The sequence below is a fragment of the Scardinius erythrophthalmus genome (assembly GCF_964197995.2).
Source record: "Scardinius erythrophthalmus genome assembly, chromosome: 4".
Classification (NCBI taxonomy): domain Eukaryota; kingdom Metazoa; phylum Chordata; class Actinopteri; order Cypriniformes; family Leuciscidae; genus Scardinius; species Scardinius erythrophthalmus.
In genome coordinates this window covers 19,102,081-19,162,700 of record NC_138224.1, presented here as the reverse complement: position 1 = coordinate 19,162,700, position 60,620 = coordinate 19,102,081, and the positions used below count along the sequence as shown (strand labels likewise).

Sequence of the window (60,620 nt, the reverse complement as noted above, 5' to 3'; positions counted from 1 at the left end):
TAGATATGCTTGCTATCTGAGTTTGACAACCTGATCTCACAGAATTACGTGAAATGAACACGACCCCTTAACCCCGATTTGCGTGGTGGTGGCACGTAATGTGTTACAATTACGTGTCGGCACCACGCAAACAACACCCATACAAAGTCAATGAGGCTCATTTGTCGTGGTGGACACACGGATTCCCTGGTTAGACAACGTCACAGTGGGCAGCGGTAAATATGTTGTTTTCTAGTTTACGAAACGTCCTCCTTTTATAATTTATTGTAGTGTATTACTTCCGATTTTTGTTGTCTAAATAACAGTAAATTGTTTGTGATATAACTATCCATTTATAGATGGAGTAGTTTTAAAGAATGGCCCGAGGCTGTGTTAAATAGATTGTTCCCTTTACTTTATTAAACCATTTACGATATTTTATTCTTTTCAAATGTATTGTCTGTCATAGCAGCGAATATTATTAATTATTATTATTATGAATCAGAAGACTTTCAGTCGTTACCACGGCAACGATACGTCACGTTACGCACGCTTCTTACCCATAATCACTGCGCTTTTACCACTCATTTCTCCCGCCACATGACTACAGTAAGTATCTCAACCCCTCGGGGTGTTTGTTTGTTTGTTAAAAAGCACGTAAAACCTTTGCTGTTATTTCTTTAGTTGTAGCTGGATTTAATCATCCATGGAGTTTAGGTTGAATTTGTTAGTGTTGCATTATCATTTACACGGCTACCCGCCGAAGTAATTACGTTAGCTAGCCAGCCAAATGACAGCTGTCCCGACCCCGGCACAGTAGGAATGTGGCACTTCCACAACACAAATCAGTTTAAACTCATGTATTTGTCCATGTGTTGTGAGGACATCAATTAACAACGTGTTGTTGCAGTGGTTAAAGTTTTATTTAAAGTGCAAAGTAAATGTCAGAAGTGTAACTAAGGAGAATTACCGCAATCGGGGATGGACTAGAATAAAAAAGTGGACCGGGAGTCTTTCCAGAGGATTTGACTGCTCAGTGCGACTCAATGTCAATGACCGTTCATACATACCTGATATAATTAATGCATAATTAACTTGTAATTAACATAATTATCCTGTAACACTTTCGTGCCATACTTTTGTAAGACTTTGCCATTTTAGAAGACACTGAATCATAATTGTTACTTTAGTTATTATGTGTGACATTGAGAAGAGAGAGCAGTAGATATTATGAGAAGCGTTTTATGCAACACGACAGAAGAAGACCACCTTTTCCATTATTTGTAGGCCTAAATAAAAATAGATTTGTGTTGGTACTTGCTTGTGTCAAGTGAATGTGGTACAAATCTGATATTTGTACAGTAAGGATTGATTTGTATTGTACGTAGTGGTTGTGATTGATACATAGTCAGTTAATAAGTACTTTGTCCTAACAATTAAGAAATGATAATTTACTACAAATGCTATTCTAATAATCTTTTGCTTTTTTCTTGTTTTACAGCTATATTGCAACACTTGACTCCACCAACACACACACATATACACACACGCACACAAATCAAACCAACGGCACTTTTAAGAGCCACTCTCTCTCGTTCTCACTTGTCTCTTTCGATCTCTCTCTTTCTGTTATTGTCTCTCTTTTAATCACTCTTTCAATCTATCTATCTCTCTCACTTCCATCTATTTCTGTTCAGAAATGGCTGGAGGGTCACAAAAAAAGACCTGCCCAAACTGCGGGGAAAAAATATATTGTGGACTTAAAATTTGTTCATTTTGCAACCATCCACAACCCCAAAATGTAAGACTCCAAAAAAAGATGGAAAAATTTAAAAGTCAGCAGAAGCAGTGGTTGGCATCTATGAAAAAAAAAAAAAATAAGTCCCACGTTCTTGATGATGCTGCCATTCTGGTATGTAGTTTTCCTATCATCTCATTCACCAAAAGTGTTTTATTACTTTCACATAAGCAAATAAATTGACTAGTTTAATAAATTGCCTCACATCCACACTATTAATAAAAATATAATTCATGTTTACTGTTTTTTCCTACTATTATATCTAGGGAGTTGAAACTCATACAAATCCTCACATTTATCTATCCAAAAATTATGTAAAAATTGTTTGTAGATGTTTCCTAGCTTTGATGTAACTTCACACATTCATGCACCGACAGCGGTGTCAGCCATGCAAGGCACCATCCAGCTCGTCGGGAGCAGCTGGGGTTAGGTGGGGCTGGGGTACACCTCGACACTTGATTCAGTGGAACCGGGGATTGAACCACCAATCTTCCGAATTTGTAGACAACCTACATGAGCCACTGCCGTCCCAGTGTAAACTGTAAAATTCAGCTGTAAACTACAGTTTTGTGTATCTAATTGATCTCTCTACCTCTCTGTTCCAGCTTGAGAAGTTGTATGCCCTTGGCATGAAGCCCCTGCTGCTAATTGCCCATCCTCCTAAGGTGGTGACAGGGACGTGCCATACTAAAACAAAACTAATGCTGCCAATGCATGCCCACCTTAGCACATCCGCTAAGAAATGCCTTGATAATGTGGATGCCATCTATAAATTGATGGTTGAAGGTGAGATTGCATTTATTTAACCTTGAAATGCATACGCATGCATGTATTCATTATCTGTTGTACAATTGTTGGTGTTGTCCTGTACATTTCCAAACAGCAAAGACTAGAAATTCTGATCTGGCTGTAGCCTAGCTGCAACCTAGAGCCATTTTAAAAGAGCCTAAACACTCAGCTGGGAAGCTAGCGCAAATGGGAAACAGGACTTCCTGTGGTTTCTTATAAAATAAAAGCCAGGGCCGTATTCATAAAAAATCTTAATGCAAAGAGTAGCTCCTAGTGACAAAATTCTAGGAAAATTCTTAGAAATGTGGGAGTTTAAAGTGGCAGTAAGATGAAGAGGGAGAAGAAATGTGTTGATGGACAGTGAGTTAGCCTATAAGACGCTATAGATTAGATAATGCAGAGATCATGTTTAGTGACCGATCTTATTAAAGACACGCTAACATCTCCGTTACAGCACATAAATGCTATAGCGCCAGATTACGCATGTAATTTCAATGTGAAGGCTTAGAATAGACCCTATACATAAAAATTGTTTTCCTTCGTGGACAACCAACCAATCACAGTCTTCAAAAGATTTTGTCACACAAAGCAATGGGGTCAGCCCCGCCTCCTCACTAAGATAAAAGTTTTTGTTTTTTCCTTGCTCAAGAGTTGCTCTCAGAATCACTCTTAAGCTAAGACTCATATGTAAAAGTTTTTAAGCTAAATTAGGAGTTTTCTGAGAGGATTCTTAGAATCTTTAAGAATACGGGCCCAGGACTCTGACTCTATAGTAACGTAGCAATCAGGTTGCATTGCTGTCTCCTTCTCTTTCCTCTGTGTTCTCTCTCCATCATACAGGTCTGTGTGTCTGAGCTACACACACACTTATAGCAGACATATCTTAAAGGCTGACGGTGGCTTCGGCTGTATTCACACAAAATCCGCCAAAGTCGCTCTTTCCAACAGGGTTCTGTGGAGGTGGGGTCATGTTTATTTGTGCTTTAGAATGTAACCGAAATGAAACAATCAGAAGACCTTTTATTTCTCTGATTCACTGCTTTGTTCTTGCTAACACTGCTCACTCTCTTTTGGAGCTCGCTCAATCGCCGCTCTCTCTGCATGGGCCAACTTTGAATCATGTGTTTACAAACAGCAAGAGACAATCCTACTAATTTTGCCCTTTAAGACTAACTTGTGTTAATGTTAATGTATTTTTTTAAAACATAGTCAAAGTAAATCTACTACTTGTGCCACTGCGAATAGAGATTGGATGTGCAAAAAAGTACCTAACGGCATGAAAGTCACTGAGACCTCAACCGGTGTTGGTCAAGTTACTCAGGGAATTGTTACTCCTGTAAAAGTTATAATATTACTTTACTTATTACAGGGAATTAAAAGTTACTAGTTACATTACTTGTCATGTTACTATATTACTTTTACTATCCCGCGCCCTGCCCTTTCTAAAAAGTGACAGATAACCTGTTTAGTCCACTTATTTTAGAAATGAATCCACTTTACTGGAACAACAATAATTAACATTAGGAGTCGACAATCAGCCAAACTTTACACATTGCTGCCTCTCCAACCAGGTGATGCTATACAGAGGAGCAATGTGCATATTGAAAATAATAATAAACAGTTTCTCCCAACATCGGTAATAGCTATCTAATGCTATTTAACTAATAGCATATTGATAAGAGCAGGGTGGACTATGTGTTTTTTTTTTCAAAACATATAACGTTTCCCAACATCACTGGCTGAAATAAAAAATAAAGCAAGTCAACCCCGATTTTTGAACTAATGTTTTTTCTGCACATGTATTAATAAGAGCAGTATTCAGTGTTTTTACAGAAGATTCAACTTTGCTTAATGCCACTCTCCCGACGAGTGCATGCATCACTGGCAGTAGCATCCTACCGGTCAGCACCGGCGTTTGCATATTATATATTATATTTGTGTGTTCTCCATGTCCATTTATAGGTTGGACAAGACTCAACTCAGACCAACTACCTCAAGAAGAGGAGAACTTCGTCCTACATTTGGTGACGTGTGACTTAACCCCTACCACCCATATCCAGTCACCACAACAGGAAACACCAGCCACAGCATCACAAAACCAGGCTCCATCCATTGGCACACCAGCAACCCAGACTACATCCGTCTGCACGTCACCACAGCCGTCTCCTTCCTACCACACATCACCGCACCCTGCTCCATCCATCTACAAACCAGCACTCCAGGGTCCATCCATCTACAAACCAGCACTCCAGGGTCCATCCATCTACAAACCAGCACTCCAGGGTCCCTCCATCTACAAACCAGCACTCCAGGGTCCATCCATCTACAAACCAGCACTCCAGGGTCCCTCCATCTACAAAGCAGCACACCTGGCTCCATCCATCCAGGAACCAGCACACCTGAGTCTTTCCAGCCACACACCACCACACCTGGCTCCATCCATCCGGGAACCAGCACACCTGGCTCCATCCATCCAGGAACCAGCACACCTGGCTCCATCCATCCAGGAACCAGCACACCTGGCTCTTTCCAACCACACACCAGCACACCTGTCTCCATCCATCCAGGAACCAGCACACCTGGCTCCATCCATCCGAGAACCACCACACCTGGCTCCATCCATCCAGGAACCAACACACCTGTCTCTATCCATCCAGGAACCAGCACACCTGTCTCCATCCATCCAGGAACCAACACACCTGTCTCCATCCATCCAGGAACCAACACACCTGGCTCCATCCATCCAGGAACCAGCACACCTGGCTCCATCCATCCAGGAACCAACACACCTGGCTCCATCCATCCAGGAACCAACACACCTGGCTCCATCCATCCAAGAACCACCACACCTGGCTCCATCCATCCAAGAACCAGCAGACCTGGCTCTTTCCAACCACACACCACCACACCTGGCTCCATCCATCCAGGAACCAGCACACCTGTCTCCATCCATCCAGGAACCAACACACCTGTCTCCATCCATCCAGGAACCAACACACCTGGCTCCATCCATCCAGGAACCAGCACACCTGTCTCCATCCATCCAGGAACCAACACACCTGTCTCCATCCATCCAGGAACCAGCACACCTGTCTCCATCCATCCAGGAACCAGCACACCTGTCTCCATCCATCCAGGAACCAGCACACCTGTCTCCATCCATCCAGGAACCAACACACCTGTCTCCATCCATCCAGGAACCAACACACCTGGCTCCATCCATCCAGGAACCAGCACACCTGTCTCCATCCATCCAGGAACCAACACACCTGTCTCCATCCATCCAGGAACCAGCACACCTGTCTCCATCCATCCAGGAACCAACACACCTGTCTCCATCCATCCAGGAACCAACACACCTGTCTCCATCCATCCAGGAACCAGCACACCTGTCTCCATCCATCCGAGAACCACCACACCCAGCTCCACCCTTCCATGAACCAGCACACCAGGTCCCAGCTGTGCAGCCACCACAGGTAAAAGACCACAAAAAATTAAAGGTGTGTTTTAGTCTATGCACGGCATGTATTGTACAGACATTTTACCCCTGCATAATCGTCATGAAGTTAATGTGATTTTTGTAAACCCTCTAAAAATTATTGATTTATTATGGATCTGATTCAGGATTGCAATTATACTGTATGCCTAGATGCTATATTATTTTATTATTTTTTCTATAAATAGTAATTGAATTGATGGTTGTCTACACATCCCTGTAATTAGAGAGCTGCAAAGTTAAAGTCCCAGTGTAAAGAATACCAGTGTAAAATATATCTGCTCTGTGGCAAGCGATGTAAAATGTAAACAGTCCATTAGGAGACACAACATAAAGAAGGGATGGCAAAGAAACAAAGATTTTGAATAGAACCATGCAGTCTTTGATACTCCTGTGGTTCTCAAATCTCACTAGGAGGAGCTAAATGTGCTAATGACAAACAGTGGAAAAAATGCATAAATGTGTGCATTGTGAATTGATTCCTGCACACAAAATACTACACATATTGTGGACATTGGTGCAAATAATATATTCCTTACAATTACAGATTGCCCTCACAATCGGCTTGAAATTTTCCCAGTCCGTGAAATAATAAAGACAAGGAACAGAAAGGTAGGACAATGACTAACTGGATAACAGTGTTTCCTCTCAATTAGTTAAAGGTATAGCGGAGGATTTTTTATTTCCGGGTGGATTCTCTATACTATTGGTCCTCCTAATTGTCAATCATTCTGGTGAATCAATCAAACTTTTCAAAAAGTGGAGAGGGCGGGACTTATTTAAAATTCGGAAAGATCCTCCGCTATACCTTTAAATAATGCTATTGGCTATTGTCATTTCAAAACCTTAACCAAGTTAAATTTCACTTAAAATGCAGCAACAAATATGTGATTATAAAAACAATGGTTTTATCGCTTTTATTATTTATCCCCCAAAAAAACAATTATTACCCCTAAAGACACCCACGTCAAGACAAGTCACCTTTTTATATAGCGCTTTTTACAATACAGATTGTATGAAAGCAGCTTCACAGTGATGATTACTTAATGTTACCTTGACAAAATGCTGTTGTCTAAGTCACAACATTGAGCTGGATATGTAGGCATCCTGTAAATACCTTGAAGTGTCAGTCATGGATCTTATTTGATGACTATTATTCTAAATATGCAGTATATAAACTATGTCAACAATTAATATATTTTCACTCCTACGATGTCTTTGTCTTCCTGCCACAGGGGAGGACAGAACATCTTTATGACTGGCAGCCCTGCACAATGTGCTATGTTAAGTAGCTTTTGGTTATGTACGATTACATGCATTTTATTATTGGGCTCTTGGATCTCTCTGTACTGGCAGAGAGTGTACTCTGTACATCCCTGAGCAAGACTCTTAACCCCTAGTTGCTCCAGAGGCGTGCGACATTTGACATAAACAGCAATTGTAAGTCGCTTTGGATAAAAGCGTCGGCTAAATGAATAAATGTAGTGTAATGTACTGTTTTCATTTGTTGGGATTGTTGACAAGACATTGTCATGGGTAGAGATTATTAAAGAAAAATGATCATGCAAACAGTTTTTGTATGCTGTTTACAATTGTGAGTGTATCCACAGCCATATGAAACCAAAAGTGAAATTCACTATTTAAATGTAACTGCTGCAGTGAGTTTCTGCTGCAAGTCTCTAGAAGAGGAATGCAGTGATTGGAGATGTTGATGGTATAGTCAGAGGAAACATCAGGGTTTCAGGGTTTGACGATTAGTACACTGCGAATGGATACATTTATTTGTGAGTCAGAGGATTTATTTTATTCCACAACATTTTGACCTTTTAAGCTGCTCACCTCGTCCCCACTCTGGAACAACAGATTCTTGATGCTCTGCATTACTCTGCAAAGTATTGTAAAACAGTAAATGTTACATTCATGACAATCAATTCAATGTGTATTATACTAACTAATTCTCCCTCAACTTCCCTCTATTCATTTATGTTTTTCTCAGTGGAAAGACCTGGCCTCCATCCTGGCAGCCAGCCTGATTCCCATGCAGCTATCCTGCAAATATGCAACATACATTGCAAACATGCATTTTTTCCTTGTTCTTGTTAAGTGTATTTTCTTTACATATTTTGTTGTTGTCCACTTGTATTGTTCCATAATATTGTCATGTTACATCAGCTAAACAGTTTGTAATGTAATTTGAACTTTAATATTCTTCATGGTTTTTATTCAAGCTTGTTGCTGCCTCTTTTATCTGTATGGATTCAATAAAGTGCAACAGTCAACAGACTTAACATTTCTTAAACTTGAAGGACTCCAATATGAATTGTTTTGTTGCCAACAGACCATGGAAAAGTTACAGTTGATTGTATTTTGACTCAGACAAGCTAAACTATGGGCAACAACTGATCCTTTCATAACTACCAAAATGTTCAGTCCACTGATGACACACACAGTTGGAGTGCTTTTTTGGGGGACATAGCTCAATATTGAAAAGGACACGGTTTCATTTAAGATTTCATATTAAATAACCTCCGCCACAAATATAAAATTAAACTACATGAGCAACTTCCCATTTTATTCACAGGTTTCGAAATGCCTTAATTTTTGTTATCAATCTTTCAACCTCTTGCTAAATTACAGTATCATAATTAACTATGAAATCATTCCATGTCCTTATTTGCATAACATACTGTTTGGACTAACCCTATGTAGCAGTTACTCATCTTGAAGCTGATTGTGTGTTGACAAAAATAACTATTTAATTTTTTGATGGGAATGAAAATGTGCATTTCACAAATGGGACTACACACACACACACACACACTTCAAATAAGGGAATTGAGATCATCTTAAATAAAGTGCTGTTTGGTACTATATTTGTTGTTCATTTGCCATTTCTGTTATTCACTTCACTGTCATGAACAATACCTAACAAAATAAATGAAGTGTACTATATGACATTTTCAGATTTGTTTTTTATTATGAAGTTTGACCATCTGTGACAGCGAGTTTGTTATGGATTGTTTTATATCAAGGGGATGGTTGAAAACTTCCAGTTAAACTTTATTTGATAATCAGTAAATCCACAATAATAATTTAATATGGACATAAATCACATAAGGAGAGTTAATATATGGACATTAGCAAAGTTAATAGCCTATTGAGACTTTGATAAAGGTAATGTATACCTGTATAACAACAAGGAAAAGAGAAAGGAAATTATATACATATTTACACATTTAGGAGTAATTTGTAGCCTTATATTAGTAAGTTAAGCCTATTACAAACAACGTGAGTACGCACTGTAAATGTTTTAATTTATTATGGGTGTTTTTCAGGTCTGTCCATATATCATTGACCACACACTGATCATATTACTGACCACGTAATTTACATAGCACCTTAATCCTTACTAACAAAATGCAGTATTGTGTAACGTGACAATTTTATTTAAGTCATAGGGGCCGAACAAACATTTTGAAATTCTAATTATACAATATACAAATGCCTAAAGCTCCTAAATTACACTTCCGATGTGTAATTAGGGAGGTACGTTATGTAACTCCAGCCGAGTGTGAACATAATCCCGAAACGCGTGTATATGGGCCTACTTGCTAAAATCGCCTTAATCACCGGTTTGCTTTTTTAAAGTAAACCACATAAATTCATTGTAATATATGCTTCGGCTGCAGTTAAACATTAAGATATTATCATGATATGTGTTTAGAAAACCCTATTTTGCAAACCGGAAGAACTACTGTGACGCTGATTTGTTTTGTTTTCCAGCTCGGAAAATATCCGAAATAAACCTAAATCTTTACTTTTGCATATCACACAACATCTAAATACAGTGTAAGTACTAGTTCGGCTGTACTAGATATTTAATATATTCAGTGCATACATCTTTTTACAACCCTAATCACAGCCTAATGTTTGCAAACAGAAAAAACTACAAATATGGTACTAATTAGTATGAAGTGGCATGGCGCGGCTAGAGGGAATTGTAGTTTAAAAATATGTCTCAATATATTGAAATTTAGATTTGTAAATAATGATGCAAGAATACACTGATGGGTTAAAGGGGATGGGAATCACATTTGTGTAATACAATTTTAAATACCTTACTGTTAAATAGGTGAAAATCAAGTTTGACCATTTTTGATAGCAAAACCTCTTGGTGACTCTACCCATATGGGTATAGTCATATAGCTGAAGTCAACAGCTATTTATAACAGTTGGTTTCATGTCTGTAGCCCTTTCTGTTCCTGAATGACAAGCTTTCAAACATGCACCAAGGTCAAGGTTCAGAGGTCAATATTTCAAAGCAGGAGCCATTTACAACCTTCAGACTGACATATGTTACTCTCCAGGTCGAGCCCTTTCCAACCATATATTTGGTTTAGTCCTACAACAAAGTTTAAATTTTAACTTTACATGGACACAGCCTTGGCTCAGGCATAGTTTCAGTGAGGACTTTGAGGCCCCGACCTCAACTTTTATATATTTTTTAGAAATTTAGTATTATAACAATACTGCACATATGTATGTACCGCAGCCAAGCAAAAAACAGACTATTTGGGTGTTTTAGATAGAGTCATGAACTTATGAGCATCAGCATTAATCTAAAAGATGCAATAGGCCCTATGCACAGCTGCACTACTTCCTGAACTTCAGCCAGCTCCTTTGTTTCCTGTCTGCCATTATTGGACAAACTGATTAATCCAGGTGTGTCTGACCAACAACAATAATCAGACACACCTGGATTAATCAGTTTGTCCAATAATGGCAGACAGGAAACAAAGGAGCTGGCTGAAGTTCAGGAAGTAGTGCAGCTGGGCATAGGGCCTATTAGGTGCCCAAATAGTACTTTCAAATGATGTCAGTGGTGGATGACGTTTTCAGATCATTTTCTTAAGTAAAAGTACTAATAATTTGTTATCATGATATTATTATTCCTCATGTGTTAATGTAAAAGCAGGATTTTACTGTTGTAGTTGGTTGTGGGTGAACAGTTTAGTCTCTGACTGCAGGAGATGATTATTTCATTATGGATGAATTTGCTGATTTTTTTTATTTTTATTAATCGAGAGCCCATAGCCCAAAAGTAACACCTTCACACTGCTTGTTTTGTCAGTCTAAACCTAAAAATGTTTAAAAATATCTATTAAAATAATCTAGATGAAAATCTTCACATTTCTGAAGCTGGAACCATGAAATGTTTTTACATGACATGACTTATCTAAATAGCTGGCAATTGAAGTTCTGTCGATCAACTAATGCACTAACTGTTCTTGTATAAACTGTTGAGTACCTAATTTATACTCTTCATATTGTTTGTGTGCAAAACTCCACCTTTGTAAAGTAACTAAAGCTGTCAGATAAATGTAGTGAAGTAAAAAGTACAGTATTTCCCTTTGAGATGTAGTGGAGTAGAAGTGCCATATAAGTACAAGAGAACAACAGCTTTATCATGGAGTGTAGCTGTGAAAAAAGTCTGTATCAAGTCACTGCTAATGCAAACTGAACATTTCCTGCTGCAGCATATTAGGTTCACACAACAGACAATTCCATCAAATGGGTTTATTAGAATGGCACAAAATCACAAAATGAGAGCAAGAAAAATTAAGTTATTCAAAATAATAAAGGAGTTTAAATATTCACACTATTGCATTTCAAAGGGCTTTGCATATAAAATAAAAACAAAATAAAAGAAAGAAGGCCAGGAGTCTGCCTGATTCACTAAATTTGGGGCACCCCTATCTGAGATGGTAGAGATGGAGCAGGTTTGCGGCGCCACTGGACCTTCAATCCAGGGACGTATTCTGCTGGGGTGGTGCTACAACCAGTAATGCCCAGCGGGGCCACGCTTTGCTAGCTCTGTGGTTACCAGTGGTGCATATGTATGCATCACAAGTTACAAAGACATTTCTTTATACAGTTTCACAGGATGTAAGTGAAAATTCTTTGGATTTGTCTGTCTGTCTGTATGTACATTTAGATGATGTCATATGGAAAACATAAAAGAATAACATTTATGGTTTCAATGCTATTTGACTGTATTCAGTATGCTATAACTACAAAAAAACTACAAAATAATATGGGTAGTATATGCAAATTGCATACAAATATAAATTCACTATATTATGGAAATACCAAAGTACATTCAAATTATACTTGTTAAAATTACACAGACTGTCATTGAATCTTCATTAGATTTTTCCATGCAAAGATGACAATTAATTATTTAAAGCAGCAATAAGCAGTTTTGGTTTGAAATCAGCAAGCTCAAATGTTAGAAGAGATAAATAACTCAATGTTTTTCTATTTTTTTTAATAAAAATACATACAGAATCTACAAAAACTTTCCTGTAGATACTTTGGTACAGCTATTTAAAACAAAGGCAAGGCAAGGTTTTTTGTACAAATCTCCAGTTCCTCTGTGTTGTTTGGCAGTGGTCTTTAGGTGTCTTCTTCCTCAGACTCGGGGCTGGTGAAGCCATTGTCATCCCACTCCTCAATGTCCTCCTGTAGGGAAAGGAAATCACATTCCATAGTGGCTATACTGCTATATGCATTAACAGCCTGTTTGTGTTGACTTCTAAGTGAGTGACCCCTCCGATTGAGGACACTGTTGAGCCCATGTGTAGCATCCTCTGTCAGGTCACCGAAACCTGTAGAGGAATTGTGGGAAAAAATAGAAAGAGAAAGATGACACATCAAACAAAACATGACATTTCTAACTATTTTTGCATTTTACAATGCTGAATTTGCAACTTCAACATTACCTTTTAGTCATTATATTTACTGTATTTACAACTTTTACATTGTGCACACTGGTGCCAAATAGCTGGTAATCTATATTATCTATATTATAGACTATATTATATTACTACAATAATCTATATTATAAATAAATAAATAAATAAATACATGATACTAAAATCTAAAGATCTTGTACATACTGCTGGTTTTGATGCGCTCCAAAGTCTGTCCTCTGAGTGACTCCACTTCTTGCACTTGCTTCAGAAGGTACTTGATGTGCTGAGACATCTCCTTTACCAGGATGCTCTGCTCCTCCTCCAAGCGTTTCAGCAGCATTACCTGGTCGAAGATAGATCTCTTCAACCTGAAGGTGTTGCCTTTGGTTGGGGAAAGTAATGGAATAGTGGACAAGGAATGTTTATTATTATATTATACAAGTATAACAGAATTATGTTTTCTGAGAAATCTTTTTAGCGACAGCATTGGTTCTGTAGAATATAAACAATTTCAAAATATGAATAAAAGTCACAATAATATAATTTGAATTATATAATTCTCCATTCAAATTGAGAGCTTGTGAAATTGTGATGGTCAAGCATTTTATTTATGATTACTACAGCACACCATTCAATGTTTATGCTCCGTGATTAATATTTCCATATTTTGGTATTCATGATATTTTTTTATTTCAATATATCATCCCATTCCTGTGTTGTTGCATGACAAGTAACAAAAAGGACAATGGTAAATATGGAAATATGGAATATAGCAATTCATATATATCATACCATCTCCATGTCTCTCCCATGGTAGGATATATCCCTCTGTCAGACTGCAAGCCAACTCCTCGTCAATCGGATCTCCTTCCACTACGGTGTTGTATTGCAAGACCTTTTCGCGAAGCTTCTTCTTCAACTCTGTCATTTTCTTTCTCTTTCTTTGTCTTGCCTGGTTGCTATCTGCAAATCGAAATGAAAAGAAAACTGTCATAATCCCAGATTATTATTGTTTTTTTAAAGTCTTATTCGTTTAAATAACTTGATTTGACAACAAACCATGCTGACGATACAGATCTTGCTTCTTGCGCAAAAGGGTTACAGTGATGTTCTCAATGTCAGCCCTTAGCTCTTCAGTACAACCTGGAGTGTAGACTCTCTCTAAATAGGTGAAACAAAACAATTGACAAGAGACACAATTAGTGACATTTTCAAAATATAGCCACCTTTTATTATTTGTATAAAGGTACAGTCATTAACAGATGTGTGTGTGTGGGTGTGTATATACACACATACATAGTGTACTTTACATGTTTTACCTGTGACCGCCCATTGTCTAACATCACACACCCACTGCTGTATTGTCTCCTGATCAAGGTTGTGCTGCTCCTTGATGTTGCTAAGGCTGGCAGCTTCCACCTTTGCCCTCTCTGTGATCTTTTAAATAGAAAAAATAACAAAATGTCCGTAAAAAGCTCTATGCACCACCACAATGCAAAAACCACCAATTTTACTTGAGCTTTCGGTACAAGACTTTCATCAGGACAGGTGTAACATTAAATAAGGGTGTACTCACACTAGGTACGGTTGCCATGAACCGGGCCCGAGTACGATTGTCCCCCCTCCCCACTCCCCCACTGGCCTGCACTCACATAGGGTTTCAGCATTCGTGCCGGAGCACGCTTACGTCATTATGGTGTGACGGTTTCGGGATAAACAGGAAGAGCCGCGCATCGCTCTGAGTCCATCGCTCTGTTTACTTTGTGGATAATTTTGAGTCGTTTGGTCCACAGCCCTCTCACAGCCTGTTGTTAAACAGATCTATCGCCTTTGTGGCACGAAAATTTTCACGTAATCGTGCTGCTCGTATGAGGAGGTTTGCGTCACGCGTCCTGTTCCGTGCTCCAGCACGGTTAGCGCTCACACTGCATGCGAACCGCGCCCGAGTCCAACTGAACCGTGCTCTGGCCCACCTCTTCCAACCGGGCCAGGGCCGGCTAATCGAGCCGCGCCCGGGCACGGTTCGGAGCACTCACACTAATCAAACGAACCGCGCTTTGGTGGTCAAACGCACTCGGGCACGGTTCAAACTGGCTAGTGTGAGTACACCCTAACACATTAAATATCTGTGTATACTAGCAAGCAGACCTCCCCTCAGTTACTTACAATAAAACATGATTATTATCAAAATAGTCGCATATTTTTTTCCGTAACATGATTAAACAATTAATCAACAAATAGTTTCAGATCTAGCTGTAGTTGGTGCATTGAGGGAAAGGGGCAGTGCTTAGGATCTCAATTATAATTTACCCTTACTTTGACATATCTGTGGGCTAACACTTGATGAAGGTTGTCCCTCTTTCTTCTGTTCCATCCCATGGCCTGTCGCGTTAGCATGTTCACTCTTCCTGATGAAAACAATAAGGCACCCACAAGCCAAAAAGTAAGATTTCACATTCAAAAGACAATAAGAGAAACCCAACAGACATGCCTAAACCCTATCACTAAAAGTTAGTTGAACTGGTAATTACCTTGAAGTAATACAATGATAAATTTAGTAAGAACAGAACAGAGAAACTTTGTTTTTTTTAATTCCCTGTAAAAACACTATTAAGTATTTATTATTATTTATTTAGGCTACCAGAGCGTGTAATGTAAGTGTAACACCAACCAGCTTTTGTCATGTATTTTGTGACAAGTGCTGCCCTGGAGAGAAAGCTGTTCACCTATAAAGAAAATAACTCATTTTTACACAATTAACTCATACATAAAGGATGTACTTTATCCCTCACACCAGGCGTTTTACTTAGATGACAAATAAGTGCCTTTTGGTGTTATGGTTTCTATTAAGACCCTTTGTAGCCATAGTTAAAATACTGACAATAATACCATACCTGCTCCACTTCCTCTCCCACTGTGTTTCCTGCTCCATCTTGGCTTCTGCCACCCCATTTCACCTGCAACACAGAGTGAGAAGTGTTATGTAGCAGTACTTCAGAAGTTTAGATATAACATCATCCAATCAGGCATAACATGCACAAATGTAAAACTAATCCTTTGCATTGAAGATTGCATTAATGCATACAATTATCTCTAAAACATCTCATGACACAAGCTTTTTATTTGGTGGGGAAAAACAAAATCCCTGTCCAACAAATTTGAAAAAGCAGCTGAAAAGCAGTTAGTGAAAGATAACACACAGCACGTTCTATTATCCGACCCATTATTTCCCTATAGCTACAGCCATACCAGACTTAAAGTTATTGCATGTACCTCGCATTTTGCTGTATGGGCTTTGGCATGCATGACGCTCAGGAATGGCCTCATTTCTGTTAATGGCAGAAGCTCTGGTAAACCCTCTGCTACTTTGTTAAGGTAGGGCCAGTACCTAAAAAGCAGGAGCAGCATCATGTGAGTGTAACAAAGATCCATTTTTAATTGAAATCTAAAATGACTAACATCACTGTAAAGCTGAGAAACAAGACATTTTAATCATGGAGTTGGATTTGCAATATGACAATGAGGATTACCTGCATGTAACATCCATACAGAAGAAGGTAACATTTGCCTTCTTTGACATCTCTCTTTGAAGAAACATCGGGTAAGCAAATATTTCTCCACGGTAATGGTTCAGTCCTCGTAAAAGAAACCCATGTCTGATAAATCAGAAGAAAAGTTAGTGGTTAAGAAACAATTGACCCAGTAAGGCCTGGCTTAAGCTCACATCTCTGTCAACTGAGTGCCTATAACAAAATATATGATAAATATAATACTTGGCTACACACACACACACACACACACACACACACACACACACACACACACACACACACACACACACACACACACACACACCTGCAAACTGCAACTTGAATGCCCTCCTCATCTATCTGAGCACCAGACTTTTTGGACATCTCTCTGCCAGCGGTGAACTTGGCAATACCGCAGACTGCACTGTCATTTGTCTATAAAATCAGTTTATAACACATTTTAAGATACATAAAAACACAAAACTAAAATATCTGTATAACCAACTATTATATAAAAAAAAAAAATCTAATGTTCATACACTTCTCATGTTGCCTCTGACAAGATCAACAAAGGTAGCAACTTCCTCATCCTTGGCCAGGAACAAGCCCTCATATATGGGTGGCTCCTCAGTCCTGTCCATGATAAGATAACATGCGTCAGTAATAAAAAATCACAAGTACTACATTTACTATTTGTTCAAATGTAAGTTATGATCACTCAATGACAACCTGAAGGGCTACTATTTGTGTTAGACAAGTCTAAAATAAACTTCTGAAAAATACCTATACCTACCCTTTTGACTTGCTGAAGCGGTAATGCTTTCGGTTCCCATCAGAGCAGACAGCCAACATGTCTGGAGAACATGCTGGGCACTCAAAATGATGGACCTGGCACATATCCTCTTCTTTGTATTCACAGAAGGTAAACTCAAAAAAGCTCCGCTGAAATGTATCAGCACAGATACTACCTGTCTGCATATTAAGAAATGATTGGTTAGAATTTTGAAGCAATGCCCACAATTAAATATTAGGTATACAGTAATATAATTTAGTTTGTTATATGTTTCAATGATATTCAGGCAGATTTACCCTTCCAGCTTGAACAGATCTGTGCTCCAACATTTTCAGGAAGGCCTGTCTGGACATGGCTGGTGCAGTCACCTTCATATGCTCAAACGAGGTGAAGACATCAAACTTGTATAGGGTCTGGCAGCTGGTGCTAGCTGGCCAGTACCGATAAACAAGCAGGTCCTTCACCTCGGGAGTCCATTCTGCAGAGCATGATGGACAGGATTTCCGAGGCAAGCAGACATTGTATCGTCCTGTGAACAAGTGAATATACTGTACTGTAGTCAAGACTAAAATAATTTCAGTAATAAAATTGCAACAGATTGCCTTCTATACAGAGATACAAATATATGATATATTAGCTATTTGACATGGCATTTGGGCATTGCCTGAAAATGACATGGTGATAAAAAGCTTTGCGTTGCACACAGTGCAAAAGTAAAGTTCTAGTACAATAATACTTGCACAAAAAGGAGGGCTTTCAGAACAACATACCATTGATGGTGACCACAGAAATTTGCTTCCCTGGAGTGATTGTGAGGTCATGAGTGCATTCACAAATTGACCTTGGTGCAGGAACAGGCAGTTGACATACTGCAAAACAGAAAGAAGTTATGAAGGGTGTATTTACAGCTTCTCCTCAGTCCCTTAGATGCATTTCCCAAAACGCTAACCTCATTTTCAAAATAGTGCTTTAAAATCCAACAATTAATCCAAACTGGCCACACCACTATTCCACCTGTAATTGTCATTATGTTGAAACAACATGTAAATGCTTAAGCACATTTTGAAAAATATTAAGACGCAATTGACTTAGCTGGTCAAAGATATGCTGGACAGAACTGTCAAAACCAATCATACTTTTGTTATTCAGCTATTAAATTTCACACTTGCACTTTAGAGTTTTTAGAATAAACTTAGAATGAGATTAGCATTTTAGAAAAAATGTCTAAGCCATTTAGAAACACTGTTAAATATAAACATGTGCACTATCTACAACAACATTTGCACAATTACACTTTAAGTATGAGACAATTTGATATAATGCTAATTTTAACATACTTTGTTCACAAAACTGAGGCTCGCCATTTTCATTCACCACCACAGCAGTTGTAGGGGGAATGGGCTCAAGAAATCCATGGAACACAGCCTCTCTGTCATGGAAGACATTTCTCTTGTGGGCCTCCATGTCACAGGTAGCACAGAGGAACTCCATGTCCAGTGGCACACAGTCCAGGCACCTAATCACAGCTTCTACAGCACAGCATCTGTGACAGTTTTGGATGAATACTCTCTCGGCTGAGAGCTTTGCATCCAAAAGCATAGGCCTAGCAGTTTTCATTCTCACATCTGTGAGAAGCTGCCTTTGTTCCCAAGCAGAAACCATTCTGTCTGTTCCCTCCGGAACCTGGACTGCAGTTATGGTGTCCCTTAACTCTTGGAGTCTTGTTTCTAAAAAACAAAAATATACATTCACTTGTCCTTAAAAGGTCTATACTCATGATTATGATCACAAGTATATATCAGTTATACTGTGAGTCAGTAGTGGAAGCATAGACAAAACATAATGCTTAATTATGATTAAATAAATGGTGGAAATTGGAAAAACTGTAGTGTACTGTACTACTGTAACACTCAGTATTCTCACCAAGACTTGCCAACTCTTGATCTTCTATCTGAAAGCCCTCCTCATGCACAGGATCCCTTCTTCTGGATTGAGAAGCAGCTGCAGAGACAGTCATTTTGCTTAACCCTTTGATCAATATAACATGAAACCAATTCATTTCCAAATGAAAATATTCCATAAGGACTGGAGGGAGGGAAACTATATAAATTATTAATACACAACACAAGTAAGGATTATCAGTCGCATGCTCTTTAACTATCTTCTATATTAGTAAGAACATTTTTCACAAACATTGCAACACCATTTTGTCAAAGTGGTATCTGACTCTCATTTTATAATACGTGTAACCACCAAAACACTATTTAATGAATTATCTTTATTCTTAGATACAGTAATCATGTTTTAGTAAAGAACAAACCTGATTCAGGGCAGTGTGTTTCCCGACGTTTCTCATGCCTGCCTGTGACCAGTGGATTAGTGAGGGATCTCTTCCTACTTTTCCTCGTTTTTTTTTTAGGAAAGGCAGTTTCCATGGCCATGGCAGCCTATATTGCAGAGCACTTATATCAGCAGCACTTATAATTGAGCATTATTCAGTAGTTGCATAAAAGGGTCTTACTAACCATTTACATCACATCTATAAAAGCAATAGCAATTAGTATTTTCAGACTTAGGCACTATTTGCTTATCATGACAAGCCTTACCCTGGCCTCATGGAGATAAGCATCACTAATTAATGCTGCCATGTGGATCCTGGCATCATTGGGATCATCAAAGATCCTCATGTCAGAATTGAGGGACATCACAAACAAATACAAACAATATAAAAACAATACACAAAATGAAGAAAGAGAGAAAGAGAGAGATCGAAAGAGACAAGTGAGAACGAGAGAGAGTGGCTCTTAAAAGTGCCGTTGGTTTGATTTGTGTGCGTGTGTATATGTGTGTGTGTTGGTGGAGTCAAGTGTTGCAATATAGCTGTAAAACAAGAAAAAAGCAAAAGATTATTAGAATAGCATTTGTAGTAAATTATCATTTCTTAATTGTTAGGACAAAGTACTTATTAACTGACTATGTATCAATCACAACCACTACGTACAATACAAATCAATCCTTACTGTACAAATATCAGATTTGTACCACATTCACTTGACACAAGCAAGTACCAACACAAATCTATTTTTATTTAGGCCTACAAATAATGGAAAAGGTGGTCTTCTTCTGTCGTGTTGCATAAAACGCTTCTCATAATATCTACTGCTCTCTCTTCTCAATGTCACACATAATAACTAAAGTAACAATTATGATTCAGTGTCTTCTAAAATGGCAAAGTCTTACAAAAGTATGGCACGAAAGTGTTACAGGATAATTATGTTAATTACAAGTTAATTATGCATTAATTATATCAGGTATGTATGAACGGTCATTGACATTGAGTCGCACTGAGCAGTCAAATCCTCTGGAAAGACTCCCGGTCCACTTTTTTATTCTAGTCCATCCCCGATTGCGGTAATTCTCCTTAGTTACACTTATGACATTTACTTTGCACTTTAAATAAAACTTTAACCACTGCAACAACACGTTGTTAATTGATGTCCTCACAACACATGGACAAATACATGAGTTTAAACTGATTTGTGTTGTGGAAGTGCCACATTCCTACTGTGCCGGGGTCGGGACAGCTGTCATTTGGCTGGCTAGCTAACGTAACTACTTCGGCGGGTAGCCGTGTAAATGATAATGCAACACTAACAAATTCAACCTAAACTCCATGGATGATTAAATCCAGCTACAACTAAAGAAATAACAGCAAAGGTTTTACGTGCTTTTTAACAAACAAACAAACACCCCGAGGGGTTGAGATACTTACTGTAGTCATGTGGCGGGAGAAATGAGTGGTAAAAGCGCAGTGATTATGGGTAAGAAGCGTGCGTAACGTGACGTATCGTTGCCGTGGTAACGACTGAAAGTCTTCTGATTCATAATAATAATAATTAATAATATTCGCTGCTATGACAGACAATACATTTGAAAAGAATAAAATATCGTAAATGGTTTAATAAAGTAAAGGGAACAATCTATTTAACACAGCCTCGGCCCATTCTTTAAAACAACTCCATCTATAAATGGATAGTTATATCACAAACAATTTACTGTTATTTAGACAACAAAAATCGGAAGTAATACACTACAATAAATTATAAAAGGAGGACGTTTCGTAAACTAGAAAACAACATATTTACCGCTGCCCACTGTGACGTTGTCTAACCAGGGAATCCGTGTGTCCACCACGACAAATGAGCCTCATTGACTTTGTATGGGTGTTGTTTGCGTGGTGCCGACACGTAATTGTAACACATTACGTGCCACCACCACGCAAATCGGGGTTAAGGGGTCGTGTTCATTTCACGTAATTCTGTGAGATCAGGTTGGTTTTTGTACCTGGTCTGCAAGTACCGTATTTTCTGGACTATAAGTCGCTCCGGAGTATAAGTCGCACCAGTCAAAAAATGCGTCATGAAGAGGAAAAAAAACATATATAAGTCGCACTGGAGTATAAGTCGCATTTATTTAGAAATTTATTTCACAAAATCCAAGACCAAGAACAGACATTTAATCTGGAAAGGCAAGTTATTTAACTACACAGTAGCACACAGAACAACAGGCTGAGTAGGTGTCCGGTATGTTAACGCAACACATTAACAGTTATTCAGCTAAGTTACACAATAGCATAAAGAACATATACCTGGGAGGCGGAATAGGCTAAATTAACATAAGCCAGGGAGTCCAACAAGCAAGTTACCAGTAAACAAGTTCACCAAGCTCCCGCGATCTCATTCCACATCACTGAATCCATTGAATTTTCTTCATATGTTGTCGCTTCTGAATAACTCCGCCAACTAGAGCGCCCTCTCGCGGCTGTAGACGGTAATGTTTTCTCTTGGTTCATCTCAGTCTGAATTAATTTTGATATATAAGCAGGGCCGGTTCTAGACATTTGGAGGCCCTAGGCAAAATTCATGTTGGAGGCCCCCCACCCCCAATAAAAAACACTTGAAACAAATATGATTCCTAACTTTTTTATTTATACAACATTTCATTTTAAATTTAGTATATTTTTACTTACACAGTACATAAGTTTGGACAAATTACTATTTTTAATGTTTTTGAAAGAAGTCTCTTATGCTCATCAAGCCTGGATTTTATTTGATCAAAAATACAGAAAAATAATATAGTGAAATATTATTACAATTTAAAATAATGGTTTTCTATTTTACTATACTTTAAAATATATTTCTGTGATGCAAAGCTGAATTTAGTGTCACGTGATCCTTCAGAAAACTTTATAATATTCTGATTTATTATCAAATGTTAGAAATGGTGCTTAATATTTATTTTATAACATGTGATACTTTTTTTCAGGATTTTTTGATTATTAAAAAGTTGTTTTAAAAAAGTCTTCACTATCACTTTTATATATTTAACACATCCTCGCTGAATATTCCTGTTTTTTTTTTTTCTGTATTTTTGATCAAATAAATGCAGGCTTGTAGAGCATAATAAGAAACTTCTTTCAAAAACAATAAAAATAGTAATGGGTCCAGACTTTTTACTGGTAGCCTACTACATCAAACTTTATCTAAAGTAATCTCTTTTTTGTTTAATGAAGATGTTATTGTTCTTGTTGTTATTTTGCTGGTGTATTCAGTTTATTCACAGTTCCAGAATACCACTTCAGTAGATGAACATAAACGTGCTTTTATAATTGTTTTCATAGCTGCGTTATGGGCAGATATTGCATTGCTACCTTAAATATGCTATACACAAATCAAGTGGAAGAGAAAGATACGATCGCTACTGAGCAGGGAAAAAAATCTAAACTAATATTCGTATAGGCTATGATGTCAGGGTATTATCTAATCATCAGCAGAATATAGAAGATAGACCCATAGATATGAGATCCTTTATTTGAAACATTTAAAAATGTTGCAGTGTGTTGGTTTTTTAACTTTGAATACAAACGTCTTATCTTTTACTTTTGTAGCTTTTTTACTAGTCAGCTCCCAACGCGATGTTATTCATTGTACGCGCAAATTCAAAGCGTCGCGTCTGGGCACGTTAATGACGCTCGCACTCTTTTAAACTCGTAGACTAACAAAGCGGTGAATGATTTTTCCAGAAATGACGCTGATCTACAGTAGCCCACACGTTTATATTTAAAATACATTGCAATCACTCCAAAATCGATGACCTGCATTACGAGCTGTGCTTCTTTGCGTGCCTATGTAGACTTTTGTACAGTCATGGGCTGGCGTTAATGTGACGTAATGTAACAGTCTATGGTTAAGATAAACATCGTCACTATTTTTAGTTAATTAATAAATTTTGAAATAAATTGTAGATAGGACATTTGTACATTTATTTATTTATTTTTTATTTTTTATTTTTTTGTCCCTCTGTCTGGGCCCCATCCCGCCAATCGGGCCCTAGGCACGTGCCTAGTTTGCCTTTGCGTTAATCCGGCTCTGTATATAAGTCGCACCTGAATATAAGTCGCAGGACCAGCCAAACTATGAAAAAAAGTGCGACTTATAGTCCGGAAAATACGGTAACTAATAAATTTCCTCTGCATTTGAATCCTCATCTCACGTTCAACTATTCCGTGACAGAACGAACCAGCCAAAATATGTGGATAGCAAGCAGGAAGGAAACACCAGGAACAGGTAACTTGGACAACAAACCAGCACAGGACTACAAACACAGGGAGGCTAAATAGGGGAACAAACAAAGGAGGGTAACGAGAAAGACAGGTGGGACAAATTAACCAATAATCAGATAACAAGATGGGAGGGGCTAGACAATAGACAGGAGAGCACATGGCACAAAGCAACAAAACACCCATGTGCAGCACAAGACAGGACAGGCATGTGACAGTGCGAGCCTAAAATGCTCGTGTGCTGGTGTTTGTGTGGAATGTCACGCCGAGCTGTGCTTGGCGTTTACTTTTTGGGGCCCATTGAAATGAAAAAAGGACAGAGTAAAGTGAATCGCTATTAGGGGTGTAAAGCCCGGGACACACCAAGCCGTCGGTCGGCCGTCGGGCAGTTTTTGTGCGTTGGCCGACTAAGTTTTCTCAGTGTGTTCTGCACTGTTCCGTACAGTCGGCTGAAATTGGTCCTCGTCTGCTTTTTTCCAGCCGATTCGACATGTTGAATTGGCATCAGTGAGAGAGAGAACTCTGATTGGCTGTCCAGCTTAGTAACCGAGTCAGTGTACAAAAACAGCGCCGCCGCTCCCACCACGCGCATCACGCGCTGTGCGTAGGGCACCAAGTGCTGAGGGGGCACCAAAAATAGGCTAATTAAAAAATATATATAATGCCGATATTATTTCATTAGCTAATAATATAGAAATATTATTAGGCACATTTTAGCCATGTATATGTAACAAAAAAGGGGGAACAAGATCATTTAATTGCTCTAGTCTAGAAAGTACCGCCCCCCGCTTTGGATGGTCCGTGCCGTTTGTTCGCGCAGGCGCCTTTGCGAAGGACGAACGCGAACGAAGTTTGACAGACAGACAGTAGGCAACTTTTTTGGAAATGGCCCCTAAAAGACAGCAGAAGTTAGGATGAGCAAAGAAAGAAGAAGAAACTGCGAGATGATGCCCGTGCATCACTTGCAGGTAAGTCCATGTTTAATCATTCTTAAATAAGGGAAATGTGCTGCTGCTAACGCGCCTCGAACTTGCTGACGTTAATGTTAGCAAACTATGTTATTATAACTTATAACTTCGGTGCAAGCTAAATTGAGATTTTACTGTTAAACACTACCCGTTTTACAAATAACTGACGCCAGCTAGCTGTTACTTTCTTTACTATCTTTCTTTAGATATTGAGCAGTAGTTTATGGTTTATTTTGACGTGACGGTGGTTAATACTTTCTCAGTAACAGTTAACGTTAGCAGTCAGTGCAGTGCACATGGTAGGCTAACAATTCCTGTTAAATATATAAAAAAATATAAAATGTCAATATGAATGATGTAAAGCAAACAATACTGTTTAATTGTGTGCATTATTGCACCTCATTCTATTATGCTTTTATATTATATTATATTTATCAAATAGTTGATAAATAAGGAATAAAGGGGGAGAACTCCTTGGCTGCCATGCTTTCAGTTTTAAATGTTTATAATTTTTTTCTCGTATGAGATTCTTTGTTTGAATATTTTGTCTAATAAATGTAATTTATTCAAAGTGACATTGAATTTGGGAAAAACATGTCTGGATTATTTTGATAGTTTTTTTTTATTTTGCTATTCTGTTTACTGAAAAAAAGTTTGCAGTTTAAAATGTTTAGTGTGTGTTGGCTATTCTACATATGTTTACAAAGTCAGCAAAGCTGTGAAGATTTTACTTTCTCTTTTTAGTGTTCTTAAATTTTATACTGTGGTGCTGCCATTGTGTTATTGGTATTGAGTTATATGTTTGGTAATAAAAAGTCAAACTGGCAAAAACAAACGTTTTTTTTCTCGGGGTCGGGGTGGGGGGCATCATAAAGGAATTATGCTTAGGGCACCAAAATGGCTAGCAGCGGCACTGTACAAGAATAATAACAAAACAAAACAAAACAGTGAGCAAAGAAGTCAAAACGGTACAGATAGAAGGCTGTTCTTATATTACGTCATCATACCTGAGTGTTCCTTGGCAAATATTTCAATATTAACATGAGCGGAGTGGAATAAAGAAAGTGTTTAGCAGGATTGATATTCAAAATGGTAAGCACACACTGCTTTGTTTATGGTTTGTGTATCTGCAGCCTGCAGCGTCAGTTTCCCTTTTTGAATGACGAATATAGATGAATACATCCTCAGAAATAGACAGTTGTCTCATTTACACGCAGGCGCAGAGCTTTCCCAAGCTAGCACTACTCAAACAAAAAATAGCGCAATTGAGCGGGTATACGCCCAATCTGGCATCCCTGCAGCTGCGTGATGCTTTGTTTGCGTCAACACTGGACAGAAAAGACATAGAAAAACTGGACTGGTACAGGAATACACGTGGAGTGGAATGGCATTCTTGTGGTATGTAACTGGACGTTTCATGCTGTCATTTAATAATGTGCAGACTATTCCAATGATAGGCTATAAACGTGTTTCCTTTAAATAAGTTTTATGTAACAAAGTTCGAGAGGAGCATGTTCAGGTAATCATCCAATCAGCACAAGAAGAAGCCAGTATAAATAAAGCCTTCCCTTACCTCCTGTCTCATGACTAATTTCTCAGCATCCCACCACCACCACCACCCCATCACCTCACATTCGGCTGGGTCTGATCATACATACCTATGATCTATACCTTTATGGGGGGAGTACTCTGGGGTCAGGCCGAAGTCCGAGCTCGGAGCCCCCCCCCCCCCCCCCTCCCCCCCCGGACAGCAAGCCAAATACGCATTATAATATTACATCAGATTTCATTAATACATGCATAATAAACAAATTAACCTTATTGTAAAGTGTTACTATGAAATCAAAGATATAAATTCTTTACAATTTAGAGTTGGACATGGACTTAAGATTATATTTCACTAGATGTATTTCCCCAAGCTAATAATACTTGCTATGGCCTTGGATAAAAACGAATGACATTGTTAGATTCAGAACGCAGCTGGAATCGAGTTATACTTTTATTTTAGCATAACTCGCATGCTACCGCAACTTTTACAGTATAATGGTTGGATAAATTTAACTTTTCCATATTAGCTTAATGTTACCTGCTGCTCCAGTAGTTTGAAGACTCGCGGCGAACTGCTGCAAAGGAAACTCCGCCTACTATTTCACCTCCATCAAATGCTTCCGCCAAAAAATTATTTATATAATATTTTTTTGTATTTTTATTGTTAGTGGCAATAGTGTATAATTGTTTTGTTATCTATTATAATATTAATAATTATTATTATTTACAATTATCAGAGAGGGGCACAATACATTTATCTTACCCAGCCAGCAGTTCGTGGTGTTTCGGTTGGCACAATTTGCAACACATTCGCCAGGAGTCATTCTTGATGCTTACTATCTCAAACATTTCTCTCAGATAAGGCCAAGAATGATTGGGAATGCGTTACGCTTGTCACGTGATACACCGCAGCCACAACACTGTATGATAGATGAATCGCTTTTATATTGTTTTTCCTTGCTGTTGTAACTTGCAACAACTATCTGATATTCCGATTCTCAAATAAGTGTAAGTGAGTGTGTTTTGCCATTTAAAAACCTTTATAAATAATCTTGATCTTAATCTATAACGTGAGATGGGCGCCGCCATGTTTTTTTGCGCCACAGTTCAGAGAGTCCTGTCAGTCGGATTTACAGCACGAAAATTCATCAGTTTCTCCCGAAATACATACGAAAATGGCCGGTGAACAGGGATGAGAACAGAGATGGTAAGTAACAAAGTACAAATACTTTGTTACTGTACTCAAGTGGATTTTTCAGATTACTTTACTATTTATTTTTGTGCCAACTTTTTACTTTTACTCCTTACATTTTTAACACCAATATCGGTACTTTCTACTCCTTACAATATTTACAATATTATATTCAAATAATTTCAGTGGAGTACCGTTATTATTTTTCGCGTCATCAATACCGAATTTAATCTAATTGGATGGGAATATACGTTGCACTGGATGCACCACTACACAAGACGACTCGACAGATTCGGCGGCATTCATTCGTGGCAAATCATAGCGGCTTGATGGCGGTAACGTTAGCACATAGTAGTATGGACGGCGACATTATTGAAAATGAAGAAAATGGAGATCCCATAGATTCGGCAGACAAGCAGCAAGACATTCCCAATCATTCTTGGCCTTATCTGAGAGAAATGTTTGAGATAGTAAGCATCAAGAATGACTCCTGGCGAATGTGTTGCGAATTGTGCCAACCGAAACACCACGAACTGCTGGCTGGGTAAGATAAATGTATTGTGCCCCTCTCTGATAATTGTAAATAATAATAATTATTAATATTATAATAGATAACAAAACAATTATACACTATTGCCACTAACAATAATAATACAAAAAAATATTATATAAATAATTTTTTGGCGGAAGCATTTGACGGAGGTGAAATAGTAGGCGAGTCTTCAAACTACTGGAGCAGCAGGTAACATTAAGCTAATATGGAAAAGTTAAATTTATCCAACCATTATACTGTAAAAGTTGCGGTAGCATGCGAGTTATGCTAAAATAAAAGTATAACTCGATTCCAGCTGCATTCTGAGTCTAACAATGTCATTCGTTTTTATCCAAGGCCATAGCAAGTGTTATTAGCTTGGGGAAATAGCCTACATCTAGTGAAATATAATCCAAAGTCCATGTCCAACTCTAAATTGTAAGGAATTTATATCTTTGATTTCATAGTAACACTTTACAATAAGGTTAATTTGTTTATTATGCATGTATTAATGAAATCTGATGTAATATTTTAATGCGTATTTGGCTTGCTGTCCAGGGGGAGGGCTCCGAGCTCGGAATTCGGCCCGACCCCAGAGTACTCCCCCCATAAAGGTATAGATCATAGGTTTCTATGATCAGACCCAGCCGAATGTGAGGTGATGGGGTGGTGGTGGCGGGATGCTGAGAAATTAGTCATGAGACAGGAGGTAAGGGAAGGCTTTATTTATACTGGCTTCTTCTTGTGCTGATTGGATGATTACCTGAACATGCTCCTCCCGAACTTTGTTACATAAAACTTCATTAAAGGAAACACGTTTATAGCCTATCATTGGAATAATCTGCACATTATTAAATGACAGCATGAAACGTCCAGTTACATACGACAAGAATGCCATTCCACTCCACTTGTATTCCTGTACCAGTCCAGTTTTTCTATGTTTCCGTCCATTGTTGACGCAAACAAAGCATCACGCAGCTGCAGGGATGCCAGATTGGGCGTATACCCGCTCAATTGCGCTATTTTTTGTTTGAGTAGTGCTTGCTTGGGAAAGTTATTGTGCAGTGCAGGTGGAAAAAAGACTTGGGTGACTTTAAAAAAATTTAATGTATAAAAAATATTTGCTGAAAGGAATATTTCATGTTTAATAGCTACTAGGTAAGCTCAAGTTGTCTTTGTTTTATAAAAAAAAAAAAAAAAAAGAAGAAGCAAAAATCTGGGATAAAGGGTAATTTATGTAGGAGACATTTGTTCTATTGCAAAGTTTTTGTTGTCCACTGAGAGGCGCTGTGACAGTACAATTAGAGCACCTGAGAAACAAGTGTGAGTTGGTAATTGGGAAGCACACAGTTTTTGACTGCACTAAAGAGTGGCATGCAAGGTGCTATGCAGTGTTTACAAGGTATGGTTCCCTTTCGAACGGTCACTTCGTATTGCGTAGCTATACGCAGTGGGGAAACTCCTTTCCTCGATTTTACTGAAGCTTATATGTAAAACGCACTTGCAGCTGCACAGCTAGCACATTGAGCGTCTGGCTCGCTCATAGGCTGTGCTGCAGCAACTGCACATCCAATGGCGCGGGCACCTCTGACGCGCTACCAATAAGCTGGCCCTACGTCAGAGCGCCCCATAGGGGCCTATATCAGTCCCCTGAATTCGCCATTATAGCAGATCTTACTCCTTCAGCGACAACTGCACGTCTCTGACTGTATTCTACCGAGCATTCGCCGTTTGAATAAGCCCTTCAGCTGAGCGAGCAGAAAATTCAGCGGACTACGCCTCTCAGCCGTTTTCCCCCTGACGCCATCTCACCTGTGGCTATCCGGCGACGCCGCAATATCCTTTTCAAACTAAAATTGTGATTATTAAGATGCCTCGTTCATCATGCGCCACGTGCGGAGTCAAGCTGCACGAGGCCGATGGACATGCGAGCTGCATTTCATGCCTGGGGATTAACCATGCGGAAAATTCACTCTGCCGGTGGATGTGAGGCCTGCGAAAGCATGCCGATCTCCGTACTGCGAACGCGGCTAGCTCTCTCCCGAGACGGCAACGTCGCTTCACCCGTGCTTCCCTTTCCGGCTCTACTTCAGCCGAGAAAGAAGAAGCGTCACAGCCAGAGGCAACCGGAGAGCATGGATGTCAGTGAACGCACGCCGGCCTCGTCCCCACGTGCCTCACCGATTCCGGAGCAGACACCTTCTCCGGTCCTGTTCGAGGGAGACTAGCACCCCCCCGCCCACGTGGCTGGCCTTGTCTCGTTCGGCAGGTCTGTCGAGCACGACGACAGCCTTTCTCTCGCGGCTTCTGAGGAGGATTGGCCGGGCTCTCTCGACCCCGTCACACCCTCCCAGTCTGTCAGCGGTGATTCTACCACCAGGACGAACTCCGACGCCGAAATGCTTCGGATCCTGGCGAAGGCCGTCGCGGACCTCAAGCTCGAGTGGGCCTCGCCCGAGGAACCTCCTCGTAGCCGGCTGGATGGCTGGTTTCTCTCGGGGCGCCAGCAGGCCCCTCGTCACAAGCCTGCACCATTTTTTCCGGAGGTACACGAGGAGCTGACCAAAGCGTGGCGTGCACCTTATTCAGCACGTGTGGGACCTTCAGTTTCCGCGACGCTCTCCTCAGTGGACGGTGAAGCGGAAAAAGGATATGAGTCGTTGCCGCCCCTCGAGGAGGCCGTGGCCGCTCATCTGTGTCCGAGCACAGCTGCTAGCTGGCGAGCTAGAGCTGTTCATCCGAATAAGCCCTGCCGAACTACACCAGCCCTCGCTGGACGTGCGTATTCCGCCTCCGGTCAGGCTGCATCGGCCCTGCACATGATGGCAGTGCTTCAAGTGTAGCAGGCCAAACTCCTCCAGTCTATGGACGAGGCTGGCCCGGACCCCGAGGCCTTCCGAGATCTCAAGAGTGCCACAGACTTGGCTTTGCGCGCCACCAAGGCCACCGCACAGGCGATCGGTAAGAACATGGCGAGTTTGGTCGTGCTAGAGCGCCACCTCTGGCTTAATCTTACCGGGATAAAGGACACGGACAAGACAAAGTTCCTTGACGCCCCTGTAACCAGCATGGAAGGGGTTCTCCGAGCGCTACACCGAGGCACAGAAGGCGTCCCAGGCCATGCGACACTTCTTGCCGAGCGCTCGAGTTCGGCGTCCAGTAAGCCCAAGCCAGCAACTTCGCCTCACCCACCCAGGCCGGCGAAGCAGGTCTCCCAGCCCCACCCTGCGGCTGATACCTTCCGCCAGCCACAGTCAGCTAAACGCTTCCCGATGCCCCTGCGCCAAGGCCCGCGTCCCAGCGTTGTGACCAACCCGGTGCCACCGAAGTCGTCCTAACATCAGGGACGAAGAGAGAGGGATCGTGTCTCGCACTTGCCGGGCCACCCTCGAAAAAACCTGCAAAACTTCCCACAGCTCCCTGTTCAGTTCAGGCGGCTGGAGATTTTATTATTGTAAAAAAGCCTGCAGCAATGAGCGCGCTTCTACAAACAAACGCCGTTTTCATGGTGACCCAAATAAAGCACAAAAAGAGTATGTTTCACAATCACAACTCACGGGTTCACGGTCCCCCTACACTAGATGGCCCCCTCCCTGTTGTATCACTGACTTTCCCCCAGGCAAATCTTGTACAGTCAGTCCAACACTCAGTATGTGCACAAATCACAATGTAAGGGTATTAGGTCCCCATATGTTAGGCGACCCGCCCCAATCAGTGTGTCAAGCCCTAGCCACACGGGTGATGGCCTGGCAAGCCATCCCCGATGTGTCGAGTTGGGTCATAAACACTATAAAGCGAGGCTACTCGCTCCAATTCGCTCACAGACCCCCGAGATTTCAGGCGGTTATCGAGTCTTCAGTAAGAAACGACGTGGGTCAACCCATACTAGATTCGAGACGTTTGAACAAAGCTCTCATGAGACAGCCGTTCAAAATGTTAACTATCAAACACATCCTCGCGCAAATTCGCCCGGGGGACTGGTTTGTCACGATGGATCTGAAAGATGCATACTTTCATATTCAGATAAACCCTCATCACAGGCCATTCTTGAGATTCGCCTTCGAGGGTCAAGCCTATCAATACACCGTTCTGCCATTCGGCCTATCGTTGGCACCCCGTACATTCACAAAGTGTATGGATGCAGCGCTCTCTCCCCTGAGACATCAGGGAGTGCGCATGCTAAATTATCTCGACGAATGGCTGGTGCTGGCACAGTCGAGAAACGAGCTATTAGCTCACAGAGATTTGATTCTCGGCCATCTGGAATGCCTGGGTCTCACAATCAATATTTCCAAGAGCAAACTAACCCCCAGCCAGAGCGTGGTCTTTCTGGGCACAGTTTTAGACTCGGTGACGATGACAGCGCGGCTCACACGAGAGCGTGCGCTCTCGGTGGAGCCGCTAGCAGCATCGTTCAGAGCACGCGAGTGCGCGCCCCTAAAAAAAATTCAGAGACTTCTCGGTCTCATGGCAGCGGCATCGTCAGTACTTCCCATGGGATTACTGCGCATGCGCCCACTGCAGCACTGGCTGAAACGCCGGGTGCCAACCCATGCATGGCAGTCAGGCAGCCTTCGTGTCATGGTGAATCAAGATTGTGTAAGAGTACTGATTCCCTGGCGGGCTCAGGACTGGTACCTCAAGGAGGTGCCCATGGGTGTGGTTTCCAGGAGGAAAGTGGTGTTTACAGACGCATCCAACCTAGGTTGGGGAGCACTGCACGAGGGAAAGCCTGCCTCCGGCCTCTGGTCGAGCGCGGAGCAGAGCTTACATATCAACTGTCTGGAAATGAAGGCGGTTGGTTTAGCCCTCAAAGCATTTCTGTCAAACCTAAGAGGTCAGCATGTTTTAGTCTACACAGACAACATGTCAGTGGTGGCTTACATAAATCGCCAAGGGGGCATCAGATCAGGCAATCTGTATGCCATGGCGAGGGACCTCCTTATATGGACACAGACCAATTTGAGCTCTCTGAGAGCAACGCATTTCCCGGGCGCTCAGAATCTGCGGGCGGATATGCTCTCACGGGGCAACACTCCCCTAGGCGAGTGATCCCTAAACCCACAGACGGTCAGTCTGATATGGAGTGTGTTCGGGGAGGCCGAAATCGACCTTTTCGCCTCGAGATCCAACACCCACTGCGCAGTGTTCTTCTCGAAGAACAGGGATGCGCTGGCCCATCACTGGCCCAGCCGCCCTCTTTATGCTTTTCCCCCAGTCTCGATGATTCCAAAAGTCATCGAACGGGTCAGGGAGAGCGGATGCCCAGTCCTTCTGGTGGCCCCTCTCTGGAGGTCCAGGCCGTGGTTCCCAGAACTGATTCAGTTATCAGACACAGCCCCGTGGCCGGTTCCGATGAAGAAAGACCTCCTCTCTCAGGCCAACGGGACGATATGGCATCCTCGACCAGACCTATGGGCCCTCCGTGTATGGCCCCTAAACGGATACCCGGGGACCTTCCTGAGAAGGTCTTGAGCACTATATCGGAAGCTAGGGCCCCATCTACTCGGTGCCTATATGCTTTGAAGTGGTCAGGTTTTTCCAGCTGTTGCTTGAAAAATAAGTTTGACCCAGAATCCTGTGAGGTACCTGAGGTGCTCTCCTTCCTGCAGGAGCTATTGGACGCGGGCCGTTCCCCGTCCACGCTCAAAGTGTATGTGGCAGCGATTGCAGCGCATCATGCTCTGGTGGCTGACCAATCAATAGGGAGGAATGACCTAGTGGTACGGTTTTTGAGGGGAGCTAGGAGGATTAACTCCTCCAGACCTCCTTCGGTACCCTCTTGGGACCTATCCGTGGTCCTGGGGGCCCTGAAGGGCCCGCCCTTTGAACCGCTCCAGTCGGTTGGTCTAAAACCTCTCTCGCTAAAGACTGCTCTGCTGCTGGCACTGGCGTCTATCAAGAGAGTGGGAGATCTACAGGCGCTCTCGGTGAGCCCGTCATGTTTGGAGTTTGGACCAGATGACTCCAGGGTCATCCTCAAACCCAGACATGGTTATATACCTAAAGTGCTCTCAACGCCGTTCAGAGCACAAGTTATTACATTATTGGCCCTTCCTCCTTCGGCTGAGGATGGCGAGGTTAATTTTCTCTGCCCGGTCAGAGCGCTAAGAATCTATCTGGAGCGTTCTGCGTCTTTTAGACAGTCAGCACAGCTTTTTGTCTGCTTTGGTGGCCGATCCAAAGGTGATCCAGTCACTAAGCAAAGACTGTCTAGATGGATAGTGGATGCCATTTCTATGGCTTATACCTCTGTGGGTCAGGTTTGCCCCATAGGGGTTAAGGCTCATTCGACTAGAGGCATGGCCTCGTCATGGGCTTGGTCTTCTGGTTTTCCCATTCAAGATATTTGTGATGCGGCCGGCTGGTCTTCTGGTTTTCCCATTCAAGATATTTGTGATGCGGCCGGCTGGTCTTCGCCTTCCACATTCATGAAGTTTTATAATATGGAGGTACCTTCGCTGCAGGCGGGGGTGCTGTCAGTATGATTGGGGCCCGACGGTGTCTGGTCTAATCGGAATATTACTGTGCATAATTACTTACACACATATATAAAACCCGCTTTGGCCGGTTATTTTTACATGCTAACTGTCCCGACAGTGTCTGGGTTCATTAGTATATTATGTTGGTGGGTCACTGACACATACATATTTAGATCTGACGGTGTCTGGTCTAGTATGTATATATATATATATACATATATATTATATGTATATTATATTCATATGGGTTCTGGCTTGTTCAGTGAGCTCAGGGGTCTGAGTTACAGTAGCAGCCAGTTACTTATGTGCGGCGTTTTGCATGGCGTCCCCACTGCGTATAGCTACGCAATACGAAGTGACCGTTCGAAAGGGAACTACTCGGTTACTAGCGTAACCTCGGTTCCCTGAGATAGGGAACGAGTATTGCGTAGCAGGCCGCACTATAGTAACCTGGAGTGTTGTCGCTTCAGTCGTTATATCTGCTATAATGGCAAATTCAGGGGACTGATATAGACTAAGGCCACGCCCCTATGGGGCGCTCTGACGTAGGGCCAGCTTATTGGTAGCGCGTCAGAGGCGCCCACGCCATTGGATGTGCAGTTGCTGCAGCACAGCCTATGAGCGAGCCAGACGCCATTGTGCAGCTGCAAATGCGTTTTACATATAAGCTTCAGTAAAATTGAGGAAAGGAGTTTCCCCACTGCGTATACAGTAGCTAAGCAATACTCGTTCCCTATCTCAGGGAACCGAGGTTACGCTAGTAACCGAGTAGTTTTGTGTGTACGTGTGAACAAGGAAAGGCAACAAGAAGCTTTGAGACCATATTTAATGGAGCACAAGTAATAAAGAAAGACATTTGTTTGCATCTACATCTGTCTGCATGGACTCTATTTGTACGCATTCTAAACTTGCTTATTATCAACGGCAACGGCTTTGGAAAGTCATTACAAAAGTCAAAAACTCTGTGCTTCCATATTACCAACGCACACACTTGTTGCTCAGGTGCTCTAATTATACTCACAGTAATCTTATCTTATCTCACCAGTAAAAAGTGGCCTACATTTTTTTTAAATATATCTAATCAGTGACAGTGTGCAAGTATATTTGTCTAATATAATTCTGTATTTTCAGCTTCAGAATCATGAATATTTTTATTCTGGTGTCACCATTGTCCTTTGCATTGGGTTTCCAGCACCAAGTCCAAGCCTATTCATTTTCAATGTAACACCAAATTTAGCATTTTAATCAACAGTACATTTTTTGTTAACCTTTTACCAAATGTCTTGGAGTATCGCAATAATATCGCCTCATGAGTTCAGTATCGTGATATGTATCGAATCGTGACGATGGTATCGTTAAGCCCGGACACACCAAACCGACGGCAAAGAACTAGCGGATGAAAATGGGTGGAAAGCCAACTGATGAAAAAAGTCGGATGAAAGCCAACTGTGTTGTCGCCTCGCGTCGGGGGAAAAAAGCTGCACTTGAACACACGGAGAGAACTACAGCCGACTGTCAGCTAGAATGTGCGTTCTGCGCCTGCGTGTAAATGAGACAACTGTCTATTTCTGAGGATGTATTCAACTATATTCGTCATTCAAAAAGGGAAACTGACGCTGCAGGCTGCATATACACAAACCATAAACAAAGCAGTGCGTGCTTACCGTTTTGAATATCAATCCTGCTAAACACTTTCTTTATTCCACTCCGCTCATGTTAATATTGAAATATTTGCCAAGGAACACTCAGGTAAGATGACGTAATATAAGAACAGCCTTCTATCTGTACCGTTTTGACTTCTTTGCTCACTGTTTTGTTTTGTTATTATTCTTGTGCACTGACTCGGTTACTAAGCTGAACAGCCAATCAGAGTTCTCTCTCTCACTGATGCCAATTCAACATGTCGAATCGGCTGGAAAAAAGCAGACGAGGACCAATTTCAGCCGACTGTGCGGAACCGTGCAGAACACACTGAGAAAACTTAGTCGGCCAACGCACAAAAACTGCCGTCGGCTTGGTGTGTCCCGGGCTTTACACCCCTAATAGCGATTCAATTTACTCTGTCCTTTTTTCACTTCAGTGGGCCCCAAAAAGTCAACGCCAAGCGCAGCACGGCGTGACATTCCACACAAACACACACACACCAGCACACGAGCATTTTAGGCTCACACATGAACCTTTTTGATAAAATTACCTTTGAATGTATGAAATGTAGCTCTTTGTGTGCTTAGATGTCTTCACATGTCATATTGGAGTAGCTATAATGTTTATTGTGTGTTAATTAAACTCTATATGCTCATAATTATGAACAATCCTGTATCTCTGTTTTCCTGACTCGCAGCATTATAGTTTGTGGTGTCTTTATAATCGTAAAAACCCGACTGTGTCGAATCTCGACGACAAATTACACAAAGATGCATTATTTCAGAAGTACCATCTTTCTGAGTATAAATGCTCAATTTTGTCACCATCATAAATTAGACCAGGGGGTTGTACTAATCAGACAAAGAAAGTTTTTCCCACCTCAGTTTCTCATAAGTGATTGGTTAATTTACGTGAGATAGGTGTGACCTACCTTGTCCATAAAGACAAGGAAAGACCCTTGCTCTTGGCATTCCACCAGAGAAAGAGGGTCCTCATCTTAGGTGTATATGACGTTTCTTTCAGCCAAACACAATCGGAGTTAGGCTATATTAAAAAATATCCTGGCTCTTCCAAGCTCTATAATCGGAGTGAATGGTACCTTAGATTTTGAAGCCCAAAAAAGCACATCCATCCATCCATCCATCCATCATAAAAGTAATCCATACGACTCCAAGGGGTTAATAAAGGCCTTCTGAAGTGAAGTGATGCATTTTTGTAGGAAAAATATCCATATTTATAACTTTATAAACTATAATCACTGGCTTCCAAACAAACAAACAAAAGCACAGACACCATTAACTGGTACGAGGTAGAAGGAACACACAAATTCATTCATCATTTGTTCATTTTATTACATTTTCAAAATGTTATTACATTGACACCTCATACTATAGTGCATTTACAGGTACTGCTCTCAAAAAATACATTTATTTTAGGGGCATAGCAAGTGTATCACAAGACCACCTGCACATTACATCCTTTGTGTCACATAAATCATTAAAGGGTTAGTTCACCCAAAAATGAAAATTCTGTCAGTAACTTCTCACCCTCATGTTGTTCCAACCCCGTAAGACTTTTGGGGATGTTTTAAATAACACAGAAGCCTATGAAGGAGTGAGACAGCTCTCAGATTTCAACAAAAAAATCTTAATTTGTGTTCCTAAGATGAACGAAAGTCTTACGGGGTTGGAACAACTTGAGGGTGAGTAATTACTCACAGAATTTTCATTTTTGGGTGAACTAACCCTTTAAAATCATCATTAGTGTAACACACAACTCATTTTACTTTTGAAAATAATGAATTTGCATATTTAAAGGCACATTTTGTAGATGAACAACTTTAGGTATTGTTTATCCAAAAATGAAAATTCATCATTTAATCACCTTCATGGCATCCACAATGTACATGACTTACTCTCTTCAGATAAACACAAAAGAAGATTTTAGGAACATAATTTATGTTAGTCCATATAATCCCAAATAATGCCGCTCATTTGTTGCTGGAAAATCCACATGAAAAACCAACCATTTAAAGCGTCACCTAAGCAGCACCCATTCACTTATTTGCATTATTTGGACTCACAAAGATTATCTGAAGAAAGAAAATCATATACATCAGGGATTGGTATGAGGGTAAATGATGAGAGAATTTTCCTTTTTGGGTGAACTATCTCTTTAAGGGCAGGTAAGTAGTTTAAATGGGGCTGTTGTTTTAACTTTTTGAAAACAATTGTTTTAAAATAACATTTCAAAAGTTTGGCAATGCGGACAGTAGTCATAACGATTGCGATTCATATCTTATAAGGTAAAGTATTATGACTTGGCTATAGGCTATTCATATGCAAATACACCAAAATAGTAATTGGTTTAGAGACTGACATTGTTACCTATGTTACCTATATATATATATATATACAGTATATAGGTAACAATGTCAGTCTCTAAAACAATTACTATTTTGGTGTATTTGCATATGAATAGATGCTTCATTGGCGACTGTTTCCATGGGCCGCTATACGCAAGCCATTCACCATACTGGAACGGTCAAAGCAGGTCTGTCAACACTCAAGAGCAAGTTGACTGTGCATTTACAACTGTAGTTATAAGCATGTATGAATATCTAAATCTGCAATAGACTTCAGCAGATGATTTTCATAGGATTTAGTTCATCATTAACATAATACAAAAGATGAAGGCAGGTTAAGGAATAGGGTCATGAACTGAGAGATCATATAAGAGGTCCTCATAATATAAGAAATCCTCTAAGTTTCAGAACTAAAAACTTCCTTGTTAGTCCAAACACAGTTTTTATTGTAACCAAGCCCAGCGTATTGCTCATTGTGGAATGTGCCTATCTATGGTGAAAGACCGCCTCTGCAGAAGAAAATCAGTGGGAAAGTCTTTGCATCATGACCAGATGCCATTTGGTGTGGCCTGAAGCACACGAAGAGCTGCTCAGACTGCTCAAACTTGGCAGAGTGCTCAATATATCCAGGGCATAAAAGGGCAGAATAATTGCAACTCCAGCTCGCCCTCTGAGGGCGAGAGCTGGAGTTGAGAAAGAGCAGAGAGAGTAATGACCTGTACTCTGAACGGAGTAGAGAGCACCTTAGGTATGTAGCCATGTCTTAGATTGAGGACAACTTTCCAGTTGTTAGGCCCAAACTTAAGTCAAGAAGCACTCACAAAGAGCGCTTGCAAGTCACCCACTCGTTTGACTAATGTTAGGGCTAGCAGGAGGGCGGTCTTAAGCGAAAGGGGCTGCAGTTTGGAAAGAAGCACAGACAGGTCCCATGTAGGAACCATGAGGGAGTGAGATGGGTTTAGCCTTCTGGACCCCTTCAGAAAGTGAAAAACCAGGTTGTTTCTGCCTACGGACTGGCGTGGAAGGGGTGCAGCCCTTGTCCAGCAGCTATTGAAAGAAAGACAGTACCAGTGCAATGTCACAGGACATTGGGTCTTCCCTCCGGGCTGCGCTCCAGCCGTTGAAAACAGACCACTTAAGGGCGTAGAGGCATCTAGTGGATGGGGCTATAGCCTCAGAAATAGTGTTTAGGACCCTTGCAGAGAGGTCCATAGGCTTCTGTTGAGACTCTGGTTGGGGTTCCAGATCATTAATTTCGCTTGGGAAAGAAAGTCCTTCCTCAGGCATCCGTGACACCAAGTGTGGGATGGAACACAGGGTTTCAGCCAGTACTGTGGGGGGGTAAAACCCCAACCTTGAAAGACACCACGAGCTGTTGGATCCTCAGAGATCACTCTGGCGTGAGCATGGCCTGCATTTGGGCTGAATCGAGAACTGCTCCCAGGAACGAGATTCGTTGGCTGGAAGATAGTGAGCTCTTGGCATCGTTGATCCTGAGTCCCAGGCATTCCAAATGGCTGAGGAGTAAGGATCTATGAGTGTCTAGCTTGGCCTCAGACTGAGCTAATACGAGCCAGTTGTCGTCGTAATTCAGAATGCTCACTCCCTTCTGTCTCAGGAGGAAGAGGGCCATATCCATGCACTTTGTAAAAGTGCGCAGAGCCAGTCCGAATGGAAGGACTGTATACTGGTAAGTCTCGCCTGCGAACGCGAATCTCAAGAACAGTCTGTGATGGGAGGCTATCTGGATATGAAAGTAGGCATATTTCAGATCCACTGAGAAAAAACCAATCCCCCGGGCACACTTGCAAGAGCATTTGTTTCAATTTAACATCTTGAATGGCCGCTTCATAAGGGTGCGGTTCAGATGTCTGAGATCGAGGATGGGTCTGAGGCCGCCATCTTTCTTTGGCACGAGGAAGTAGCGGCTGGATGCACAACGTTTCTGAAATGGCATGGATCAGATTTACTCCTGACTCGCTGTGAGCTGGAAGAACAACTTCTACAGACACTTTCGCCAGTTAATTCATCACTTCGGAGCGGAGGACATGAGCCACATTGTTCCTTACCGATGTTGAGACCGTTCCAAGATGGCAGATGCATTGACGTGTCTGGAGTAGTAGAATGTGGCATCTACGTATACATATTGTTACCAACATAAACATTGTTTTATGAACTTGGTCAATACACAGCAAATGCAATGCTATGCAAACTAATTGTATTTTTGAAAGCCTATATATTTTTGTGTAGCCTATATATGATAATATGTATATATATATCTAAATTGCAGGGGCCCTTAGAATCTTCAATACCTTTCACTCTGCTAGTGACGGTCCTGAACTCGCTACACGACTGTAAAGTGATGTGGCTGGCTAAATGTTGTTTATTAGTTTAATAATCTATTATATTTATTATTTGTATTATTAACAATTAATACATTTTATTATTAATAATGTTTATCGATTAGTTTTGAAGCCCTAAATACATTCAATCTTTTGTTAAATGGACACTGTAGCTTAAACACTTGGTGATGTATTGTGCGTATCTGCTTGCTGCTGATTGTTCATCTTGGTCAGTACATGGAAGAAAGTGTACATAAACAAAAGCATAAAATCTTTAAAGAAAAGCATCTCTCCACAAACTCATTTGAAAATTAAATAAAATTCAAAACCATTTCTCCTTAAGCTGGCCATCATAAGAATATATATCATCATGATTTAAAACTGTTAGATGTAAAGGGGTTAACTCAAAATGAATTTACTCAGCTGATATGACACAGCTAGATGTTTTTCTATAATGCAGTGTTTTATTGAAGTAGAGGTGCTCCCGCAGAAATGCCAATATCTTATTCCATGCATCCTCTTGTGCATACGCATGTGATTGGGTTTGTCCACCCCATAGAACGACAACTGCAGCAACAACACCATGTAAAACAGATGTAAAACACACACACACAATCACAAATAAAATCTAGAATTGGCATTAAGCCAATAAAAAAAAATCAAATATGAAATTAGACAATTGATTATGCATGCATACGGTATACCTTTCTGTTTTGTCAACTGTAGGTTGAAATTAGTTGCACGAAAGTGAGGTGAGCACGGTGGTTCAATTAGATGACCAGACCCGGGATAAGTCAGGACTTCCAACAAGTGCCGATTTCCTGCTTTCTCTATCATCATCTCAATCTGGGTTTAAAAGGTAAATATCAGGGATCCAAATCATGTGAGACAATTTGAATTAAAGCTTTTTAATAAATGAATAGTTAGTACATTTTTCATTTACCATTACATAAAGGGTACAAAAGGGGTTTGAAATGCCTTTTATTTTTTACTCTTTCCCTGCCAGCATTTTTTTAAGTTGCCAGCCAGTGCCAGCATTTTTTATCATTTTCAAAAACAACATTTCCGTTGTTTTAACCTTCAAAAAACTTTTTCGCATATTATCCAAATTTAAGCCATTTGAAAACAGTTTCAAAAAGTTACTACAACAGTTTCAGACAGTTAGTATCTTAACAGTAGACAGGAAATGTAACTCACATCTTCAGCAGATTCAACTGCAGGAAAAGCCTGATCATCACCAGCAGTCACCAACAGAAGTGGACACTTTATTCTCCCAACCTGTGTGCATTTAAATAAAAACAGACAATTGACATCACAAGAAAAAGAAAAAGAAAAGAAAAACAGACTATATATCAACATATCCATAATATGAACATACGGTGTATACTCACATCTACTTTTACTGGTGGGTCTGGGGGAGTCGTTAAGATAACATCTCTGTGAATTACCTGGTTTTCCTCATTCACACGTAGTTTATCTACATTCCTGTAATAATTTTTTTAGTGCTTATCATTAGTAAAATATTTACATTGAACAAATTTACTCAATATTACTGCTGTTTAAAAATTGAGCAAATTATTAAAATTATTTCAGTTCACATTGTATTACATACTGTCTATGTATGTATGTATCACATACTGTGGCCCCATAATACATCTGAACACTTAAGTCAAACCTAATTTTTTTAAATTAACCTAATATGGCATTTATTTGAATGAAAAAGTGTTTTACAAAAATATTTTTTATAAATGGACATTGGTACTATGCTCAAAATGTACATACAAAAACTTTCTGGTTGCCAAAGGTTAAAATACACATCTTATATAACCATATTACATTTATTTACGCATATTATCTTGTGCTCAAAGAGCAGGGAGCAATGAAAACTGTGAATGGAGACTCTCGACCGGAATTTTACCAACCTCTCTGTACGTGCCCACACATACACGCACGCATGCATGCACGCACACGCAGTCACGCACGCACACACTAAGTGTGGGTCCCACTTAGTGATATATGTGCAGAGGCTACCTGGTCATCCCCATCCACTTTAACTAGTTTCTACAGAATTTCTTAAGCGTCATATACAGTTCTTGTTCCTGCAGTTGTCCCAAGTATAGTTTTCTTTCCTGATGGACGTGTATCTTTCACTCTTTCCTATGCTGGTATGTGGTCATCCAAAAGCCTCACTGACAGTCAGGAGACATAAAGTAAAATGCCAGTTATGAATGTAACTGTGGTTCTATGAAAGCCAATGACAGAGATGCAGTACTTGTCAAGTTCTTACACTTTTAAGTGTGAATTAAGTGCTCAAAGTTTGGGCCCACACTGAATAACAAAAATTGCAAAACACTTTATAACACCATAACATATATTCTGTGTCTCACTTTTTAATCTCCTCAATGAGTTCAAAGAGGTTTTTGTCAAAAGGAATCAGGTGACTTCCATTAATACACACAGAGCACTGGGGCTAAAAGACAATAAATAGAGACTGATCAACATACCAATGTAATTCAAGAAAAATATATCTGCATTAAAAATGTAGATTCATGTGTGTGGGTCACCAACCGTTCTCCTGCAGAGCTACTGTCCTACAGTGTTCAGATTTATCCCCAATCAAACACAACTTAACCAGCTAATCACGGTGTTCAGGGTTACTTGAAAATTACAGGCAGATGTGTCCGAGCATGGTTGAAACTGATGTCTGCAGGACAGTTGTTCTCCAGGAGCAAGGTTGGAGACCACTTGTGTAGGCCAAGCAAACAGAGGTGGGTAGTAACGAAGTACATTTACTTCGTTACATTTACTTGAGTAGTTTTTTGGAAAAATTGTACTTTTAAGAGTAGATTTGAATGTGGGTACTTATTACTTTTACTCGAGTACATTTCTAATGAAAAAACGGTACTTTTACTTCGTTACGTTGGGCGACGTTCCTCTCGTTACTTTATTTTAATGCAATATGTGTTGTTAAATGCGTAAGTGCGATGTATCTTTTTTCTGGGCTTGAGCGATGCTCAATTCACAAATGAATCACTCTTTTGAGTCGATTCTGTTCAAAGACTTCATCAAACAAGTTGGCAGATCTGTCTAAATCGGTTCGCGAATCAGTTTGAATGAACTGTTCAGTTCCTGCACGCACTGATCGTCTGAAGCGATTTCAATTCACACTGGACTCGGAGTCGTAACAGGAAGATTTAAGGACATCAAGAGCGTTGAATGAAGTGGCCGTGGACCTCTACAGTACAGTCAAGTGAGAGCAAATCTGCAAATGCATCATATATTTGCCAGCGATGAAGATCTTTATTAGTTGAACATCTTCGCAAGCTGTCTGTGAATGAATGATTCCACAGCACAGGACGATATATTCGATTTCATTTCACTCAGGTAATACATTTTACAACCAAACAGATTATTACGCCATGATAGCACTTCTAGAAAGTATGACATTACCCGTTTTTTGGACATATACATTAATTTATACATTAAATAATCTACCATTGCCCACAGTTTATGAACACCCGCCATCCCGCGGTAGTTGTGTGTATTGTTGCGCAGTGGCGTGCTGCGAACTCGACTTGAAAACGAATGCCTTTAATTGCCTGCCGTAGACACAGTTAACCAGTTTAAACATGCTTGCAGAAATATAGATTTGATTATATTTTAGAGAACCGACAGAAGAAGATTCGTCGATGTACTTTTTTTTTGTGTGTGTTCAGATGTTCAGTAGCAGTCATGAGCGCGAGCACGTGAAGAGTTTTAACTCTTTCTTCTCTGTGTCAATTGCATGCCTTTGAATGCAACACTCTGCAGATACACTTTATTTCGACATTGTCTAATAATCCAAATGTAGTTGTATAAGTTATATTACTATTATACAAACCAAAGGACAGGCAATGATTTTCTTTTTCAGGCTACAGATGGGAGAAAATGCTTTTTGTTGCAAAGAGAGCCAATCTACTTATGAAAATAATAGTCATTTAAAAAAAAAAAAATCGAAATAATATAATTTTATATAAATGACGACTTCAGATGCAAAAGCCTCTAAGTACCATCGGAAATTTTCTTCTAAAAGAGCATTTTTATCAAGCTTGTACGTTTATGTTCAGTTATTTCACTTAAATGGCAGTGAAAAGTACCTATTAATTGTTATTAAAGTGAAATTACTGAACTTAAATATACAAGCTTGATAAAAATGCTTGTTTTAGAAGAAAGTTTCAGATGGCACTCAGAGGCTTTTGCATCTGAAGTCTTCATATATATACATATATATATATATATATATATATATATATATATATATATATATATATATACAGGGTGCGATTTGTGAAAAAAACAGAGGGGGGGATGTTTTGAAACATTTTTATTCATAAAAATAAATCATGAGAACATATGACTTCATTCACTGCATTTGCTGCTCTGGACCCTTTTCATTGTTCCCAGCTAGCTAACAAGAGTTTTCGTGCTGAAAAATTACATACTATTACAAATATTTGTACTTGGTGACATTCTGAAAAGCCGTACATGGATCAAAGCTAATGGACAGGATCAGATAAATCAGAGTTTAGATTCTCTGCCCGAGCCCGAATTTGACCCGACCCGGGCCGGGCCCTTGATCCAGCACTTGTGTTACAAAATGCAACACGTCACGTGTCGTGCTCAGCGTCTCGCACGCATCACACCGGCCCGGGATAATAATCTTTAAAAATATTTATTTTGTTTAAAAAATATTCTATATTCTAAAACCTTGTTGAATTAAATTAGAGTTTTAGCCTACTAGGGCTACTCCTCCTAGGCCATCCAAAGTTCATTCTTGTTCATTTTCTGTGTTCATCATTTTTCACGTTTTATTTTTATTTTATTTTATTTATTTTTTACGTTTCTTCTTTCAGATCCATTTGCGATCCATTTCATTCTGAATAAACAAACAAGGCAGTTTACATGATTTGTCCTTGTTGCATTATTCATTATGATAATAATTAATAAATGCACGCACAATATCCTGAACTTGATAAATGTTGCAGATATGTTTTACTATGCACAAACAAATGCCTTTCAACTTATGTGTGCACAATTCAGAACCAGTAAATGAATGTGCAGCAATTTGTACAAATAGAGTGTCTGTATAGGCCTACTATATGTGTTGTAGCCTAGCCATTAAATAAGCTCATTTAGTTTCATATTTGTTAAAATATTATTGTTATTTTTTTCCATCTATGTTGATTTATGAAAAGTGAACAGCAGCATGAATCGGGAGACTTGGAGTGGGTTAGACATGATTTTGACCATTTCATTAAGTTTTGTTTTGTAGAAAGCCTTTCTTTAAAGTGAATTTCGTTTTGTATAAATTGTATCTTAATTTTAATACATTTTTCATCAACGAATTGCGTGTATTTAATAAATAAGAAGCAAATATAGCAGACATAGGCTATAGCCTAATCAGAGGCGCCGCCGCGGTTACTTGCACTGCACGATAACTTGAGCGGATCTTATCATAAATTAACCGAAACTAAGTGTATGCCTCAAAGAAAATATTAAGAAATATATCTAAAGAACGCTTGAAATGTCTTTAAATTAAACAATTCAAAACGAAAAGAAATAGGCAACACTCTGATGTAATCCATGCATTTCTCCATATATGCGCATTCACTACGGAGATGGCGATCGTCAACTTCATCTTTGCTTCATCTCAACTTCCCTGGCGCCACCCCTGGGTTTAAATCGGGATCGGGCTCATAACATACAGTTAATGTGTCGGGCCGGGCCGACAAAGTCAATTCGCCTCATTCGGGCTTCGCGTCTACCGCGCCGCGCGAAACGCATCGCGCCGCAGGACCTCTAGACGCGCGTAAACGCGTCTTTACATTGACTTAACATTGAAATCACTCGCGCCAGACACTCAAGAGTGAGTGAGTAATCAAAAAACCTTTGCTTAGCCTCAATTGAGTAAAACACCGTATGTGCAACTTCAGCACTAACTCTGCTTGTCATCATATAAACAGATAATCAGATTGTGATGTTTATTCCCGCTTCAGTAATATGCTGCATATGCAGCGTAAAAAAAGACCTGCAACCGTCTCGCAAGTGTTGATAGGCTATTACTCGTGAGGTGTAACCAATCATATAGCGCCGTGGGCGGGACATTGAGCAAGTCTGCAGAGTGGTGGTTACGTAGCGCATTTTAAAATAAAAAGGATTTTAATCAAACCACGGATCCGTGATAAGTTTTGTGATCCGCCTCGCCACTAGTATAGTAGCAATGATCACTTTGAGGGGGGGATAAATTTATCCCCACCGGGGATAAAAATAATTAAGCAGAGGCAGGGATACATTGACCAGAAAGGGGGAAATCCTACGCATCCCCCCCGGCAAATCGCACCCAGTATATATATATATATATATATATATATATATATATATATATATATATAATCCGAAGTAAGTTACTCGCTACTTGAGTAGTTTTTTCATTGGATACTTTTTTACTCTTACTCAAGTAACTATTAAGATTATTACTTTTACTTTTACTTTGAGTAAATATTTCTATAAGTACTTGTACTTTTACTTGAGTACAGTTTTTGGGTACTCTACCCACCTCTGCAAGCAAACCTTGATGACATTGGAGTAGGCCACAATACTGAGTGTGATTATACTTCCAAAAGACAGCCCAAGCACAGCCAGGTGATCCGACTGTACCACTGGATGATTCTTCAGGATCTGGTATCCTTTCTACAGGAAATATGTACACACAAATATAAACGCACACATCTGTAAAGATTAATCAGCCTTTCACCACACAACCCAACTTAGGTTTGCATATACTCAAATCCAATGGATTCTGATTTTTGGGTGAAGGTTGGAGGTTAGTTCCACCAATTAGAGAAAATGTTTATATATTAATATATTTTAACTTTCTGCCTTTGATAGGATAGTTCAGTGAGAGACAGGAAACAATTGGAGAGGAGAGAAGGGAATGGGGCAATAAGCCAGGACTTTAACTCGGGTCACCCCAGGTCAGAGCAATAGCCTTGTAGGCATAATCTCAGAGTGCTGCACACAAGGCTTTTTTTCCTGACTTTTTTTTTATTTAAATCGTTTTCCAGCATTTGTCCAGTGTGTGATCTCCATCCTTTCATGGATTGAAAGCCAGTCATGACAAACTTTACACAGAATTTGGAGTTGGCATAGAGTGAAATTTGGCAGTATAACAACTCCTTTATGGGAAAACAACTCTGTTATATCTGTCATGAGTTATTAACCAATAAAGCGGACAAGACAGGAGAAACAAACGGCATCCATCTTGTTTACTCTTTCAATTCTTGTCTTATACACATTACGTCAGAACAACACTTCGACAGTTCTGGCTTCCTTTACAAAATAGTAGTATAATTCACCCTTTTTTAAGAACATCAGATTTTAGTAACATAGTCATTTAACCACCTAGGCTTCTGAACATAACATTTGGGTCTAGTGGTATAAGTGTGTGTGTAGTGACTAGTGACTAGTGAGTGTTCTCAGCCAGAGTTGTTGGTGTGCCTGGAAATGCAGGGAGATGGGAAGCATTCTGTGTCTTTCCATCACTAAAAACATATGTACACACTCCCATTTTTTTGGCAACCGTGAGAGGATCAGTAAACTTTGTGTCCCCTAGGAACATGCAAGGGGTTCCGTACCCTCACTTTATGGCTATTTGTTCAGTGCCATAAAGGCCACAGTTCTTGGCTGACCTGAGAATGCATGGCTCCCACACCATAGTCATAAGCATGTGGAGACAATTGTGTATAGTGTTTCCCCTCCTGGAAACAAGGAGTGTAAGCACTCTGCTTAGCATCAATGTACTTTTTCATTTTGTGTTGCAGTCGCGTAACCCTTTGGCGAACATTCATGTCAGTTGGTGTGTGCACAGGAGCAGATGGCAAAATAGACAGATTTGTGCACATTTGCCAGCCATAGAGGAGCTGAAAGGGTGACGTACCAGTTGCAGCATGTGTGACACCTACAAGAACTCAGTTACTGCAGGTTTCCATGGCTGATGTAGCTGGATGGCTATTTGTGTTTGAGCACACGATTGAACGTCTCTACTGCACCATTAGCTGCAGGGAAGTAAAGAGAGGAACAATGATGACGAATATTCTTTCCTTCCAGAAAAGCAACAAACTGTAAACTGAACACCGTTATCAGTAACAATAATCAATGGTTTTCTATGGCGGCTGAAGACTCATGACAGAAATGAAACCACAGACTCCATTATGACAGTGTGAGTAAAGGAGATCTCAGGCCATTTGCTGTAATAATCAGTTAAAGTCATTGCAAACCTGCAGTCGGATGCAGCAGTGTCAAATGGCCCGACTATATCCACACCCAGCAGCACTGGCTGGAGAGGAGCAGGGTGTGACTTGACAGTTTTGTCATTGAGCTGACACATGTGGCAGGAACGAACAGCAGCATTAACCTGAGCATCCATCTCTGGCCACCAATAGAGATCACGAAGGCATTGCTTGGTTCTCACCTCGCCTGATGTCCTTAATGCGCTATGGAGACCAGCACAGATCCAAGAGCAGCAGGTGCAATCGGCCGTGAGCCTCGGAAGACAAAAATGTACTTAACCGACACTGTTTATAGTATACAGCAGCAAATCAACTTACAGTTCCTTAGGTGAAGAAGGTCAACCATTAGAAATATGTGTATGAAGTGTTAGTGCAGGGCAAGAAGCACATGTAGCATCAATATCAGCAGCAGACAGAGAATTTCAGGTGGTAGATACAAAAGCAAGAAACTCATAAACATCATCAACAGGAGCTGGAGCAACAGCATTATCTGAAGAAGAAGCACAAAAGGGCAAAAGTGACAGAAAATCAGTAGCAGCAATTTGAGAACCTGGCCGGTGTACCACATCATAATTAAATGATACATAAGACGTGTAGACCACCTTGCTACACAAAGTCCAGAACAGCTGACACCCTTAGTGGTAAGCAGGGTTGTCAGTGCCTGATTATCTAAACGTAGATTGAAACGCTGGCTCCGCAGATATGTATGCCACCTCTCAACGGCTGTTAGAAATGTATTTTCTTTGTCTCAGCTTCGTCCATAGAAAAGTCTGTCTAAGTGAAAAGGCCTTGCTTGCAAATTCCTTTTGTATGTATGTAAGGTAACATCTGTTTCATATTAGAAAGGACCCTCAGAGTGAGAGAAGGTCCCGTTCGTTTCCATGTGTGGTATAGAAAAGCCTTCGGACCACAAGGCTCAGAAGGAAAACTTTACCGGATATTTGACATTTATAGGATTGAAGGAAAACTTTACCGGATATTTGACATTTATAGGATTGTTATATAAGTATATCTGATATGATATGATGTCATGTATTCTCTCATTGGTTGAGATTGTGATACTCCCTATACATTTTCAGTAAATATTCTTTGTTCAGAATACTGGAAGCTAAGCTATTTTCTGAGCTTCCCAGGCTGGTCTCTTTTCTTTTGTTTAATTCATTCACTGCCTAAATAAAGGACGGAGAGAAAAAGGCACTTCGTGTTGGAATGAACTTTATTTCTAACAACGGCCTACATGCATACTAGCTCTTCCTTTTCCACCAGTGCATAATTGCACCAATGCATAAAGTTCACAGTTTGTTCAGGGCCATAAAGGTCACAGTTCTTGGCTGACTTGAAAATACATGGCTTCCACACCTTAGTCATAAGCATCTGTGGAGATAATTGTGTATAGTGTAGGGTCAAATAATTCCATAGCAGCTGTTTGCTAGCAATCAATTTACTCTGGTCAAACTTTGTTCAGTTTCTTTTTACCAGCTGAATCCATTTGTATGCATGCACACACTCGACCTACAACAGTGGCAAAATCAGGAATAAACTTACTGTACCACGACAAGTCCAAGTATGGAGCGCAATGTAGATCAGCATCAGATGACTGAAAGGTGCTTTGTCATGCATAGACATGTCATTTCCATGGATGATAATGTCGTCCAGGTAATTTTCAACCCCTGACAAGCCAGCCAGGATGATGGTCTTCATCTTCTGAAATGCTGCAGGCTCCTAAGCCAATCCGTTAGGAACAACAATATGGAACAGTCCGTTGTGAGTAGTAAAGGTAGCAGTACTTGGTAGTAAGCATTAGTCAGGTCGATGGTAGTGAAAACAGTAGAACTTTTTAGAGTAGTGAGTATTTCTTCCATGTGTGGCAATGGAAAAGAGACCACGATCACTTTATTGAACATCCTAATTTACCCTGCTTTTTCTGCATAAGATCAATTGGTGACACCCATGTAGAGGGGTTGATGCGTTTTACCACTACAGCTGCATTGCAAGCAATTTAATTTTCTCTGACACAGCACTATTAAAAGAGAGTGTCAGACAGCAACGTTTTTGACACACGGGTGTGATAGTTCATCCAGCTTTACGTGGTGTATACAAGTTTTTAGCATATCCAAAATCAGTTGTCTCACCAACAATGTACTGAAAGACTGGCACAGGAGAGGCAGGCACAGGTAAAGCATTAGGAGGCAGGACTTGATTGTTTTCAATCCTCATGAGTGGTGTTTCACTGACAAACACCCAACCACCGGAATTTGGGCTTTCGAATACGTCTGGTGCCTGGCTGTGGGTTGTGTCAGCACAACGTTTCTGAAATGGCATGCATAAGTACTGTAGGGCATAATAGATACGAAAGACCCAGTGTCAACCACTAAATCCACCACACAAGTCTGTGAGTCAGAAGTAGATATAGTCACTGTGCTTGTAATGCTGGGAGTAGGAGCTGAATATTCTGTGTACAGTACCTCGCGCATGTTTGATTGCGCTGATTGGCACAGTTTAGCGTAATCTTTTTACACTTTATACACAGCGAAAGCATGACTTCCTCTTCCCCACCTGAGCAGAAATAAGAGGTGCATGTGACGGTTTTCCCCTTGTTCTGTGTTTTACTGTGTGCTGCACTGCTTGTATGGGGGCGGGAATGGGATGGGATGCGGGAATGGGAACTTGTTGGGAATTTTAAATAGATTTAGCCAGATTGGCAGCAGGATCTTGGCTTGCTATCGTAACAGCTCTGTCCAGTCTAGGATCTGTTTCTAGTAAAAGCCTCTTACGTATTTGAGAGATAAGCACATTCTTGTCTTGTGAGGCGCCTGACAGCAATTACCAGCTACTATGTTAGCTTTTGGAACAAAGTAGATTTTCCATGCTTCCTCTGCATCCTTATGTCACGGGGTGACGAAAAGGCAGGCGGAACCTTTTTCTTGAGGGGGTGTTTCCCTGTCGGAGCATTTCCGGTGGGACACCGGGCCGGTTCCGGTGTTGACGTGATGGTCGATCGCGGGGTAATAAAGGAGAAACGAGTGTCAGCTGTGAGAGATGAGGGAGGCGATCAGCAATTGGGACGTGTGTCTTAATGGATATAAAAAGGCATTTTGGTGCGCGAAAAAGGGAAGAAGGGCACGGTGAGAGGGGAGGCGCAGCACGTGAGCGGCCGTGGCCGCGGTCGCGGCGGGAGGCCGCGGGAGAGAGAGGACGAGAGAGAGACAGATGAGAGAGACAGATGAGAGAGCCAGAGAGAACTTCGGCTGGATGGCGGGCGGAGGCCTTGGTGCACTGTGGGTCTGTTGAGTTGCCGTTTTGTTGTGGAAGTGAGCACGAGTGAAACCTTACAGTGTGTGGTGGAAATGTGAGTGTGGGAATTATTTCTGCTGTTCACTCGCAATCACAGCTGTCCATTCCTCTCTCTGTCTGAGTCCAGTGAAGAGCCTGCCAATGCTTGAAGAGCCTGCCAATGCTGTGAGTTACACGTGTCTATTCCTCTCTCTGTCTGAGTCCAGTGAAGAGCCTGCTAATGCTTGAAGAGCCTGCTAATGCTGTGAGTTACACGTGTCTATTCCTCCCTCTGTCTGAGTCCAGTGAAGAGCCTGCTAATGCTTGAAGAGCCTGCTAATGCTGTGAGTTACACGTGTCTATTCCTCTCTCTGTCTGAGTCCAGTGAAGAGCCTGCTAATGCTTGAAGAGCCGGCTAATGCTTGAAGAGCCTGCTAATGCTGGAAGAGCCTGCTAATGCTTGAAGAGCCTGCTAATGCTGTGCCGAGAAACGCGAAGAGAACGCTGAAGAGAATGCGGAAGCTGTGGATTATGTCCATTCCTCTCTCTGTCCGAAGGTGCTGAGAAACGCGAAGAGAATGCGGAAGCTGTGGATTATGTCCATTCCTCTCTCTGTCCGAAGGTGCTGAGAAATGCGAAGAGATACATGGAGAGATAACTTGAACTGAAGAGACTTTTAACATTGTTTTTATTATTTAATAAAGAGTATATTTATTTTGAATTCTGTGTCCGCCATTTCCTTCGTGTCCACGGCCGGCTCCTCAGGGGCGGCACGCAAGCGAAGGGGTGGGCGGCCCGCTGGCGCTCCACCCCGACCTGTGACATAAAATGGCGTAGTCGGCAGGATGCCGCCCTGAGTTGAGCAACCGTGGGCCGAAGGTATGGCGACCAGTTTTTTTTCTCTTTTTTTTTGTGTTTGTTTTTGCTTTGTCTCTCTTTTATTTTTTTCTGTCTCTTCTTTTTTTTTTTCTCTCTACGGCGTCCCTGGAGCGGACTGGTGGGGGAGGATGTCACGGGGTGACGAAAAGGCAGGCGGAACCTTTTTCTTGAGGGGGTGTTTCCCTGTCGGAGCATTTCCGGTGGGACACCGGGCCGGTTCCGGTGTTGACGTGATGGTCGATCGCGGGGTAATAAAGGAGAAACGAGTGTCAGCTGTGAGAGATGAGGGAGGCGATCAGCAATTGGGACGCGTGTCTTAATGGATATAAAAAGGCATTTTGGTGCGAGAAAAAGGGAAGAAGGGCACGGTGAGAGGGGAGGCGCAGCACGTGAGCGGCCGTGGCCGCGGTCGCGGCGGGAGGCCGCGGGAGAGAGAGGACGAGAGAGAGACAGATGAGAGAGACAGATGAGAGAGCCAGAGAGAACTTCGGCTGGATGGCGGGCGGAGGCCTTGGTGCACTGTGGGTCTGTTGAGTTGCCGTTTTGTTGTGGAAGTGAGCACGAGTGAAACCTTACAGTGTGTGGTGGAAATGTGAGTGTGGGAATTATTTCTGCTGTTCACTCGCAATCACAGCTGTCCATTCCTCTCTCTGTCTGAGTCCAGTGAAGAGCCTGCTAATGCTTGAAGAGCCTGCTAATGCTGTGAGTTACACGTGTCTATTCCTCTCTCTGTCTGAGTCCAGTGAAGAGCCTGCTAATGCTTGAAGAGCCTGCTAATGCTGTGAGTTACACGTGTCTATTCCTCCCTCTGTCTGAGTCCAGTGAAGAGCCTGCTAATGCTTGAAGAGCCTGCTAATGCTGTGAGTTACACGTGTCTATTCCTCTATCTGTCTGAGTCCAGTGAAGAGCCTGCTAATGCTTGAAGAGCCTGCTAATGCTGTGAGTTACACGTGTCTATTCCTCCCTCTGTCTGAGTCCAGTGAAGAGCCTGCTAATGCTTGAAGAGCCTGCTAATGCTGTGAGTTACACGTGTCTATTCCTCTCTCTGTCTGAGTCCAGTGAAGAGCCTGCTAATGCTTGAAGAGCCGGCTAATGCTTGAAGAGCCTGCTAATGCTGGAAGAGCCTGCTAATGCTTGAAGAGCCTGCTAATGCTGTGCCGAGAAACGCGAAGAGAACGCTGAAGAGAATGCGGAAGCTGTGGATTATGTCCATTCCTCTCTCTGTCCGAAGGTGCTGAGAAACGCGAAGAGAATGCGGAAGCTGTGGATTATGTCCATTCCTCTCTCTGTCCGAAGGTGCTGAGAAATGCGGAGATACATGGAGAGATAACTTGAACTGAAGAGACTTTTAACATTGTTTTTATTATTTAATAAAGAGTATATTTATTTTGAATTCTGTGTCCGCCATTTCCTTCGTGTCCACGGCCGGCTCCTCAGGGGCGGCACGCAAGCGAAGGGGTGGGCGGCCCGCTGGCGCTCCACCCCGACCTGTGACACTTATATGTTGTACCTGCACTCTCAGAAAAAAAGGTACAAAAGCTGTCAATGGGACATTACCCTTCAACAGGGTTCTAATACGTACCATTTAGGTACTAATATTTACATGTTTGGTACCAATATGTACACGTTTGGTACCAATATGTACCTTTGAGGGACTTGAATGCACTCTTTATGTACAAAGGTGTACCAAGGTACCGCCACAGTGACAGCTTTTGTACCTTTTTTTCTGAGAGTGTGTGATAGGTAATGAGTAGAAAATATTTTGTTCGGCCAGGCATCCCCTGTAGCTTCAATAATTTGTAGTTAATTTTATTTTTGATTATTTTTTTTAATTAAATTTTTGTAGGTAATTTTACGGCATAGCAGCCTCACCGGGGCAAGGTAAGAAAAAAACTTTGGAAAGGCATATTAGCAACAGCCATCTTCTTGACAAACAAAGTCACTATTTGTCTAGTCATCTAGTCACTATTTGGCCCTTGTAAAAATCACAGATCTTCTCACTTGCCCATCTTTCCTGCTTCCAACACATGAAATTCAAGAACTCCCTGTTGAAAAAACAGCTAAAACTAGCCTAAGCTGGTTGGCTGCTCTCAACTGGTTTAAGCTGGTCTCCCAGCCTGACCATCTAAAGAAGTGTCCAAAAAAACTTTTCTTCATCAGGGCTGACCATTCACTTGCTGCCTAAAAAATCCCACCCCTTAGGTGGCATTGTAATGATATAATCAGTGTTATTGACTTAACCTTTTGTGTACAATGTTGTGGCTAATCAGTGAGTACCTAATATTATCACATTTGCTTTGATGGCCAAGAATTTCTTTGAACTTCTCCCTCTGGAAGAATGCCAGATGGATGCCAGATCACATCAAATGTAATGCCAAGATTGATCCACATTAGGAGACTGTCAAAAGTTCTAAATTACCTCAAAGTAAGAAATATCAACATCTTGCAATCTCAATCCTTTTGGAGCAAAGTAATCAAGTGCCATGGATGCAAAGCCATGAGATGCAAGCAGGGCAGAGCGGTATTCGACCAAACCACCACCTGCTCCCCACAAGTCCAGCACTCCTGGGTACGGCCCAGGGCCTAGAAACACACAGCAAGTAATTTTTACATACAAGTAATTATCATGACTTCTTTAACAAAAGATCTATATTGACCCCTGGAAATACCAGAGAATATGAACCAATGCCAAATTGAACTTAAATAGTTATGAGTGATTAGAAATCTGTTATTTAATTTGTGTGTGTGTGTGTGTGTGTGTGTGTGTGTGTGTGTACCTGGAGGTAAGAATAGTGTTCCTTGTACTTCTTCCTCCCTGATATTTATCCTTTTCACACCTGGTGCTACATGCCAGCGCTCTATGACACTTGTCGCCAGGGGTGGTTTCTGGCTGAAGCCTTGAGATAGATGCCCACTGTATACTGAAATGTGAACTACCATCGGTGTAAGAACATCCCTCTTGCGTATTCTGGAGTAAAGAGTATGTAGTTAGGTAACAAAAGAGAGTGTCAAACCCCTCAAATAAAAAGGAAACCTGAATTTAAACTTGGTAATAAAAAGCACACACTATCATATTGTTCTAGTCTAATCTACCTTGAGTCCTTGTTGACTTCCTGGTACGGGTCTCATGCTCCACAGCAACCCCATTGGCTCTGTTCCTTCATAAGTGCCTCCCAAACTTTCATCTTTGGTCCCTAAGGTATATATAATAGGGCATATCCACATCATGTACTTAATGTCTTGATCATTGTTCGCTCAAGAAATATACTCTAGAATTCTATATCTGTAGAAATATGTGACAGCCCAAAGAGTTGGACTTCCATGCTGAATCATGTTTCCTTCCAAGGTATCCTCCTCATCTACCTACTGTAACTGTTTTCTAATGCACTATACAAATGAATGGAAATTCATTTTCATTCAATTCATGAATTCAATTCATGTTGCTGTGAAGGTACAGTAAGTTGAATTAATTTATTGCACAGTTTGGAAAACTGCTGGAAGATCCAGCTAAAACCAGCTTTCCATGCTAAGTTTCTAGCTACTTCAGCTGTTCGTCATTTATGACCATTGGCTGGTCCAATTAGTGGGTTGGTTGTCAACCTGATCAACCTGGTTGAGGCTGATGGTGAAGGTTGCTTAAATTATGTAGTTTGAAACATGACTCAAACACCTTAAGCCGGGAACAAACTACACGACTGTCAGGCCGATTATGAATGCAATTTGGTCATGATGACTGATCATGCCCAAACAGAGCAGGTCTGTTCCAGTTAGGTCCAGTTGGTGTTTACCGTCTGTCTTTAAATTTGTGTAGTGTGCAGTGTTTTAAGATTATAATCTTAATTTAAGAATCAGCCGTTGCCAGTCGTCCTCAAAGATTTTTCTAAACACGTTCAATATTTGCAATTGATGCTGGCAACTTCGGAGATGCATTTCCTGTCAAACATCTTGCATCCTTATTTATTTATTTTTGCAAAATAGTTTTTCTTGATTACACATCTTATTTTAATGTTTCTTTTATATGATTTCATAAGTTAACATAAAGGCAAGATAAAGGTTTTTAGGCTATTCATTTTGTTCTGCAAACAAAAAAGTGGAACTGCATTCTGAATAAATTCAGATTATGCAGTGATTTCTCTCATTTTAAAAATAATATTATCAAGTATTCTCTCATTTGGATCTGCCGTCTAATACAAGTTAAACAGAAAAAAAAAAAAAATTATAGCTTATTTATATAACTGTACGCGATAGTCTCACGAAGGGGTCAGCAACCTATTTGTCATTAGGGGTGCAACGGTACAGATAGCCCACGGTACGGTCCGTACCTCGGTTTTTGGGCCACGGTCTCGGTTCGGTTTCGGTACATGTTTTGTGCAGAAAGAGACCGCTATTTTATCCCAAAAATATGTTTTATTTTCTTATGAGCATAAACAGAATGTCACAGTAGGAAGAACATCAATGTATGGAATAAATTAACACTCTAGTCTGTACTGAACAACACTAAGTAATACAACCTCTTCAACTATCACTTATATGAAATACAAAATGTAAACAAACACACTTCAAAATATTCAAGTGGATCCCAATTCCAAACCTTGATAACTGGTATATGAAGTGATCAATGTGAAAGAAAAAGTGCACTTTTACCTTTAACAAACATAAATTAGCTTGTGCTTTGAATAAAAAAAAGCAGAGCAAAATATAATAAAAAAAATACTGCATTCAGGATACAAAGTGCAATGTTATTTACTCATCCACTATTGAGATGGCTTATGTATGGCAATGATGGCTTAATAACAAGTTATTCAGTCAAGAGCAGTAAGTGATTTTGGTAACACTTTACAATAAGGTTCATTAGTTACCTTTGTAAACATGAACTAAGAATGAACAGTAATTCTTCAGCATCAAAGGTTGTATTTGTTAACATAAGTTAATGCACCATGAACTAACATGAAAAAACAATATACAGCTGTATTTTTATTAACTAACATTAACAAAGATTAATAAATACTGTAACAAATATATAGCTCATAGTTTGTTCATGTTAGTTAATAAATTAACTAATGTTAACTAATGAACCTTATTGTAAAGTGTTACTATTATTTTTTTCTTTGTCCTTTGTTATTTGATTAACATTAAAACAAAGACTCTGGAGTGGACCCATAGACTGAGGTGGACTCTGAAGCAAACTCATAGGCTGGATCAGGCTCTGGAATAGACTCTTCAACTGAAGCACAGTGCACGGCCCAAACACACCAAATAGCCATCACCGTAACAGGGAGTATAGTAGACAGTGGGACCTCCTCAGGGACCCCCAGGTTTGACATTACTGCTGAGATGCCAGCTACTCGCACTGATGTCTGCGGTGTGTCCTTCCAGACTTGAAGCCCGTCTCAAGTGCCTAGGGAAAGCCTTAATGTCTTCATGTGCAGTCAGGGAACACAGATGTGACGTCCATGATGGCTGAAGACTCTAACGTGACGTTCATGATGGCTGAAGATTCTTGCAAAATGTCTGTGAAAGTTGAGGCTCTCGTATGCCGGCCATGTTGTGAAGAGACTCTTGAGTGGCAGCCACGATGGGAAGAGGCTCTGACACGGTGGCCATCTTGTTTGAAGACACAGGCGTAGCGGGCATCTTGTCTGAGGATTCTGGTGTGGCGGCCATGTTGTAAACTGGCTCTGGTGCAGGAACTACAGGACGGGAAGGTACATAAAGCTTGGGGCAAGCAACCATCAGAACTGGGCATGCTGGTGATCATGGTGGACCAAGCTCCTTGGCCACTGGAGCTTGGCCGAGGACTTGTAAGCGGCCTGGTACACTGAAGCAGAAAAGCGGTCCATCTTGTTGTGCAAAACTGGCTTCGGGGGAGTGAGCAGCCTGCCCTTGGAGGGGTTATGGTGCCCAGCGATAGAAGGCTCGATGGCGGGGGATCACCCATGCCGAGAGCCGCCATGTCCTTTACCTTGAGGCCAGCAAGACCGTGTTTTAAATCGAGCGGGTCGCTCCAGTTGTTCCTTATGTGCTTTGCGCACCCTGGGAGGATGGAGAAGAGAGTTGTTTCCTCAGGTAGGGAGAGGGTCCCAGCAGCTTCGTAAATGTCCCTTTCCTGGTCGGTGGTGCCCTGTGGAGCCGGCCACTCAAGTCCAGGAGGATGGACTGGGGTAAGACCGCAGGAGCGTTAGCCTGGGGAACACCAGAGGGCGGGATGGCCTCCTCGCCTTCTGAGACCCCGAGAAAGCCCACGCGGAAACGGCCGGTTCATCAACGAACGGGAGGTTTCCCGCAAAGATGTCATCTTCGGGGAATGCAGGATTGGGCTGGTCAAGTCCGGTTGAAGGACGTTGCGCCCCTGGAAGCCCTCGGTATCACATGATCGTCACCATGTCCCCCATCCGAGTCAGAAAGGCCGAACTCGACGCATTGTGTCGCGGCAACAGGAGTTTCTTCGGCAGCATAAGGCAATGGCTGCAATTCTCCGGGTTCTCCAAAATGTCTTCTGCATCCTTGAAGCCCAGCCAGACCACGCAGAACGGGTGAAGGTCTTTCACGGCAATCAGTGCACCCGTGATAGGCTGTCTACCGAAGAAGCGGCAGATTTGGAAAGCGACATACAGCGAAAAAACTGAGAGAAATCCGTGGATGGCCGCCGTTGAAAAGGGGAGCAGGTGAAAAAATTAGAAGAGCGTGGGCAGCTCAGGATGCAAACACAGTTAAATTTAGGTTTTGACATTTGTTTGTGTTATGTTATATTAATTGTGCATTAGTCTCTACTTATAATATGCTGGGAAGGTCAGTTGAGTAACAAGATAGCATCACATCTCAATTCTCACAAGGATGCATTTTGTGTCCCAGCATCCTTCCGAGTTTGTTATTTCAAGGTCGCCTGGCAGGACTGGTCTCCACGAGAACGCAAGTTTGTTCTTTATGTTCTTGGAATTGAGAAACAGCCAGTGTGAGAGATGCTCTGCTCTGTACACGTGTCATGAGAGGTTTCAGTAACTCAAAGTAATAGAGATTTGAGTTGTGTGTCATCTACACCTTTTCATTCTAACAGTAACAATAACTGTCATAATCATAGTATTCCAGTGAAAATGTTACCATTGTAACTTTTGTAAGTCATGCATTAGACATTAGACTACCACGCACCTGTAACTGTTCCGTGTTCATCACTGATGTAGTGTCCAAATGCCTCCCAGAAGTCCTTATCCTCTGTTTGAAGTAGAGAGTGAAGTGTCACCTTTTGACTTGGTGGTAAATTTGTTACAACAATCCGAAACTTCTCATCCACCAGCCCTCGACTGGGATGGAC

The 60,620-nt window shown here is 41.0% G+C and overlaps 3 protein-coding genes across 3 annotated transcripts in view; all 3 read right to left on the bottom strand.

Moving 5' to 3' along the window:
- Nucleotides 1-12,323: 12,323 nt before the first annotated feature.
- LOC308689059 (uncharacterized protein) lies at nt 12,324-13,168 on the bottom strand. Its single transcript, XM_081362610.1, has 2 exons — nt 13,022-13,168; nt 12,324-12,730 (listed from the first exon to the last, which is right to left on the bottom strand). Exons 1-2 carry the CDS (start codon nt 13,155-13,157, stop codon nt 12,519-12,521), a joined length of 348 nt encoding a protein of 115 aa, XP_081218736.1. The 5' UTR covers nt 13,158-13,168; the 3' UTR covers nt 12,324-12,518.
- Nucleotides 13,169-13,517: 349 nt separating this feature from the next.
- LOC308689259 (uncharacterized protein) lies at nt 13,518-21,324 on the bottom strand (the record flags this gene model as incomplete). Its single annotated transcript, XM_081362914.1, has 19 exons — nt 20,913-21,324; nt 19,747-20,020; nt 19,461-19,587; nt 19,064-19,141; nt 18,478-18,867; nt 17,911-18,009; nt 17,437-17,669; nt 17,141-17,319; nt 16,887-16,980; nt 16,673-16,782; nt 16,348-16,473; nt 16,091-16,205; nt 15,712-15,774; nt 15,489-15,543; nt 15,134-15,225; nt 14,137-14,254; nt 13,877-13,978; nt 13,610-13,780; nt 13,518-13,528 (listed from the first exon to the last, which is right to left on the bottom strand). Exons 2-19 carry the CDS (start codon nt 19,843-19,845, stop codon nt 13,518-13,520), a joined length of 2,262 nt encoding a protein of 753 aa, XP_081219040.1. The 5' UTR covers nt 19,846-20,020; nt 20,913-21,324.
- Nucleotides 21,325-41,247: 19,923 nt separating this feature from the next.
- The window catches only part of LOC308689258 (peroxisomal succinyl-coenzyme A thioesterase-like), a gene marked incomplete at both ends in the record, with an annotated part of 21,511 nt that continues 2,138 nt past the window's right edge, over nt 41,248-60,620 (bottom strand). Inside the window, 10 exons of the mRNA XM_081362913.1 lie at nt 41,248-41,399; nt 41,537-41,678; nt 42,030-42,110; nt 42,224-42,317; nt 43,220-43,302; nt 47,442-47,561; nt 55,731-55,894; nt 56,089-56,278; nt 56,405-56,505; nt 60,458-60,620. The exon at nt 60,458-60,620 is cut by the window's right edge and continues 40 nt beyond it. Of these exons, the coding sequence (XP_081219039.1) occupies nt 41,248-41,399; nt 41,537-41,678; nt 42,030-42,110; nt 42,224-42,317; nt 43,220-43,302; nt 47,442-47,561; nt 55,731-55,894; nt 56,089-56,278; nt 56,405-56,505; nt 60,458-60,620 (1,290 nt within the window). The remainder of the gene's footprint in view (nt 41,400-41,536; nt 41,679-42,029; nt 42,111-42,223; nt 42,318-43,219; nt 43,303-47,441; nt 47,562-55,730; nt 55,895-56,088; nt 56,279-56,404; nt 56,506-60,457) is intronic.

Excerpts from the sequence above, each read along its gene's own strand:
- LOC308689059 (XM_081362610.1), bottom strand. The coding sequence starts at position 13,157 with ATGCTGCTGAAACGCTTGGAGGAGGAGCAGAGCATCCTGGTAAAGGAG. Across the intron at positions 12,731-13,021 it reads GGAGCGCATCAAAACCAGCA|GTTTCGGTGACCTGACAGAG; the intron begins GTATGTACAAGA and ends ATTCCTCTACAG.